The sequence below is a fragment of the Eulemur rufifrons genome, chromosome 19 (genome assembly GCF_041146395.1).
Source record: "Eulemur rufifrons isolate Redbay chromosome 19, OSU_ERuf_1, whole genome shotgun sequence".
Lineage (NCBI taxonomy): Eukaryota > Metazoa > Chordata > Mammalia > Primates > Lemuridae > Eulemur > Eulemur rufifrons.
Genome location: NC_091001.1, coordinates 45,888,877 through 45,956,171, shown reverse-complemented (window position 1 = coordinate 45,956,171; position 67,295 = coordinate 45,888,877). Strand labels below are relative to the sequence as shown.

The following is a 67,295-nucleotide window of genomic DNA, read 5'->3' as shown; positions in this document are numbered from 1 at the left end:
ACATGCTCAGGCAGGGGGATGTGGAGCCTTGGCTGGCTCTGGCTCTGGTCACAGCTCCCGGCTGGGTGCAGGAGTGAGGGAGGTGTGGGACAGGTCAAGGTCACTGCTGGATGAGGAAGCCGGGATGGCAGAGGGGGTGGGAGGACAGCAGGGTGCAGGTCCTGGCCACACTGGGCTAGGACAGGAGAAGCTGGGCAGGTACAGTCCCTGAGGAGTTGGAGAGGGGGTTTCGTTGGGTACTGTTGCTGCCTCACTGCAGAAGCCAGAGGTCAAGTTCAGGTTTGCTGGTTTTTGGCAACATGAACTCACCAGCTCTGACATTACACTCAGCAGGAACTGACTCAACCTTTGTCAGGGTGCCTCTAGAATGAGTCAGCACCTGCCGGGTTTCTCTGGGTCTAGCCTCACTCCGCTCAGCAAACTCCAGGAGAGGGTCTGCTTGGCCCAGATGGGGTCACAAGCCTTTACACCCTGGCTGGTGAGGGAGGCTTCCCCCGAGAAGCCACCTGACCTTGGATAGGTGATTCCCTGGAAGGGAATGGGGCAGCTGCATCCAGAAGAAGAAGTGAGTGTGGGAGGTCAGATGACCAAAAATCTTTATTCTGGTCTCATAATGGAATGACCAATTTCTGAATCCATCCTTAAAAATGAGGATGTGAATTGCTCGGTGGCTTTAAAAATGTTTCTAAAAGATACTGTGTCATATTGCCAAACAGGCCCCAGGCACTTCCTCTAGTTTATCCATTTCTGAGGCTTTCATCAAGTCTGTAGCTCCAGGTAATAACGGCTGCCCATCACAGTGGACCAAGACATGTAAAGCTCTGTGTGTGTAGTTACTGTTTGAGTTGTAGCATTTCTCACCGCAGATCTCCTGCCAAGCCTCACTCTGATTTCTACATCCACCCACAAGGCATATGGAGACTTCACCGGAAGCAGGCCCTGGGAGGCCCACCCACCCCACTATAATGTCACGCCAAGGGCTGGAATTCTTCTCCTGCTGGGCTAAGCAATGTGCCTACGTACTCAGGCAAGTAACATGCACGCCCAAGGATGCAGCATTGTTTCAAGTCCCAAAGACTGACAACAACCTAATGTCCACCAGGAGAAGACGTGTCGAAGAATTCATGGCCCGTTCACTATTCAGCCATGAGAACGAATAAGGCAGCGCCCTGTATGCAGATAGAATGGTCTCCAATCTATGCTGCTCGAAGCAGGTGCCAAACATCGTGCAGAGTATGACACCACTTGTGTAAAACACGTACACATATTTTGCTCCCTTTCACATGTATATGTGGCAGGGACAAAATTATTAAAACGTAAGCATTCAGAGTTCCCCCACCAGCCCCTAAGGAAGAAGGAGGCCCCACAAGGCAGCGGAAAAAGTGCAATAAGCAAGACAGGGAGTCGCACAGACAGGAAACCGAAAAGCAAGAGAGAGAAGGAGACTTGGGGGGTTGGAGGAAAGACAATGTTTCTAAGGACTTTGCAGGGTGGTCTTGTAAAAGGCAATTTTCATTCTTTTGGGCCAGCCAGCATCTGACCCCTTGCCTATGTTAAAGGAACCCTCTCCTTAGAAGGCGGAATCCCCTTTTCAATAGAAGCCGACAATGCCAGAGACTCACATTCTCAGTTTCCCTCATGGGATGTTTTGGGTACATGGCTCCACCAATCAGAGGTACCCACCCAGTGTTTGAATCAGAAATCAGTGGCATGAAGCACCTTGTCAATGAGGTGGCAGTGGCGGCAGTACCTCCAGTCCCCAGGGTGTCGGTTGCAGCAGTTCTCAAAGCTAGAACCAAGGTCCAGAGTGGGCATCATGGTATTGCAAGCTGCAGCCACCAGGCAGGGCCTATGTCAGTGGTCATATTGTAACCAGACCAACTCTGCAACCTGACTTTTGGGGTTGGTCTCGTCTGCAGAGCCTCCCAGCTGTGAGATATCCAGAGATTCTGTGAGAACCACTTTTGTCTAACAGAAAACAGTGATTTTTGTTGCTTGCAGCCACAAATCCTGACTGAGACACATGGACACAGTGCCTCTCTCCTTAGTGCTCTCAGGGGACCTTCAGTAAAGACCTAGAGAAGGCCTAGGCTAGTTCAAAAATGAGGCCATATTTGTGTTTCTTTTGGACATGTCACTGTGCGAAGGCAAGAACATGGACGCCCCATTTTATTTGGGTTACATACAGCGTGCATGTCAGACATTACGAATACGGGAAGGATACTCACCACCTGTTCCCCGTGGCTGTCCCTGAAGAAGAAAATGACATGGGGAGAAAGACTTTTTCTTCTCATTTTACATTCTCTGTACTAACAAATCTTTTTTTTTTTTTTTTACCATATTCATGTGCTATCTTTAAATGTTTTTAGAGTTTAAAATAATTATTTTTAAAAACAAATATAATACATCTGCAAATATATCAGAATGTCTACATAAGAGAAAAGATAAGTAAAAATACGCATTCTGGAGAAAGGCAGAGTCTTTCGAAGAAGCAGGTGGTGGGGGATTGGTAGTCTGCTGACGTCAGCTGAGAATCTTAACTTGGTAGGTCGTCAGGACTGCACACACTTTCTTCTTAGTTTTTTATCTGGCATGTCTTGATGTTGCTTTGTATTACTTGTGCAACAAATGATTATTTTTTTTAAATATCTTGAATGACCAGCAGAAGGGTAGCTCTGCTCTGCAGCAGACCTAAGCCAAGGCAAGGGACAGGATGGGGACAGAAGGAGCCCAGATAAAAATCCAGGGTGTACTTAGAAAACCTCCAACAGCCCTAAGTGTCACTGCTATCAAGGGCAACTGGAAAGACCATCTGTCACAAGGTCAAAAACAAGAGCCATTAAAAAATTGTTGTCTGCCCATATAATGGAATATTACTCAGCAATAAAAAGCCAACTCCCACTGATACCCACAGCAAATAGAAGAATCTCACAGACATTACGGTGAGTGAAGGGGCCAGACACAAAGAATACATAGTGTTTGATTAAATTCATACAAAACTCTAGCAAGAGCAAAACTATACCAACAGAAAGCAGGGGTGATCGACTGCAGAGTGGCAAGAGGGAATTTTGGGGGGTGATGGGAACTTTCTCTAACTTGATTATGCTGGTGTTTATACCAGTGTATACATTTGTCAAAACTCATCTTACTCTAAACTTAAAATGAGTGCATTTTATTGTATGCAAAGTGTACCCCAATAGAGGAGGTGGTTTTGAGTGAGAACTTGTACCTACGTAACTTTTTTTTTTTTAGAGAGAGACAGGATCTCACTATGCTGCCCAGGTTGGCCTCAAACTCCTGGGCTCAAGCAATTCTCACTCCTCAGCCTCTGGAGTAGCTGGGACTACAGGTGTGCACCACCACGCCCAGCTATATTTACTCTGTATTTATGCTTGGTGGTATTTATGAATGAATGATGGAAGAGTATGACCACTATGTTGTTCATTTGTACTCAGGGCATGACTAGAGTGAGGCCAAGTTTTTATGTGTCTTAGAGAAGAGGAAACAAGATTATCCATCTCCTCATGTCCAGTGTGGGCACCAAAGAAGACTGGGCCACGGTGAGCAGGTGAGGTGGATCTCCTCTCCCTGCCCTCCCTGCAGGTCCCAGCAGGCTCAGGAAAGGAAGGTGATGATGAGCTCACCTGATCACTCTGAGGAGGGCCAGCTGCCCAGCCCAGGGGCATCTTCACCAGGAGCGAGGGCTAGCCAAAGACTCTGTTTTCAGAATTTGATGGTCATCCCTACAGGGAACCAGATGAATAACATCATGAAAAGCAGACCCAAGGAAGCAACATCTATGATGGCTGTCGACAGACCCATGTTTCCGCCTCCCAGCTGACCCTCCCAGCCAGGGCTCCACCCTGTGCAGTCAGAGGCTTTGAGCTTCAGGGCCCTGGGGCACCGGCCCAACCAACCCCCTGGCTCTGGCAGTGGGGAGAGAGGCCAGCAGAGACCCTGGCCTTTGCCCTCAATTTGGTGGCCAAGTTGTGCACCCAGTCCCTACCCATCATTGATCACCGGGTCTTGGAGCGAAAGGCAAGGAGGCCCCACAGTAACTGCCATCCACACCTGACTTCAAAAGGCAGGAGAGGCCAAGGAGCCAGTGGGTGAGAAGGCATGTCGGGAACACCTAACCCTGATTGTAAAAAGAGGAGTGGCCAAGAGGGAAAGGTTACAGTGAGGTCCAACCCCAGCCAGCTCCCAGCAGCTAAAGATGGACTCATATATGCAGAATGAGAAGGTGGGTTCTGGGCTAAGGCAAAATAATATTTTTATCTAGGGAATTTAAGACTGCAAAGGCTGTTTTTGGTGTTTTTTGTTCGTTTGTTTTTGTAGAGCTGGGGTATTGCTATGTTGCCCAGTTGCCCAGGCTGGTCTTGAACTCCCGGGCTCAAGCAATCCTCCCCACTTGGCCTCCCAAAGTGCTGAGATTATAGTGCCTGGCCTTGCAAAGGCTTTTTGATGACAAGATCCTTAGACGTTCCAAAGACTAATACCAGTTGCAGCTGGGTTAAAAGCAAATGAATGATGATTAATTATAAGGAATCTGTAGCCTCCTGGTTTACAGAACGCTTTCGTTTAAACTAATACTCTTGATCTACACAGCAATGTTAAAGACAGGGAACATATTAATACCCAGGCTCAATCAAGGTCATGCTGTAAAATTGTATATCAACTCTGAAAAGCACCTTGAAGATCTAATTCATTGACTAATACTGTTTGACATTGTTAGATAGAATGGGCTATGCTATTGACATTACCTAAAACACATTTAGATCTTGATGCTATTCACAGTCTTTGAAGAGCATCTGTTGAGTGGACGGCCAAGCTCAGACGCCGTCTTCTCACTCTCGGCCCTCCCCGGTTCACTCTGCAGCACAGCCTCTTCACGTGTAACCCAAGCCCACGCTGTCCCTTGGCTTCCATTTTTGTCTATAGAGCTAAGAGTTAACAATTGGCTGGTATTTGCTTTTATTGTAATAAAATTTTCACTAGAAAAAGCACCTAAATTCATGGATCACATCAAACAATCTCTCAGTTGGCCATGTCCAAGGAAAACCTGCCTGCAGACCTCAACTGGACAGTAAGACCCAGAGGGAAGTCCCCCCAAGGGCCAGCGCAGGGCTTGGGTGCACAGGAGAAAGGCCCCAATCTGGGAAACGACGTGTCTCCAACTCAGCTCCCAGGGATGCTGAGAATACTGCACTGCCAGTGGCAGAACCACTTTGCCCCGGGCAGATATACACTGCTGTCATGTTAGTAGGAACATTATCATTGCTATTTTTACGAATGCCTTCTCTTCTTTCTGCTGGGCACTAAACTCGAAATGCTGTGTGCAAATGACCACCACAGGTCAAAGGTATGGAAAGTTGGCAGGGAGGTCTTAGCAAAGGTCTCAGGGAGTGTGTTGCCTGGGTGCTTGTTGGGGAGGGGAGACCGGCCCATAGCCGAAGCCATTCTGTCGCTGAGAGATAACTTGGCCTTGCCTCCTCCCTCGTGGCCCCCTCCCTGCTCTGAACCCCCACCACACTGCAGTCATTGTGGTCACCGCACTGGAGCTGAACTTGATTCTGTCTTCCCAGTTTGTCTGTGAGCTCCAAGGAGGCCAGGACTGTGCCTTAGGCTGTTGCAAGAAGTTGGGGAATGGGGGGAACAACCAAGGCGGAGAGGGAGGCTGGGGCCCCATCCCTGCCCTGCCAGGGAACACCTGTACGCCTCGGAGCCTTTTTCCATCTTTGAAAGGGATGAGCTAAGCCCTGCCTACCACGCAGGGTTTAGAGCTGAGCTGTCCAGTGTGGCAGGCATCAGCCACTGTGGCTAATGAGCACAGAAGTGTGGCCAGTCTAAATTCAGATATGCTCTAGAAGTAAAATGCACACCAGATTTCAAAGACTGGTGCCAGAAAAATTGAATGGAAGATCCCTCAATAATTTTTATGTTGATTATGTGTTGAAATAATATTTTTTTCCTCTTTTTTTTTTTTTTTTTTGGCCTCCAGCTTTGCATAGATGAAATAATATTTCTGATATATTGGATTAAATCATATATTATTAAAATTAATTTCAACTGTTTCTTTTTACTCTTTTAAATGTGGCCACTAGAAAAATTCCAGTTACGTATGGGCTGACATTATATTTCTATTGGATAGCGCTGGCTTAGAAAACAGAGTAGGCACAGCAAAGAGCTACTCGGATGGATGGAGTTATCAGAACCCTATTTCTTCTGTTCCCTTGTCCTTGAATCTTGCAGAATGTGGCCACGGCCAGGAGGAGGGCTTGGCAAATCCCTGTCAAACATAAAAGCCATTGTAATTTCTCAGCAAAAGGGTCAGCTAGCCCAATTAGCTTTTACTGTGATAAAACTGCTTTTGTTTCTGTCACTCACAGACTTTCTCCCTTCGGACTCTGCCCAGTTTTCTTCAGTGACCTACTAATAAAGCAACCCTGGGATCCCTGTCCCTACGAAGGCCCTGAGGTTGGCAAATCCAGTTAAAGTGGCCCCGGACGGGAATGCACCGAACCCGAGTGATGTCTCTTTCCCAGGCTTCAGCTTGCTCAGCTCTAAGATGGGCCCATTCACCTGCTGACCTTGTGTTTACCTTGGGGCAAAGGCCCAATGAAGGAACAGACATGTATGTAAGCTTTTTGTCGGTAAATCATCTGTCAGAAATGTATGAGGCCCACACTGCTATTAATGGATAAGAAAAACGAGCAAATTTTTTTTTTTTTTTTTTTTGAGGCGGAGTCCTGCTCTGTCACCCTGGCTAAGTGCCTGAACAAAAAATCCTCACAGGGATCATCAGCCTTCAAGAGCAGGAGCCATGAACTACAGGCACCTGAGAGTCTAAGATCATCCAAACCCCATTTTACAGGAGAGAAAACTGAGGCAGCAGAAGAGGAGGAGAAGGGGCTTGCTTCAAAGGCCAGAAACCAAGATTGCAGCTGCCCAGGGAGAGCAGTTTGCATCGGTTAGTACTCTATAACCTCTTTTAAATTTTAAAATAACATGGTTTTCATATCACAAAGCAGTTATCTTTTAGAAATTTTTGAAAATACAGAAACGGACAAAGAAAAAATAGTCCATGATCCCCCCAACCAGAGGTAATCCTATCAATTGTTCAGCATCTTTACTAAATCACCCTTTTTCTTCTCATGTGAACATACCTGTATTTTTTTCTTTTACAAAAATGTGATACTACTACAATATTTTATAATTTGTTTCCCCCCCAATAAATAGCAAACATTTGTCCAAAGCAAATATCCTTTTACACTATTATTACCTTGTCACTCATGACCACACGGTATTGCACTGAATGGATGTGTAACTGGCCCCTGCCTGATTACTGAGCATTTAGGTTTTCTCCAGTTTTTCTCTATTACAACGATGCTACAATGAGCATCCTTAGAGGAGATGTTTTTGGTACACTTTCATAATTATTTCCTTTCTAAAGTGATTCATGATATTGACAACTGCTCTGCAAATTGTTGTAACTTCACACTCCCCCAGCCATGCATGGGAGTACCCATTTCTTCAACCCTCCCTGACACAGATGGGGTTCTATGGTTTTTTTATCTTTTCCAGTTTAATAGGTAAAATTTCCATTTCTCTGCTTACTGCAGACAATTGAACATTGTTCATGGGTTATTGGCTGTATGTATTTCTTTTTTTAATAATCTTCTTAGTCACACATTTCCTTTGCCCATTTTTCTAGTGTAGTCTATTGTCTTTTTCTTAATTATTTCTAAGAGCTCTTTGTATATTAAGAGTATCAATCCATTGTGTCACCTGTTACAGCTCCTGTTGGTTTTTATATTGTCTATTTGGTGTTTTTTCATGAGTATGGACTTAAGTCTATGAGTATTTCCTTTGTCATTTCTGCTTTGTGTGGTCAGAAAAAAGTCTTTACACCAGAAGGATAAAAATTATCTGTGTTTTCTTCTAAATCTTATTAAAGATCATATTAAATATCCCACTTATTAAAACTTTTTGTCTGACTTGAAATTATTTTGGTTGTGCTATGATTCAGAACTTTGTTCTTCTTTTCTCAAATGGTTAGTCAATTGTTCCAATTATCCCATTTATCCCCAGTTTTCACAACACTGGCACTGTTGACATTTTGGACCGGATAATTCTTTGTTGTGGAAAGCTATTCGGTGGTGCCTTGTAGGATGTTTAGCAGCATCTCTGGGCTTTATCAGATTCCAGTTGCATCCCCCCGATTGTGACAATCAAAAATGTCTCCTGACATTGCAAAGTGCTTCCTGGGAAACAAAGTCACACTCAAATGGGAACCACTGATGTGTCCTTCCCCCCGGTGATCTGAAATACCACTTTTACCATTCAGTAAATTATTTATGCATCATATACACTTGGATCTATTTCAGGCCTTTCCATTCAGTTCCAAGTAGTTAATGTGTATTCTTGGACTAGAAGTACCAAACTACTTTCATTATTGTGGTTTTGTATTAACTTTTAAATCAGTTTATGTCCTTGCTCTCCAAGCCTCTCTCTTTTTTAATCCTCCACAGAGGACACTTAATCTTACCGAGCTATCAGGTGAGAATGAAACGAGAGAGACCCAGGCAGAATCTGGGGCACAGAGGGCCCCATCTCCGTGTCAAGGAGCTGTGTGCTGGGTGGGGCCTGCAGGCACGGGGGTGCCGAGGCTGATAGGGGAAAAGGCGCCCACAGGCCCTGGATGCCCTATCCTCGGGGCCATCTGGTGAAAGTGGCGGGAAGGAGCTGCAGCAAACAAACAGGAGGATGGGGCATTACTAAGTAGGGCTGGGGGATGGACAGGGAAGGGGCTGGACATCTGTGATTCTTTGCAGGGCATCTAGACTTCTGTGCTCCCATGAGGAGTGGAACATAGTCCTGTAGAGAATTAGCCCTTTAAGCCTATTTAGTGGAGGAGTCATATATTCTCGTGGGCATGACTGATGGTCCACTCTCCCAGGACAGAGAACTTAGGGCCCCCTCACCTCTGGGAAGGGGGCTCCCACCTCTGTCGGGGACTGTTGGGATGAACAGGTCAGGGCTGCCTGCCCCAGCAGCCCACAGCCTAGAGGTTCTAGCACTTTCAGTTCAGTCTTCTCAGAAGGGCCCAGCCCTGATTACCAAGTCTTCTCCCCCCATGTCAGGGGCTTGGGCTCTGTCCCTGATTGTCCCACAGCTCAGATCAAAGAAGTGACTGGCATCCCAAAGGCACCAGTTAGGATGGTTTCAGTTGCAAAGACACAGAAAACACAACTCAAACTGGCTTAAACAATAACAAGAAATTTATAGACCACATCACAGAAAGGTCTGTAGGGAGGCAACGATGTTACCAGGACCTGTTCTTTCCCTGGCCCTGTGCCATCTTCCCCACGGTCTCCTTGGTAAAGGCTTGGACTCTGCTGCTCCCAGATGGACACCCTGGGCTGCATAGTTCCTTTTCACAAGTAGCAGAAAATTCTTTGCTCCAAAATCTCAGCAAAAGTTCTGAGATTCACTCTGAATAGACCAGAGTAGTTCGTATGTCCGTCCTGCAGGAGGGTAGAATTGGCTTGTCTTGATTGGCTTAGAGCTAGAATCACTGAAGTCCCCCACCAGAAATGGAAGCTGCTGGAAGGGGGAAGGGAGGAGGGAATGGAAGCTGGGACACTCACAAGTCCTCTGTGCGAAGCTTCCTGAAGGAGCACCAAGGGAAGCAGGCTCGGAACACTGGTTACATTGGAGAAACTTGGTCTGCTACATCTTCAATGGACTCATAACATCTTTGTCTTTATTACATCTTTATAATTTCTTCCTAGATTCAGGACTCAAAAACCCTACCAACCTCAGGTCAAAGCTAAAAAATGTAAGCATAGCACAAGCATGTGACCTATGTCAGAAACTAGAGCCCCAGTGCCAGACAAAGCAGGTTCTTACTGCATGTTCTGGCCAGTCCCTCAATAAAGGGCACACACAAAGCTCTAAGGGACAGTGGTCATGTTACAAGTGTTTTGTCTGAGAAATAATTTGTAGCTATTACAGCAAAAAGTGCCCTGATGAAGCAAGCTGGCCTGCCATAGCCACTGCCCATCCTGAGATGGTTGGCTGTTCCAGAGTGCCAGGAGGGCTTCCCAGGACGAACCGAGCAAGGAAGCAAGAGCCCTAGCCTGGTGTCAGCCCAGCAGCTTTGCAAAGGCAATTCCTGGAACGGCCTCCCTATCTCTCCAAAACTTGTTTCTCATCACATGTTCCAGGAGTTTTGCGTCAGCCTTCTCCATCATGCAGGTCAGTAGCTCCTACCCATGAACTCTGCTGTTTTGCAAAAAGATCCACAAGGTGGGGGCAGGGGGTGTAAGTGTAGGAGATGAGCCACCTCTTTCCCATAGGCTGGGAGCAAACCCGGGCTTCACCTGTCACGTACCATCATGCCTCAAGCTTGCTCCTGCAATCAGGGTAGACCCAGCTGCCACAGGCCATGGGGTTGCACTGGAAAAGCCATCGTTGCACACCAGGCATTCAGAAAATGGCAGCAATGTCATTGTAATTACGTAAATCAGGCTATTTTTAGTCCAGCACTTCACCTTGGTTCATTTATATGGGAGATCTTACCAAGAGTACAAGATCCCAGCCACAAAACCCCAGAAATGGGTGACACAGGCATCTCTATCATCTACAAAGTCAAAAATAACTTCCCTGTGCTTTCTTTTCCTTCTCCTTCAATCATCCACTTATTTTTATTGGCTCTGAAGACCCCAGAAGCACAGGCCACAGGTTTCATGGTAGGGACTGCCTTCCCTGAGCACATGTAGGAGTCTCAGTGGTGTTCTGTGTTTCTATGGTATCCAGTTCTCTGCTGGCTGAAAGCTTTACTAAGGGAGTGATCGCCAAAACACACACCAAAAGTTGTTTCAATGGCCCTTACATAATTTCCAGTGCACTCTTGCACCTTAGGAGGGGCAATCCAACTGGCATCTAGCCCTCTCACTTATCTCAGATTTGGAAATGCTCCTGCCTTACTGGCCAGATGTTTTCTCTGTGTGGGACTCCAGATAAACTGTCTCTGCTTTGCTTTCACTCTCTCCACACTGTAATGGCACATTCCCTACTGTGTGGCCTGTGTAACCTTGGATTGCTTTCCTAATCTCTACGACGACGCCTTAAGTCTTCTCATCCATAACATAACTCCCTGATTGAGTTATCGTGAGGAGTAAATGAGTTAAAGCAAGTGAATGTTAAATTAAGGCAAGTTATAATCAATTTTGCCCCACCCTGATTATTGTCTGATTCCCATTGGCCAAACCCATCTAAAAATTATATGACACAGGAAATCTAAATTATATCTATCCCATAATTATATATGTATTAATAATTACAAATTATAGATGCACTTAAAGCAAAGACTGGTACAGAACATAGAAAATGAAAACAGTAGATTGGGAATCATGAATAGGTGATTTATAATGTACTGTTTATATAATATGGGAAAAGTAAACTCAAAAGAGTTGTATTAGGTGGACTTAAATTTTTGAAATGCAATAAATATACATATTTTGTGAAATCCATGAAAGATTAAAAAATCTTCCCTTCAGCTTCTTGCCTTAGCTATAGCTCTATCTATTGTTACATAACAAACTATCCCAGAATATAGTGGCTTAAAATAAGCAATTTATTTTGCCTACACTTGGAGGATTTGGGATGTGAGAAGGGCTCTGCTTGGCTGCTCTTCTCTGTTCACATGGCGTCAGCTGGGGTGTCTCAACTGGGACTGGAGCTCACCCTCCGGACGGCTTGCTCACACAGCTGGCAGGCTGGGGCTGGCGGGTGGCTGTGAGCTCCGCCAAAGCTATTGTGGCGGGGGCGGAACTTGCTTCCACTCCATGAATCTGCTCAGGCTACCTCACAGCATACCAGCCACAGGGTAATCAGACTTCTTTTATGGCAACTACCTTTCCATAGAGGAATGTTCCAAGAGACAGTGGAAGCTGCCAGCCTCTTAAAGCTTGGACCTGGAAACTGGCAGTCACTTCTGCCAAATTCTATGGATCAAAGCAGTTGGAACCCACCTAACTGTAAGGAGAGGGGACACAGGCCCCACTTCTGTGGGAAGAGGGTCAAAGAATCTGTGGCCATTCTCAAACTGTCACAGTTATCTTTTTCTTATGCCAGACTTGCATGCTAGTGCCACAGATAAGTCATTACCAACATTCCTTGTCTTACATACTTCCTTATATTCTTTTTCCCCTGCGCCTGTTACTCCTTCCCACCTCCTGGTCTTTTGTCCTCCTCTCATACCTGCCGATACTCATTTCCAGTGACAGGTGCCGAAGCTGCCCTACATTCCGGGAACTTCATATGAATCAAGAACTTTGGAATCTGGCAGACTTGGGTTAGAACCAACTCTATCAATTATTTGCTATGTCCCTGGACAAGATGCTTAATATCTGACACTCAATTTCTTTGCCTGAAATAAGAAGGCTACCTACCTCATAGGATTGTTGGGAGAATTAAGAAATAATGTATTTGGCAAAAATTTTAACATCTGACAATACTAAATGGTGACAAAGGCATAGAATGGAAATTCTTATACACTGCTGATGAGAGTTTAAACTGGTTTAATTTGGCAATCAATTTGGCAATATCTGATAAGATTAAAAATGAACATATACTACATAGCAATTCTACTCCTAGATTTAGACTCTGGAGAAACTCTTACACAGGTATCCAAGGAAACTCATATGAGAATGCTAATGCGAGCACTCTTTTTAATTGGCAAAAATTGAAATTCACCTAAATGTTGACCAGGAGATAACAAATTGTGGTGTGGTCATGTATGAGCCCGAGCTATATATAATAACTTGGAGGAATCTCACAACTATAATGCTAAGCGGAAAAAAAAGGTAATTTGTATGAGAAGGCATATAGTGGAAGATCATTTACATATGGCTTCAAACATGCAAACAATGTTACATATTATTTAGGGAGATACATAGTATAGTATATATAGTAAAAATACAAAGAAACATCAAATTCAGTAAAAAGCAATCCAGGCCCTGTAATCTGAAACTGTATGGTGGGTACAAGAGTGTCCATTATTTTATTCTTTATACCTTTTCTATGTCTGAAATATTGCATAATAAATTTTCAAAGCTATCAAGACTGACTTTAAGTAAGTAGCACAATGCCGGGAACGTGGCAAAGGCTCAATGTATAGCAGCCATTGCTGTCGTTTTTACTCAGAAGTCCACCCCTTGTCATTTCCTTAACTTCAGGATTCTCTCCTTCATTCCAGCCTTAAGACAGAAAAAGGTGTTTTCGTTTTTACAAAGTTCAAATGAGCTCGTGAATAAAGTAGTGGAAAGCACTCTAAATCTGGTTACCCAGATCTAGACCAGCTGATTAAATTGGCTTTTGAGAACAGTCACCTTCCTTTTTGAAGGCAAGAAATCAAATCTATAAATATACCATGTGGTCAAACACTAACAGTGGACAGATTTTGAAAATACTGATTTGCAAGCAAGACATGCCAATAGCACTAGTTCAATTCCTTCATTCCTATCCAGTAGATTGAAACAGGGAGCACTAATTCACCCCACGTGACCAATTTAGGTTGCGCGTTTCAGGGTTCTCAACCCTGGAAGTATATTGGAAACCCAAGAGAGTTTTAAAAATCTTGAGGACACAACTAAACCACTGAATCACAATGTCCTTGGATGGATCCAGTCCATCCAATGTCCTTTATTCACAGGCCTAAGCTCTCCAGGTAAGTCCAACCTGTGAATTTATTGGTTGTCTTTCCCCATACTTCCATATATAAAACTAATTCCTTCCTTTTGCTGTAAGTTTTTAACATTCAAGTCAACCAGGGATTCAACCGCAGTAGTAAGACTGCTTAGGCTTACACCTGTGACAGAATGCTAGCTGTCTACACCAGTATCTGTTCTTCCCCAAGTCCTCAGTAACAGGACTCCAACTTTTAGATAGATATGTGGCCACCCAATTAAAAACCACAGGACAGGGATGAAGGAGAAGGGAAAGCTCTTCTTTACCAAAGAATGACAACTAATACATTTATGAGGAAAGAGAAGAATAGAAAATCATTTTACAACCACCTTAGTGGTTAGCTGATACAGGCAAGATTCATCAATGGATATTAAGGGGTGAAAGTTGGCCAGGGCACAGGACATTCACAGGATCTCAAGTAGCACCGCCAAAGAGAATGCACTAATTCCAAGGGGAAAGATACTTTTGCAATGGAGAAAGCTGGCCGACGCCACCTGTGTCGGTTGTGACCCTGTTATGTCTTGGCTTCAAACCCAGCCCTCTGTACTGTGGGATGCTGGGGCTGGGACTCTTCCAGGAAGATTTGCTCGCCAGGGGCTCCTGTTTGACTCTGCCAATAGGGGGAGCTCTGAGGAGACCGTGGGGCCGAAGGAAGGAAAAGGAACTTCCTCCGGTTTGCTTCTTGTTCCCACTAGGGTGATCGCACGTTTCTTCACTCTGACAGCAGCAGTTCCTTCTCATGCAGCAGGTGAACCCTGCGTGCAGTTCTTCAGCGCTCACAGAACCAGCCCCTTCACGTACCTCTGAAAGTCACCAGCTGCCGGCATGCCCTCCTGGGCGGTCTGGGGCCCAGGCCTCTGGGACCCTCCTCCAAGCTGACATACCAGCACAAGCCAGGCAGGGACTCTTCCTCAGAGGTCTGAGTTTTAGCTTCACAAGGGCTCTTTCTCAAGGATTCTGAAGTTTTAATCATTCCAACCTCTTCTCTGAACTCTTCCAGCCTCTACAATTGCTACCTCTATGATTCCTGAGTGTTCGTGTCCTGCCATTTCAGTTACCAATTTACGCTTAGTTAACAACTCTTTTGTTAAATTCTGTTAAAAATAACCATGATTTCTGGCTCCTGACTGGATCCTGATGCAGAAATTGGTACGAGGAGTGGAGTTTATATCCCACCCTGTGGCATGTGCATATATCCTACTAAGACATCTGAACTACTTGCTAGCCCGGCACAGTGGTACATGCTTATAATCCCAGCTACTTGGGAGGCTGGGGCAGCAGGATCACTTGAGCCCAGGAGTTTTAGAGCAGCCTGGGCAACACAGCAAGACCTCATCTCATAAAAAATTTAATGAACTACTTGCTATTAGATGCCTTGTAAGTGATGTGAATAAACTTAATATTACCAAAAATGAGACAACGTACATCTTTGGGTCCTTGGGCCTTCAGGTGACAACCACATGTTGAAGATGGGACAAGAGAGAAGGAGCCTGTCTTTCTTCCCTTATGTCCACAGACCCACCATTACAGGCCAGAGCTGCTTTTACTTGAGAGAGAAATAGGCTTTCTTCTTTGTTCTTGAGGTGTCCTGTCACTCACAGCTTAACATAATGCTAATTAATACAGGGTCAAATACTCTTGTCTTCAAAGGCAATCCACCAAAATTAAATCCTTCAATTCAGACATAAGAAATGAAGCTACAGTTAAGGACATCACACCAGTCATGGAAAGGTGCCTAGGGAATCAATGCCAAATGGAATATTATCATGTCAAGAAAAGCTACATATACTTATTTGGAGAATGAGATCAATTAATAAACACTATAAAGTACTTAAGAAGTCAGGCACTGCACACATTACATGCATTATTTTACTTAATAATCCTCATGAAAATTCTGTGACATCACCAATTTTTAGACAAGAGGACTGAAGCTTAGAAAAATCAAATAACCTCCCAGGTCATATAACTCACCAGTAGTAGCTGGAATCAGAACTCAGGTAGGTCTGGCTCCAAAGCTTATACTTCTAACCACTATGCTATATTGCACACAGGAGGTAATCAACCGACTTTAAGATCTCTGCTTCCAAGGGAAACTTAGAATTTAAAGCCTTTCTCTATGCAGGACAGTAATTCTATGTGAAACACAACAGGACCACTCTAAGAAAAAACAAAGATTCTAAACAGAAGTGTCACTCTTACCAACTCAGTAAGGTATACACGAGGTCCATCATAGGACTGTTCAACTAATGGGCAATATTGACTATCATTCCCAGAACCTGGCTCCCCCAAATTTTTAAATTTTTAATTTAAAGGCTCCTAGAAAAAGAAATGAATAAGCACTTGTTCTTATAGGCTGAAGTTAGCTCTCTAATGGTCCTTGTACAGCACAGCTCTCCCTGGGATTTCTGAAGGTCCATTATCCTTAGTGCTAAACTGAACAGTACCAGTTCACTTTAGGAACCAAACTGGCAACTCAGCTGCCAACTATTATTTTGCAAAGCAGGACACAGTTAGTTGAAAATTATACTTTTCCAATTAGCACAGTGGGAACCACTGCTGAGGCTTTCAGCCCAAGCCTGCAATTAGAGAACATTTGCTTGCTTCTAGAAATAGAATGAATAGGAAGTAGAGACCTGCTATCTAGGTCTTTAGCAATGATACCCTGGGAGGGGAGATCTTGCTTCCATTTCAGCAGTTCCCAGAAAATAACCATGCTGCTCCTTTTCGTAAGTGCAGTGGCATTCTGCACTGCATCACTGTGTGTTCAGAAGAGACTGAGAAACCCAGCAACATCTCCGAATATAACAAAAGGGGTTTACACAAAATCTTGATCATTAGAAAGGCAAGTACTACTGCCAATGAGCAGTTCTAATGTTTTTAGTAGTTATTTTTAAAATCTATTAATAAAGTCTCAAAAGTCTCCACTTGTCACAAAAGTAAGTTTGGTATGAACACCTCACAATCCCCAGCCAGCTTGACCCTCCTCCACTTTTCAAATATAGAGCCTCATTGTGTCTCAAGCGAAACAGTGGAAGGTTAAAGAATTTAGATCTCTCTCAAGTAGAGGTGAAGATAAAGGCAGAGAACAGTGTTAAAAAGAGAAACAACTTTCACATCATGGGGTATGAGTTCAGCATTCTCATCAAAATTTGGAGCACTAAACATGACTTTGGTGTGAGCTAAAAGAAAACCACTGGCAAGCAAGATATTTGCCCTATATCTTATACCCTGCAGAAACATTACAGTGGAGAAATGGTTTAATAGACCAGGTATCCCCATACCATTAGATTTTATAGGGAACACCACAACCCAGCTTTAATGAGCAAGTCTTAACTGTGTACCTTTGGTCTTTAAAAGCAGCTTTATATTGCCTGAAGGTGAAAGAGTGAGGTATAGAGTAAGAACAAATCCTTTTATTTCCTGCCAATCAGGAAATGAACTGTTGAAAGCACTAGCTTGGGCCAAAGTTTAGCCCCAGCTTGCAATGCTCATAGCAATTTACAAGTAAACACAGTGCATGACTGTGTAATATGTATCTAGTTCCCAGCTACTAAAGTAGGTTATCCAGATGTCTCAACATTGGTACTTATCCTGTGAATGAAACCCGTTTAATTTCTAGACAGCAAGGGAGCTTTACTCTAAGGAATAAACAGCTTCATCTCTCAGGAAGAAAGATTCTGCAAGCACATGGGTATGCATACGTACACATATGCATATGCAAAATGCCTAGGAAGATATGCAAATTATTGACAGTGGTTTCAAAGGAGAAAGCAAGCAAGGTTCTTTTTTTTTTTTTTTTTTTGAGACAGAGTCTTGCTCTGCTGCCTGTGCTAGAGTGCCGTGGCGTCAGCCTAGCTCACAGCAACCTCAAACTCCTGGGCTCAAGCAATCCTCCTGCCTTAGCCTCCCAAGTAGCTGGGACTACAGGCATGCACCACCATGCCCAGCTAATTTTTCTATATATATTTTTAGTTGTGTGGCTAATTTCTTTCTATTGTTTAGTAGAGACGGGATCTCGCTCTTGCTCAGGCTGGTCTCGAACTCCTGAGCTCAAACGATCCACCCGCCTCGGCCTCCCAGAGTGCTAGGATTACAGGCGTGAGCCACCGTGCCTGGCCAAGCAAGGTTCTTTATTCTCCACTTTCTACATCTAATTGTTCAAAAACACTTTTCAGTGAAAACATTCCAATACACTTTTTGCTTTTTAACAATAATACTAAAATATCAACTAGTCAAAAATTCCTAAGCAAAGACATATTGAAACATTTATGATCACTTCCTCTGAAACACCATCAAGATGGCAGTAAGGGAATATTGTAGAGGCATAGTGAACAGGTGAGGAAACAAAACCTCAAAATTATGGAAGACTTGGCAGACTCAAGAAAGCTGAAGCTAAGCTGGCCCATGCAAGGCTCAGAAATTGGAGCCTCAGGTACCTTGGAAGAGAAATAAAGGAAGGCCTTAAAATCAGAAAGACTGAAAAGTCTAAGAAGCAGTTTGGGAAGATGGGGTATTAGAAAATATTAAACAATTATTATTAATTGTATTGGACCTGGCCAGGCACGGTGGCTCATGTCTGTAATCCTAGCACTTTGGGAGGCCAAGGCGGAACGATCCCTAGAAGTTCGAGACCAGCCTGAGCAACTTAGCAAGACCGAAATTGGAGCCTCAGGTACCTTGGAAGAGAAATAAAGGAAGGCCTTAAAATCAGAAAGACTGAAAAGTCTAAGAAGCAGTTTGGGAAGATGGGGTATTAGAAAATATTAAACAATTATTATTAATTGTATTGGACCTGGCCAGGCACGGTGGCTCATGTCTGTAATCCTAGCACTTTGGGAGGCCAAGGCGGAACGATCCCTAGAAGTTCGAGACCAGCCTGAGCAACTTAGCAAGACCTCAGCTCTATTAAAAAAAATTAATTAATTAATTAATTGTATTATTGGACATGACATTTTTTGTAGTGTGGTAAGATTTTTAAAAACACTGTATCTTTTAGACATATCCTCAAGTATTTTACAAGTGAGATGTCTAGGATTTGCTTCAAAATACTCCAGAGCAAAAAAAAAAAAATTGTAAGTGTGTGAGGAGGAAGAAATAGATGAAACAAGAATAGCAGAAAAGTTGCATGTTCTTAGAGCTGGATGATGGGTACAAAGTATATACAGGGTTTGTGTACTCCTCTACTTTCACAGATATTTTGAACATTTCCATAATGAAATTTTTCTTAAAAGCAACAGCAGTGAAGCCCCAGGATCCTTTTCTCCAGGTTGCAATGTCAGGCATCTGTCTTCCACATGGCATTGGGCTGTTAGTTTACATTAGAAAGGGTACAGGAGAGAGTCCATGGATTGGGAAATAGCAGGCAAGTAATATACTGGCAGTCCTCACTTTGTATGTAGGTGTAGACCCATAAAAATGACTATGCAAGCTGAAGCCATGCAAACGGATTTAATAATCAACAAGAAAAATTATGGTCACCTTGTAGACTTTAAAACTCTTTGTTAAACATTAAAAACTGTTATAAACATATAGGGAAATTAAAAAAATAATAAAACTATTTAGTATACTGTTATTTAAAACATTAGAAATATTGAGACTAAGTGTTTTTGGATCAGCTTTCAATATTTTATCCTTTAGGCTTCCAGTGCCATAAAAAATCTCCAAGAGATCTCTTGGCGCGAAGTTTTGCCAGCATCACTTCCTCTGGGTTATCTGCATTCTCTTCATCAGTCACTTTCCTCATTTTCATTGGCAAGTTTAACTTCACTATGTTCCTCTGGCTGCCTATCCTAGAATCTCTCAAACAGTAGCCTGGTCAATCTTCCCATGGTCAAATATAAGTCAACTGATGTACAATTTGGACTCTGCAAAGTTATTTTCAATGTAGTTTCCATCACATTGAAAATTACCATTAATTTCTTCCATGATGCTTTCAATTTCTTCCAAACCTCAGTTAAAGAAATTGCAAGATCTCTGGAGGTAGCATCAAAAGCCTATCCAAAGTCCGTCTAAGATAATAAGCTTTAAAAATCACATATAACCTCTTTGTCCATTGGCTGGATTAATGAAAGTTGTGTTTGATGATAAAAAGCAAATTTTCATTTTCATTCAAGCCCCCAAGAGAATCTGGAGCATAATGCCACAGTTGTGCTAAAAGTTAGCCTACAGTATCTCTACTGCTGGGAGTTAAGGAGGCAACCCAACCACAGGCTTTCTCATCTATGGGGGAACTGAGTAACAGACGCGTAATAACCAATCACCAACAGACTTTGAAAAAAGTGACGTGATAGAACCCTGATCATGATACACATCTGTTATTTTCTAAATGTGATACGTGGACTAAAGAGCTAGCTCTTTAAAGTTTGTACTTCGTGCAATTATGTAGTTAATATACCATGATAACTGAAATACGAACTGTGTTGTCAGGGAACTGGTATTATTTACTTAAACTGAGGTAACTGAAACCTGTGCCTATTGGAGCCACACAAAGGAAGGATGCCTGCGTTGAAACCAAGGTTAAAATACATGGTGGCCACCTCCCCCACTGAGCCCCAGAACTTTGAGCAGTCAGGCTTTTACCCTTCTAAGCCATCTCTGTGGTTCCCCCAAGGAAAACAGCTCAATCAGATGGCTCTAGAGGAAGGTTTCTCAACCTCGGCACCACTGACATTCTAGCTCAGATAATTCTTTGTTGTGAGGGCTGCCCCATGCACTGTAGGATATTTATAGCAGCATCTCTCAATTGTGACAACCAAAAATGTCTCCAAATACTGCCACATATGAGATGGGGGAGGGACAGGGATGGGGACTAGCAACAGCAAAAGACACCCCTGGTTGAGAACCCTGCCCAAGACAAAGGCCCCACAGTCCAACTGTCACCCACATTCATCCAAACTTGAAAAGAGAACAGTAATACAAGCATATTAGATATACAGAGGCAAAGGCAAATACCAAAAGAACTGAAAATGGTTTCCTCATGAAAGGGAATTGGTGGCAGAACTCAGTGTTTGTTTTGCAAGCCTTGCTGAACCCCCTGACTCTTTTAATATGCACACAACTTTGATTAAAAAAAAAAAAATTTTTTTTTGGTTAAAAAAGGCAACATCAAGTGGGCCTAGTGGCTCATACTTGTAACCCCAGCACTTTGTGAGGCCAAGGAGGGTGGATTGCTTGAGGCTAGGAATTTGAAACCAGGCTGGGCAACATGGTGAGAGCCTGTTTGTACAGAAAATAAAAAAATTAGCCAGGCATGGTGGCATGCACCCACGGCCCCAGCTACTCGGGAGACTGAGATGGAAGGATCGCTTGAGCCTAAGAATTCAAAGTTATAGTGAGCTATGACTGGGCCATGGCACTCTAGCCTGAGCAACAGAGTGAGACTCTTTTTCTAAAAAAAGAAAAAAATTAAAAAAAAAAAAAAAAAAAAAGGCAACATCAGTATACTGTAGCAGTGGCTCAGTAATCTCAGCATTTCGGAAGACCAAGGCAGGAAGATGGCTCGAGGCCAAGAGTTCTAGATCAGCCTGGGCAACATAGCAAGACCCCATTTCTACAAAAAATAAATTAGGAGTATTAGCTTACGCCCATAGTCTTAGCTACTTGAGAAGCTGAAATAGAGGATCACTTGAACCCAGGAGTTCAATGCTGCAGTGAGCTATGATTGTGCCACTGCACTCCAGCCTGGGCAATAGAGCAAGACCCTGTCTAGGAAGGAAGGAAGGAAAGAAGAAAGGGGAGGGGAGGGGAGGGGAGAGGAGGGGAGGGGGAGGGGGAAGGAAAAGGAGGAAAGGAAAAACGGAGAGAAAAGAAAGGAAGAAAAACATCTCTGCCAAAAAAAAAAAAAAGCCAGATTTCTCACCAGCATGGGGCCCCACACCATGGCACACATGACTAGAGGTGGAAATACAAACTCCTCTCTGGTCACTTCCTAGCTCTAGGGGCTCCTCTTCCCAAGGCCTAGCTGATCTTCCTAGAGAAACACTTCCCTGGTCTAAGTATTTTCTTAGCTCTCCTCTTCTGAGCCAAGAGAAAATGTTGGGGAGGATACTATTCTCCACTTAATCACAAGGCTCTAGAAGGGTCTGGGCTTGTATGAGATCATACAGCAAGAGGAAGCCAGTACCAGAACTCTGAGGAGACCACCACCTCCTTCCCTCAAAAAGTCAAAGCTAGTTCCAGCCAGCCCCAAAGGCTACAAACTAATGTCCATCTCTGCTAACTTTTAACACTAGGCAAGAACAGAAGTTATCTAGGCCTGTTTGATCATCTATAAAATCTGAATAAAGTCTACCACAAAAGGTCATGAGGACTAAATGTATATAAAGCTTAGTAGAGGGCCTGACATTAAATGGCAAACATCTATGAACAACTCTTCAATGAGATCATTGACCACAGGCTCCAATGGCATGTACCCAATGGCATCAAACCTCTCAGGTGCAAGCCAGATTAGGCACTGCCTTATCCTGTTAGTCTCAGTGCTGGTTTCTAATAAAAATGCTATCAATAAACTCATCCCACACTCTCAGGATAGGAACCTTCAACCTCGTTTGTCAAGAAATGCTCTTTTCATTAACTGTTCTGATCAAGGGCGAAAGAGATAATGGGTCAGAACCACCCAACACTGAGAATTTTTAAATGAAGCTTAGCTACACACACACCCCACACTCATTTTTGCTTTCCTTGTATACTTGACTCTTGAACACGGATTTGAATTGTGCCAAGTCCATAATGAAGATTTTCTTCCACCTCTGCCACGCCACCCTCAAGACAGCAAGACCAACCCTTCCTCTTCCTCCTTTGCCTACACAATGTGAGACAATGATGGAGACCTTTATGACAATTCATTTCCACTTAATGGATAGTAAATATATTTTCCCTTACGATTTTCTTAATATTTTTTCTCTACCGTAGTTTATTGTAAGAATACATAGGATACATATACAAAATATGTGTTAATCAACGATTTATGTATTGGTAAGGCTTCCGGCCAACCGCAGGCTACTAGTTAAGTTTTGGGGAGTTATACACGGCTTTTCAATCGCATGTTGGGGGTCAGCATGCCTAACGCCTGTGTTCTTCAAGGGTCAACTGTAATATCAAAGCTGGAAACAATGTTCATAAAAGTTATAGTAAAATAGAACAGTTCAAACAGGAAAACTGTGGCTGTTAAAAACCATGAGTAGGTCTATGTATACTAACATGAAAATGTCTAGGCTATGCTATTAAAAAGGATAATGCCAAACTGCTACAATAGTCCCTATGGAGTAAAGTCATGCACATTCTGGGGTCACAGGAAACAGGGAGGGGTGGGGAAATTTAAGTTGGAAAGTAGCTTTTACTTGTTAAGTTATTCATATTCTCCTACTGATCAGGAGCCCAAATGTTATGAATATGAACAAAAACCATGAGAACAAATTTTCTAAAAACTGTAGGCTTTTTTATTCAGTTAAGAGGTAGACAGATGAACATGGAAGGCTGTCCATTTAACTTGCCCAAAGTTCAAATTCCACTTCATTCATCCATCCCACACTGCCAGAAATCTTAAAGAGTGAATCAAGATTGCCAAAAGACCTTTTCTTCTTACTTCTTCTTAGCAGTATCTGTCAATGAATTGCTCGCAAAGAAGTTACTACGAACTTAAATTTTCACTGTGTTCAAAGAACCTCATCCCTCTAAGAAGTTTCCACATATGCCAATAGAACCTGCCACCACAGACAGGAGGACAGAGTACCAATGACTCTATTATATAAGAGACTACAAGGGAAGCTTTAGTTACATTTTTTGTTGTTAAATCCCTGTGCATGTTAGGGCAGAAGCTGGTGAAACCAACAAAGCAAAGCACACTCTGTCAAATGGCTCTGCATGGTTGTTTAAAAAAAAAAAAAAAAAGTCACAGGTTATCTTCAGAGACAACATTAAAACATAATGGAATTGAAGCCTGATACAAAAAGTAGAGAAATATGTACAGGAATTCACAGCCCAGAAGGAAAGGGGACCTCAGCAGGAACCAGTGGAAACGCTGGCTCTTTTACATAGCTAATTTTGAGACAAGTCATATTTAGCACAAAAGCAATTATAGCACAAGTAATACTTCCCTCCCCTAGCTCCCAAACTTTAGACTCTTGTCAGTCTTCGGTAACACTGTAGTCATTCTTCAAGGGAGCAGGAATGTGTAAGGTGGTCCCAAACATTGATGCGAATTTTAATCTCAAACAGCTTCACAGTCAGAGAATGACATATTTGAAGACTGCCATGATGGCAGCACTGATAACGCCAGAAATGGGGACTGTGACAAACCAGGCCATAAAAATGTTGCGGAAGAGTCGCCAGTCAACAGCCTTCTTGGATCGGAGCCAGCCAACAGATACAACAGAGCCCACCTAGGAGAGAAACAGACCAAGGCAACTGGTTACTGAAGTGCCAAAGATATTTTGGCAAATAGACACCAGGGATTGTTTACGCAAGGAACCCCAGACAATTGGATGAGACCAATTCCATGAAAGCTGGTTTATGACAGGCTAAGATTACTCATGGGAAGATGAAGGTAATATAAAAATCCAATCATTAAATCTGTGCTACCTGTGGTAAAATGTGATACCAAAAAACAAACAAACAAAAAAAAAAAAAAAAAAAAAAAAAACCCCACAACAACAACAGTTCCTTCTCCCTTTCTGAGCTATTAGAATTTAATGAACATGTACTGCCTTTAGTAATAAATTAAGCTTTAGGTTTTCCAAAGATCCTTTAAAGGGGGGGCTGATACTAAATTCAGTAAGATGATTGCCAGGAGACATCCTGGTAGAAAAAGGATACCTGGGCAATTTCCATGATGGGCAAGTTTAAATTCTCTTAAGGAAGCCAGTTTCTTCCTTATCCTATAATTATCAAATGGTCATTCAGCACCTTAAGATTCAATAAATTTCTCAGTACTTTAATCCCTAAATTTCTCAGTGCTTTCTATAAATATAGGGCCCTTCCAACAGTCCAACAAGCCTCACAGACTTGTTAATACCAGGCCTTCAGTCACCACAAATGGTAGCAAAAACCCACCTGGCCAGAATTAAACAGCTGGCCAGTTTATTGGCACACACATCCAAACTAAAGAGAACATAACAGTGCTAAATACCTGAGATCAAAAAAATTTATAAAGCTACTGCAATGAGGGAAGATTAAGCAACAAAGGAAGAGGTTCATAGCCAGAAATCGTAGCTAGCTCTATATAAAAGAACTTTCCCATTATTTGGGGAGAACTGCTTAAATAGAAGAAACTGTAAAACATAAGCCTTTATTCTTGTCACTTGTCCTAAACTTGTAAATTCAAGACTCCGACTGCATAAAACTTCTAAGTCAATTTATCAACGTAAAATTAAAAATCCTACATATTATTAGAACCACTTGAAAGACACATGACATTTATATTACACTTACTTTACAGTGTGTTGTACTGATGGGCAGGCCAATATTTGATGCAATTACCACAGTGAGAGCAGATGCCAGTTCAATACTGAAGCCACTACAGATATAAAAAGATTACTGTCAAGAATTTATTTATTTATTTGATAAGCTAACACTACCTCGAGTTAACATAATTCTGCTTTGTTCTACTCAGTGACAAAACCTCCACTGACATCTTTACTTGCTATAACTCCTGAAATCTACTTTCAATCAGGCCATGGGATGCCTTTTCCTTATTCTAAGGTTTAAATTTCTGCATTCTTCTAGAAGTCCATTATTAAATAAAGTCTGCACTTTCATTTTGAAGAATTTCAAAATAGTGAAAAAAACATCCAACTAAAACGTTTAAGGGCCAGACGGTAAGTAAAATCTGAAAAGCTCACACCAACATCATCACGAACTTATACAAATTTGGTTACTTTAACTGGAAAGATTTGTGTGTTAGCATTCTACAGTATTACATCTCTAAAGAAAATGAGCACTCACCTCCCTAAGACCTGCTTTACCTACTTACCTAGAGGGTGTGATTGGTGTCAGATCCTTCCCCATGGTCTGGATAACTCTCCTTCCCCAAACCCACAGGCCCATACAGATACCAACACCACCATACAGTAAAAGCCATATGGGTGTCGCCACTTTTGAAGAAACATCTCCCGTGTAGTAAACCAAGTACAAAGCAACCAGAGGACCGATGGCATTGCTGGAAGAAACAAGAGGGTGAAAGTGATTTTTCTGGCAGAACTAGATCTTGGCAAGATCCAAGTTGCTGAATGACTTACCAAAGCACAGCTTTCAAGCTCTTTTAGCAAACAAACCTTTCTTTCAAAGGAAATAAATGGGACCCCAAATATGTTAACAGAAAAAAATGAATGCAGCTCTGATGGAGGGAGTCCCACACATGTGGTGCCTCTTTCCTCCTGCAGGGAGCTTAAACCAACTCCCAGGTTCCAAAAAACAGTTTACAAACCACTGAACTAAGACTAATCATCTACAGAGTCACTCACTCTAGGGCAGTGACTTTAAGTTTTTCATCTTATATCAAATTTACTATCCAAGAACTGGATCCCACCTTGATAAACAGAAGCCTACTCTGTGACAGACCTATATTTATAATATGCAGAAATAAAGTTAAAAACACTCTGTAATTCCTCTAAAGCTGTGGTCCCCAATCCCCAGGCTGTGGCCAGGTACCAGTCCATGGCCCGTTAGGAAACGGGCCACGCATCACTGCCTGAGCTCCGTGACACCCTCCCCCGACCCATGACACCCACCACCCAGGCCCATGGAAAAACTGTCTTCCATGAAACTGGTCCCTGATGCCAAAAAGGTTGGGGACTGCTGCTCTAAAGAATAAAATTTTACCGTCTCACTAAGTCAATAACTGCTATTACCTCACTCAACCTATCTAGATTATTCAGTGTCCCATGGTGGTATGAATACCAATACAACAAGCACAGGCTTATAGAAAGGGTAAGATGGTTTAAAAATAGAGTCAGCAATGCTAAGATTCAGTTTGACTGACCTGACATCATTGCCACCATGGGCAAATGACCCAAAGCAGGCTGTAAGGATCTGCAGAAACTGGAAGAGGAGAGAGACTTCAGGCTTATCCTGGTCATACCATTCTTCTAGAGAGCCACTACTTCCTTTTCTGTCACCCAGACCCATCTCTGCCTTGACACTCATGTCCATCTCAGACGCCGAGTGAAGGTCAGATACGGCATTGCAGTAACTGGTGTAACTGTCCATTCGAATTCGCTTCTTGGAGTCTGCGTTAGGCCACGTCAGCTTCTCCATTTCTTCACCCTTCTGTTCACCTTCTTTGGCACGGAATGAATCCAGAGGCATGCCACATATTGCCATGGTATAGGAAGTATAGCTATTATTGCGCCTCAAGGGTTTGTCACCAGAGTCTCCCATGCAGTCTCCCACCTTGGCAAGATGTAATTTATGGAGCAGCTCTTTGTACAAGCCAGAATCTTTATGCACAGTGTGATACTGATAGTGGCCACTTGAGTTTATCTGGTTGCTGACAGCTTGATTGAACTGGACAAGGTTCCCATTAGGCAACTCCACTGCACCTAGCCAAGACAAAAAAGGTAACATTCAATACAAAACGCATCAAGTCCAAAACAGTAAGCTTTCTCACCACTACAGATAGCAAAATGAGACTGGAATTCCAGCTCACCATTCATGGTGCTGTCTATGCTGGTTTCTTCTTTCAGGTCCACGCTGGGAAGCCTCTCTCGTTCTGGAGCTTCCTCCAAGTCTCCAAGTTTAAATGAGACTGTTCTCTCCTCCACCACTGCCCGGAGGGGCACAGTGGCTGACCCTACCTCAGAAACAGGATTCCCATTTTCACTATCACCAAGAGACAACTTTGTTTCTTCATGGTCTTCTTTCAAGCTATTCTTTTTTTCCATTAAGGGGCTTTCAGAAGGACTAGACTTTATTTCTCCTAGAAAAAAAGGGTTTTTGGTTTGGTTTTGACCATACTACCTTATTGCACATCATTTTTTCTCCCACCCTAAAAAATCCATTCAAAATAAGAATGTATGTAAACTTAAGTTAAAACTCAGGATAATTTTCCTGCCTGCTTTATTATTTGCCAAGTCATCTTTCACTTGGGAACACAAACCAGCAACGCAGAACAGCCCGTATCAGGGGTCCCAAACTTTCTGTAAAGGGCCAGACAGTAAATATTTTAGGTTTTGCAGGCTTCTGTTGTAGGTTCTTGTTTTTATTTTTACAACCCCTTACAAATGTAAGAACTCGTCTTGGCTCTCTGCTGACCCATTTCTGTAGCAGAAGGTAACTCAAGCATGGGGCTGAAGACTGTAAATCTGGACTGCACCTAATTTATGTTCTTTTTAAAAAAAAGAATCTTCCAAATTTCAGTACTAGAGTTCAAGCAAAGTGACACAGCTCAATGCAAACTAAAGGTGACAACTTTAATTCCCACCTCTATAAAACAGAGATATGCCTAAGGGCTCTAAATCCCACGAACAGACCAGAGTATCTTCTGCCTATCACACCAGTGTTCAGTATACTGACTTACCCATTCAGGCACCTCAGTCCAACTATACACTAGCATGAAAGGAAGACTTACCTCATCTCCCAGACTGAGGGGAAAATGAGGTCAGACAGTACTGAAAACCTTGTTCCCACCGTGCACTCAGCACAGCCAGACTAGCGGAGAGCCTCTAGGAGGCTCCTCAGTTCAGCTGCAGTGACGCAGCATTCTTCCCAATGCCACTGCAGTCTGTGCATCCCTCAGCTTCTAAAGAAACTCTGACTTGCTAATCTAGCATTTGCATAGATAAAAACTGACCAAAATTTACCTGGTATTTAATTATGCTACAACAACGTGCTGTAATGGCCTAAATAATTCCTTCACATGACACTTCAAAATATCTACTTCTAGAATTTGTGCTGTAACTCTAGCACAAATACAATGTGTAATTGTAATACACAATGTGTACACGTATTCTAGCACATACACACATATGCACATTAGACTCTGCTTTCCTTCTCGGAATCTGAAATACAAATAGTTGGGGGCAAAAGTTGGAAAATATTGTGTACCTTTATCTTAGTTTTCATTAAGGTATTCTTATACTTCCCAATTAACGTACACAACAATTCCTCTATCATACCACTGGCAACTGACCAAGATATGTTAAAGAAACAAATTAAATGCCCAGCTTGTTCTACAGCATAGGTCAAATATTATTTATGACTGTGTCTTAGGTCATTTTAAATCCGTTTAGGAACAGTCTGCACAAACTTGTACCCTCACATTTCCATTTAAAATCTCTTACTTTGCCAATCTGTCCAAATAGTGGATTTTTACAGGTGGCCAAACAAAAAACAAATAAGCACATTAGTAAACTTCTGCTACAAGTTATTACTTACGTTCAATTTTTCTCTTCATCCTGGGACATACAAAGAACCAGACGATAAGCGCACAGAAAACTGCACATCCCACCGAGATGAGGATGGTACCCCACAGAGGAAGTTTGTCAAAGCCCAGCACTAGGAGATAAAATGGTGCATCTTGAAAACCCCAGGGCAATAGCCCCCTGCAACACTGTGTAAACCCTCCTTGGGGACTGAAGGGTTCCCCAGGCCAGCCCATCACCCTTGACAGGCACTGCCAACTTTGTTTCCATAGGGTTTACTGTGCTAGTGGCTACACAAATTTGGGAGAAAGATCCAGTGATCATCTTAAACCCACACGAGCCTGGCCCACTTACATACCTGCTAGACTCAAGTGTCGTTAAGTTTTTTCACATACTAGCTTTTTTTACTTTCTTCACTTTAAAGGATAGAAAGAATCACTATACTCTGAGGATCTACGACTATAACTATGAAAAAAACAGAAGCATTTCACTCCCCAGCTCCTAATCGTAACTGTCATATATAATATTGGTACAAATTCTAACATTAAAAAAGCAAAGTGCCTCAGTAGTCACATTTGTCATGTTGATAAAATTCTGTGGAAAAGGGATAACATCCATTGTACCAGCCTTTAGTAAAATCCTTTAACAAGATCATCTCTTTGAAAGCATTATCAAACTAAGATATAGAAAATAGGAATATTAACTATCAAAAGATAACAGTTTAAAAAATTTTGTCTTTCACAAAAGGAGTTTAGTGGTAACTGCATTAACAAGCTGTCTTAAGAGACTTGCTACTAACACTTTTCATATGGCTTAAGGATCAGTAATATCAGTCATTACCTACTTGTCATTTACATACCAATAGGCTCCAAACTATTAGCCTACACTAAGGACAGAAGCAAAGCACTGTACAACCCTATTTAAGTCTAAAACATGTTATAATGATCTGTAATTAATCCAAGAATAGCTTAGTTATTTCTGCTTGCTTTGCTTTATTTGCTTTTATGCATTAAATTATCGATGCTCCTCGACTTACAATGGGGTCACATACCCACAAGCCCATTATAAAGTCAACAGATCCCTAAGTCAGACCATTGTAAGTCAGGGAACCCTCTGTAACTATAAAATGGAAATTCTATTACACTCCAAAATGATGAGTCTTTAAAAATGAGATATAAATTGAGGGCCCTCCAAAACTAAAATCCTATGATGCCTATAAGTCTTTTCATTTTAATTTGTTTTCCATTTTGATCATGTAGTCACACAAAAATATAAATGAAGTTTAATTTATCTCTATCAAAATTTCTCTGGATTGTTAAGTCAAAAGGGGAGATAAGGTTTTTCTTGTAAATGAGCCATAAAGGACAGAACAAAAATATCGAAGTTCCCATTTTCAAAATGATTGAAATTTCTCTAATTTTACCCAACTATGAGTTTTACTGCTCCACATAAACCATGACTGCTTAGAACCTCATGGGAGACATTTTAGTTTAACATTAAGAATTCAATGTACAACAGAATGAAAATTTGACATACAAACTTCTCTTCACCTGCACATGATAAGAGTTCCATATCCCCTAAGTAAGAACAATATTCTCATAAAGCTGTCTGTTTCTTTCCTGATGATGTATGGCCTGTAGTTCTTCCAGTGGGTCAAAAGAATAAAAGCCACTGACTATGTTGTCACAGACCATCAAGCTAAATGAGCCTAGATACCAAAACTATATGTCCTGCCTGACAAGTTACAAGTTATCAATCTTCTATACTTGCTAAATTGAACATGTAGCACCATAATTTAATACATGCCTTGCCTTACTCCCAAACATGAAAGTAATCAACATTTCAACATTTATACTCTCACAAATTATTTTTCCTCTTAGCTGCATGAATTCTTCTTCCAAGTGCACTTACAGCAGGTGTTAAACATCCCAACTCTTCTCATTCAACAGCAGATTTAGGGGAGTAAATTTAGTACTTAGAAATAAAGGAGCTCCATTTGGGAGAGAAAAAGGAGAATATCCAGCAAACCAGTCCTCAATGACTAATTATTGAAGACCAGATGTAACTAATGACTCATTAGTCAAGGTCCGTTATCAATTCCAGCATTTTTGGCATAGATAGGAGAAAGGGAGGGAGAAGATCATATTATCGATGGATCCTGTGAAGACTAAAGAGGAAAGGTCTATAGTGATTTAGAATCTGAGCAGGTCTCTTTGGTTGAAAAACTATCTAGGTTAACTCAGCATACACTAGCCTGCAGCCTTCTGAAATGGGCGCAGGCCAGCCACCTTCTAGGAGATTTCAGCCCTGTAAAGCAAAAAGGGTAAATTGGGCATTTAATGCAAGTCTTGGAAACAACTTTAAATTCACATTTAAATATTTTAGTATATACTTACACGGTGCTCCAGTATACATGATGGAAAAGAGGTTTATTCCAATTGTGCAGGCATAGAAAACTGGCAAAGCTCGCAAACCATTAGGAACTGGATCTGCCTATAAAACATCATTAGAAGAAATATCTTAAAAGCTGTTAACCATTTCCACAGAACCTTGTGACAGGGCCAGTTTGAAAATTACAGTGCCAAAACTGTTACTCCAGGGTAGTTTACAAGTCCAACTGGGTTTTTCCTGCATTTGCTCCTGGAAATGCAGGAAGTCTCCCTATGAAGGCTCATTCCATTTTCTACCTGAAGGTTATTTATTTTTTGCTATTTGTAACAAGGCTACCCACACCAGTGACTGATAACATCCTGAATAATCACCTTCCATGCCCACATTCTAAAGTACCTGAAGCCCACATGTAAACCTGAACACATGCCTGTGCTCTACTACACAATTGTAAGAGACGTCAAAAAACAGGCTGTGAGAGAAATTCCTGTCCCTCTTTCCCTTCCTGGCTAAAAAAAAAAGAAAGAAAAAAGAAAAAGAAACAGGCTGTGAGATGTTAGAACAGTGCTTACCTGACTTCCTACTTTCAAAGATTAAAAATAAAACATGCAGAATATACCTGCAATAACCATCTTATCTAAACATCAGATAAATATGCCATAAATAATGCTTTACCAAAGTGCAAAGATAAAAATCAATCGTGCAAAAGGTCATCCACTCACTCAACAGACTATGCCAAGCACTAATCCCGACGCTGAAATATATGAGGGAATGAGACAAGTTCCTTTTCTCACAGAACTGACACTCAAATTCTAGTATGGAATAATGTAAAGTACTGACAAATGCTGTGAAGAAAAATAGAGAGGTAAGAGGATAATGATGGAAGGAGGGGCACATTTTAACTGGTGGGGGGGGTTTGCCAAGAGTGAGCATGACATGAATATAGTAAGCCAACAAACCATGTGCATTAACTAGGGAAAGACAAGGAGCAAGCCCTCTGGTTATCTGGGGGCTGAATGTTCCAGACACAGGCATCAATACATACAAAGGCCCCGAGGCAAAAATCTGAAATGTTTAAGGAACCTCAAGAAGGCCAGTTGTGGCTGAAAATGCGAAGATGCCACTACAGCAAATGTGTATTAATTCTACAGGAAAACACCCAAGTCAAACACTTAAAGGGTAGCACAGATCTGAATAAATATTTGGGAAGGCCAAACTTTAAAGACCTTGGCCTACAAGTTTAATGCTATCTTGATCACAATTCCAATAGAAAATCTTGTGGAGGGAGAGGGAGGGAAAGACCCAAGTGATTCCAAAGCTTCTGACAAGAACAATCAATATACTGGGGAGAAGGAGGTAGTGGCTTAAGATTATGAAACAAGAGAAAGTTCACAGACTCCTGTGTGGAGGAAAGGTGCCATCCCAAATCAACAGAGATGGGCCCTCATTGAAAACCACTCTATATTTTTATTCTCTCATCCACTGTTTACAAAAACACTTAACAGGAGGTGAAATAACCAAAACAAAAACAACCCCCTACAGAACCTAGGAAGGGTTAAACATCCCTGAATATCTCAACAGTGGTCATACTCAGAGGGCAGTCAACAAGGTTATGAACCTGAAGTATATGTTTTTCTTCTAAGGACTATCCACAGTCTTAAGAAAATTCTCCAGAAAACCCAATACCCTCAAAAATTAAAACCCTTTAGGGTTCTACAGACATTATATGGGGACTTCTCTTAACAGATTTTCAAAGACTATTTGGTAATGTGGTATCTATTTAATACAAATCAAACTGTACTTGACTGGTCAGAGGTAAGAAGTAGCAGCCTAAGTATTTATGCTCCAGTACAGCCCAATTAAGTATTCCCTGAGGGAAACGTGAGTATTCTCTGCATAAAGTAGTTCAGATGGGGTAGTAAACGAACGACACTACTACTAATAGTTTATTATGAACTACAGGCTCATAGTTTTTCTTTTTTAAAAAGTCAAAGTTCCTAAGAGTCTAGGAAAAAGGTAAAACAAGAAAGGTTTCTCCCTTTTACTCCCTCTCCAGCCTCCTTGCCTGTCCCTCCCAGGAGGGAACCAGCACTAACGATTTTCATGAAATAGTTTTTATCACTGTTTGATCCACCTCACACGCTTAAAACTTTACCTGGAAATAATGTGAATACCTCATCATCTAGTTATGTGGGATGGGAAGGGGGTCTTCAGATCCTCCTTATCTTCACCAGAATAGTTTATATGTACATTTGGATGTTCCTGTAAGTTTTTGTCTAAAGAAAAGGAAGATATCCTAGATATATTCAATGTGATTCCTAACAAATGGGAGAATAGAGAAACCCCCATTTTTTTTTTTACTAGAATTTAAAGATACTCAACAACAGTAGGAGGAGTAGACCACTCCTTCTGTGTAAGGACAGCACCCTTAACAGAAGCATCGCACCTCCATTCTGTCTTTTCCTACTGTATTATACACATAGTTGGGACAAACATTCAAAAAATTGAAAAATTTTAAAAATCAATTTTGTTGAAATTTTAAAAATGCTACTTTAATCTTAATTTTCAAGATTGAATTTTAGGAGTCGGAATGCTGAAATATTCATACTTTAGCAGGCAGGATTCTCAAAATTTACCAATGTAAGGATGTTTTCTTGAAATTTAAAACCTAATAGTAACCAGAAATATTCAAACTCATCAACTAAAAACACCCCATCTATTACTGAAAGACTGGCATGCAAGAGTGAATGTGTGAATGTGTGAGTGTGTGTGTGTGTGGGTGTGCACACCCACATGACATAGAGTGAAGAAGGTCCTCAGTCAATATTGTTTTAAACACTTCTACTCATTCTCAATCATTTGATTATGCCCATCCCTACACTCATGTAAGAAAGACATGGTTCAGTGCCAAGTGCAGGGGCATATGCCTGTAATCCTAGCACTCTGGGAGGCTAAGGCAGGAAGATAACCTGAGCTCAGGAGTTTGAGGCCAGCATGAACAAAAGCAAGACCTCGTCTCTACAAGAAACAGAAAAAATTAGCCAGGCATGGTGGCACACGCCTGTAGTCCTGGGTACTTGGGAGGCTGAGGCAGGAGGACTGCTTAGCCCAGAAGTTTGAGGTTGCAGTGAGCTATGATGACACCATGGCACTCTAGCCCAGAGACAGAGTGAGACCTTGTCTCAAAAAAAAACAAACAAACAACCAAAAAAAACGAAGCACATACTTCAGAAATAAGTTAATGTATCTAACTGAAGCTCTCAATAACAGGGTGGAGGTACAAATACCTGGCATGCATTCCTTAAATGAGAGGTTGAGGGCACCTGAAAATCCCTCTACACCTCAGAGCACCACCATTCCTTCTGCAGGAAAAAAGACAAGTTTGTTTTGAGGTGAGACACACAAAGCCTCTCCAGAATCGGAATGATCTGCTTCCCAATAATCGACAAACGGTCAGTGTAAACCTTTATAAAACAGGAATTCTTAATAGGGATATTATTAATGCTTCTGATTCTCTGGTATGTAGCAGGATACAGGGCTCTAACAAGAACACTAAAAAAACCTGATCCATGACTACCAGTGAGCCTCAAATTAAAGCATCCTATTATACACTACACCTGTGGGGAGTGGGTAGGTAGGTGCTCATCATACCTGCTTGCTGAATCAAACAGTACCAAACTTAGAGTCTGTTAAGTATCAATGAACTGTTTGCTCTCAGTCGAATAATACCAAGCTATAGATGTCTCAAGTTTTGAAAGTGTTAAACTGCTATCTTCTGCCAGACACAGGCTACAGTCAATAGTGATTAGCGAATTGCTTTACCAGTCATAGAATTTCTGTAGAGAAGAGACAAATCCCTCCCTAGAGAAGCCTAAAACTAGACCAAAGAAGCGAGTCTGAATACATTCTTACCCCTTGGGATTAAGCTACCTATCCCCCTTCACTCAGATTTCTACAGTTTAAGGGCATTTTTAAGAACAATGGACAGTTAAGAGCCATTCACTTTAGAAAAACCGACAACTTTGTTCCTGAGAAAAATACATTTATTCTTGCTGTAACCCAGTCCAATGCCAACATAATCCCTTGCTGTCTACATTTATTTTGGAGCCGGCATGACTTCTTTAGAAAAAGAAATGCTATCTGGTCCCTCAAAAGAGATTTTCCAATGGACAGGAAATGGCCTCCTGAAATTTTTTTCCGGGGAGCGGGGGCCAAAAACTACCTTTACTGGTTCTTTTACTTATTCTGAGAAACTGAAGAAGAGTCACTATGAGAGGAATCGTCCTCATCTAGCAGCTTATAAACTGGTTATGATTATCAGCACTGCAAAACACCCATTTCACTGGCAGCTTAGTAAAAGCCACAGGAAACACCGTGATTTGCTGAACCCCAAGCATACACTCCAAATTGGCCTGAATATAATGGCAGTTTAGAGAAAGTAATAATCTGCATACACCTACACAAAGACAACCTAAATAAATTTCCTTATTTTTTCACTTCCAGTCTCTCCTGTTTCTTGACACACAGCAGTATCCAATTTTTTAATGCCTCTTGGGTATTAAAAACTTATGTCTTTAGGAGAACTCCATAACATACGAGAGGTGTACAGAACTAAGAACGTTCCAAGGCCATGTACCACAAACTAATCATATTTGCAAGAATGCCATCGGGTTTGAGTGTGACCAAGGAAAGGTCATAATGGGGAGAGAAGGGTTACCTTACGGAGGATGAATGCACGAACAAGGAAGAATAATATTCCAGACATAATTCCAGAAAGCAGTGGAGACACGAACCAAGACATCACTGGAATAAAACACATTGAGGAAAAAACGTTAAATAAGGAAAATCAGAAACCAAAAAACACTTTAAATGTTGATGTTCTATTTTCAAAACTCTCAAGTCCGTCCCTCCACCTTATACCATAAACTCCCATACACAATGCCATGGTAACATATGACAAAAATAAAAATGAATAAGCCATTCAGAATCAAACATACCAATTTTTATCAGTTCAGACCACTTGACACCCTCCTGTCCCTTCGCCACGAGAGAGAAACCAATGGTTGCACCAACAATACAATGGGTCCCAGAAATGGGGAGCTTCAAAAACGAAGCCACTAGTTGCCACACAGCAGAACCTGAAACGACCAAGTTTTACTAAGTAATTGAAAAAAATTCCATTATGTAAGCAATGCATTCTGAAGGCAATAATCTGAAAGGTTCAGCACAAAAATGGAACCACCCATGATACGAATTTGCTCACCCACCGCTAAGGGGACAATACATAAAAAGAACTCACCAAACATAGCGCTGACTGAGCCAGCCACCAGCTGTCTCGACCCGTCGGTCGAGTTGTACATCTCCACGTCAATCAAGCCCTTCCGGATGGTTTCGCTCACTTTGGCCCCCAGTAAGACTGAGCCCACGGTTTCAAAGACGCTAGCTAGGATACACGCTTGCTTCAGGGTCACTACACCTGAGCCTACAGCTGTACCAAAAGAATTTGCTACATCATTGGCTCCCACGGAGAATGCCAAGACAAACGCAATAATAAAGCCTACGATGACCATCCAGAGGTCCACCGACTGACCAGAAGCAGCAGTAGCAGCTATAGTACTGGCGATCAGCGTTGCCACGGTAGATGCCATTCTCTATAGTGGTTTTTTTTAATTAAGAAGAGAATTAACGAGCGGTTTTCAAGATGTGTAAACAGAATATGAGGTATCAAAAATGCTATAATAAATAATATATATTATATAAAATTAAATACTGTAAACTACGGCACAGAAACTGAGCAGGGGAGTTACTGCTATACGCTGTGTTTGGGCGTCTGTTGTCTGGGGGTTCTTTGGCTCTGGAGGGCTAAACGCACGGAGCGGAATTCCATGGCGGAGAAGAGAAAGGACGAGAGTTCATCCTGGGGGAGGGGGAGAAATGACAATAGCGGCGGCACTCCGCTCTGCCCTCCGCTCGCCGCCTCAGCCCCTGGCCCCGCGGGACGCGCGACGCGGCGAGGCACGTGGCGCCGGGGCCCCCGCCGCCCGCGGAGCTCCCAGTCGGACCCCGAGCCGTCAGCCCGCGCGCGCTGTCCGCGCGCAAACCGGAAAAGGGCCGTTCCCGCGCGCGCCGCCCGGGGACCGCCAAAAAGGGCCCGCGGGCGGGGTGGGGGAAGGAAGCGGACGGAAGCAAAGCCAGAAGCCCGCCGCGCCGCCCGCACCCGCCCAGCCGGCCGCCTCCCGCACCGCGGCGTCCGCGCCCGGAACCGGGGAGAAGAGCGAGCCTCTTCAGGGCGGCGTCGCCACTCACCAGAGGAAAGGGCGGAGAGGGAGACCAGGAGACCGAGGCGGCGGAGGCGGGCTGGAGCTGCGGACACACGCTCCTACGGATGGCGAGCAGACGGCCCGGAGAAGCGGAACAGGCGACGACTCTGGGGTGCTCTCGATCCACCCGAGAAAGCAGCCGCAGGTGCCTCAGCAACCGAGGAGAGAAAACACGCAGCGCGCACCGGCAGCCATCACTCTGGCGGAACACGCCGCCGGCCCCTACTTATAGGCGGCGCCACGACCCGCGTGACCCGCCGCGCCTCTCGCCGGCCCTGGAGCCCCGCCCCCGGGATGACGCAGCCCGTCGGTCCTGCGTGCCCAGCCGGGTGAGCCCAACGAAGGCTCTCATTGGCCTGGTCCACACCGCCTGCCACGCCCCCAGGCAGGAGCCGGTCCACGTGGGGTGAGACAGCCCCTTCCCTTCGGCCTCTCGCGGGCCTGCCTGCACCGTCCTGCCACGCCGGCTGGTGACCGCGGAGACCGCGGGGTACCCTCGCCTTGTCCCGGAGGTCGTCATGCGGGGTTACAGAGGCTGCGACCAAGGTCATTCCTGGTTCCTCCCTCGCAAGCCCTGTTTTGCAGCGCTGGCCGCTCCTCAAGCCGCACTTTCGGCGCACTCGGAACCTGCTGCACCCAGTGGCCACACCCTTCCCGTCTTCCGGGTGACGCTGCGGGAGAGCCTGTGGCCTGAGGCTCCGGATCCAGTTCTGGCACGTTATCTCATCCGTAACTTGCCCTTGGCCAGGCACTGTCCCTCGCCTGGGGTGGGAGGAGGAGGCTCACGTGGTGGCTTTGCACCCTTAGTCATGCACTGGGTGAAAACAGGACTTAAAAGTCACAAGAACCAGCCGTCTTTCCAATTATAGCACAGAGCTACAGGATGGCTGTGGGTCATTAATTTCCCTGTGGCACACCTGTGTGTGCCGTGGTGCGGCAGTGGGTGAGGGAAGGACACTGCTTCAGATTCAAATTCTGACTCCTTGCTGCAGTGTGTCACCTTGAGCAAGTTCCACATCTCTCAGACTGCGTTCTCAGGGACGTAAAATGTTAGCGGTCGGTACCTGCCTTGTGGTGGGAATTGCATAAGTTAACGCCTGTGCACGTGACTAGAACTCAGTAGATATTCAGGAAATGCTGATTTCCGTTTTGCTCTTACCGTGAATATGCGTGTTTGAGGATGTAGAAAAGGGTGTAAGGGGATGTTCTCTTCGCATCCTGGAAGGTTTCTTATCCTTTTGAGATGCAGATTGATTTCTGGTCCCCTATGTTGTGTATAGTATAGTTTGACGTTAAGATTCATTCTGCATGTTTGGAGGCATTTCATTATAGGACTTAAGATTGATAAGGGAAACCCCCATCTATTACTTGGCGCATCAGCCCGCTGAGACCCCCACCCTTCATGGAAGACCCGCATCAGCATAATACCTATTACCTGGCCCATCAACTAATCTATTACTTGGCGCATCAGCATAACACTAAACCTATTACCTTAGCCACCTGAGACCCCCCACCCCTGGGACCACCCCAACTTAATAAAAGTGGGAAAAATCAGGTAGATGGGGCTCAGAATTTGGTGGGGAGACCCCTTTGAGCCCTCCGGCAAATAAACCTTGATTTTCCGACTCTGTGTGTGCCGCTCGGTTTGTCCTCGGGACCACCCACCAGCCTCAGTAACACTTGCTGTAACAAGATCAACACTAACCAGTCACTCCGTGGGAGATTAAGGTCTTGGTCTCTTGTCAGGGTTGTAATGAGATTAAAAAATTCCAGCCAGAAATCCCCATGAGGCTTAGAATGATCTGAAGCCCTCCCCACACTTGCCATCTCTAACTGGGCACTGAATAGCAGAAACAAAGACATTGTAAATTGTTGCTGTCTGAGTCATCTATAGAGGCTTAAACTCTCAACCTGAGTGTCCTCTGACCTACCTAAAACATCTGCTGGAGTTGTATGAGTAACTAAGAAAGTTATAGGTCCCAAGGTCAGTCTGAAAAAGAAAGCTCATGCCCAGGAGTACTAACCCTGGAATCTAATCCTGGCACCTTAGAATGAACTGCTCCTTCCACCTCCCTTCCCCTCAAGGTTATGAAAACGTTGAGTAAAAAGACTGATCTGTTAAAAGCCCTTCATGTTCTGCCATTTAAAGGAGTAATTTTCAAAGAAGGTTTTTGTAAGGAAATTGCCTAGAACTTTGCCGTGTGTGTGTGTGTGTGTGTGTGTGTGTGTGTGTGTCTTTCTTTCAGTCCATACAGGGGCATGCTTTTGATGGTCTGTGGTAGTAGCTCTTAAAGTTAGCAAACACTTGCTGGACCACCACTGTGAGGTTGCCATGGTGACTCTCCTTCTAGGTGAGAAAATACCCTCCAGGACCTTGGGGAGAGTTTACCCTGTGAGTGCTAGCGTGGAGATTCAGAGGAAATTCCCTTGTGTTGCAAATGAATCCTGTCACCATCTGCAGGCTCTGGAATGGTCTTATCATTCCTCTTTGGGAAGGAATCCTTATCATTCCAGCACACTGAGTGCCTCTGCCTGAGGGTGGGAGAGGCCCTCACTGGCTTACCTCCAGAGAAGAGATCTTTGGGGAATGGCCCTTAGAGACCTGGAGCAGCCTGGGTTGGAATAGTTTCATCCTCCCATAGGAAAGAAGAGGTAGGGCTCTATCTACCTGTTGAGAGCTTTGAAAACACAAAGAGGATATATAAGGTCCACCAGTTAAGGAACAAATGTCATTGGTTCTGGCCTTCTCTGTGGACACACTGGGGAAAAAGTCCTGAAGATAATCTAATCTCTGTTAGAATCCAGGCGTTGGTACAAATACTGTCTGGGATCTTAGGGAGGCCTTTGGTCTAGTGGTTAAACATGCAGATTATAAGACTACCAGCTCTGCTACTCACTAGTCATGTGACGGTGAGCAAATAAGTTCTCTGCCTCGGTTTCCTCATCTGTAAAGGGGAGAGATTGCTGGGTGCAGTGGCTCACGCCTGTAATCCTTGCACTCTGAGAGGCCAAGGCAGCAGGATTGCTTGAGCTCAGGAGTTCGAAACCAGCTTGACCAAGGGTGAGACCCTGTCTCCACTAAAAATAGAACAATCAGCGGGGTATCATGGCACCTATAGTGCCAGCTACTTCAGAGGCTGAGGCAGGAGGATCACTTGAGCCCAGGAGTTTGAGGTTGCTGTAAGCTACGATGATGCCACTGCACTCTATCCCAGGGTGACTGAGTGAGACTCTGTCTCAAAAATAAATAAATAAAATAAAAATTAAAAAAAGAAATAAAGGGGAGAGAGATTGAAAGTTCCTACTTCACAGGGCTGTTGTGAGAACTAAATGAATCAATGTACGTAAAATTCTTCCAAAGGGCTCTTACTGTCCTTATTCAGCAACTAGCTGAAGGCCTACTGTGCATAGCCCATGTTTAAAATGAAGTGTGTGTCAGGTGATAAGACCCCACCCCTGTCCCCCTGCCATCTGGGCCAAACTCTTTCACACTTTTCCACTGCTGATAAAATGAGAAACCAGGAAGAACAGGCTGCTGCCAGAGGCAGAGGGGCAGGGTTGCAATGCATGGCACGTGAATGGGCTCACTGGCCTGGCCCAGACCTTGACCGCCTACAGGATCTTTGGTGAATCCTGCCACTGAGCCTGTGAGCCTGAAGGTCCCTCCCCACCCTCACCTTTAGGACAGAACAAGACAACTTGCCGCATGCCACACAACACCAAGCTGAGCACTGTGGGTTTGAAGTTTCCTTGGGGATATTTCCACTTCTGACTAACTCAGCGGGTGGACTTTAGCTACTGAGAGGTAGGAAGGCTGACCCCATGCCCAGCCCCTCCAGCCCTGAGGAAGTCCAGACAAAAGGAGGAGACAATACCACTTTTGCAGTTTCTGACCTCAGAGACACAGTCAAGGAAATGCATCTGAGGTCACTGTTCACTGTGCATGAAGTCAGCATCCTGGAAATAGTCTGCTTGGAGGAGGGGGACTCAGTGGGCTTGGACACATTGTGGAGCCAGATCAGGAACAAAGGCAGCTTCAGAGGCCACCCATGAGGACTTAAATGGGAGCAGGGAAGAGAACATCCAGGGAAGAGAACATCCAGGGAAGAGAAGGTAGGTGCCCTCCAATGAAGAAGAACCACCTCTCTGCACACCAGTCCCCACCCCATCTCCAGATGCACGAGGTGGTAGTAATAATATCTGGGTTGAATGCTTACTCTGTGCCAGGCACTTTCAGGTGCTCTGCATGTGTGATCTCATGTGACACTCTTCCTAAAGCTCTGATGAGGCACTTTCACCTTATTTTACAGATGAAGAAAGGGAGGCACAGAGAAGGAAGCAAGAGGTAAAGCAGTGAAGAACCTAACAAATTTAAAAATTGTGAGTGCTTTTTCTCAGGATGCCAGTAAGTGCAGAGCCAAGTATGAGATAGCCCTAGGTGTTAACATTTATTTGCACTTAACACATTTACAACCTCCTCCTTTCCTCATTTTGATTAACTCTGTTGCTTTTACAGCCTGTGTTTTAAGTCTCTCCAAACCCTGTTGCAACAGAAAAGGGCATTTCTAGGAGACCAGTCTCCAAGATTGGCCCCACTTTCCCCAGAATAGGAAGAGGCAGGAAGCCAGAGCACATGTTCTCTCCAGAAATAAAGTTGTTGCAGTGGCCTGATCATGTCTTAGAGTTCCTGAAAGCTCTGTTCTCTTGAGACTTCTCAAAAAAGGAAACCTATCTTGCAAGACAAAACCCACCTGTAGTCAATTCCTATAAGAAATAGGTTCAAAATAATGTTTTCAACAAGGACCAGACATCACCACCACTTTCCCACCCGCTTTGGATGTGGCTGGCCTCTCTGTCTCCAGACATTTCCCATTTCCTCACCCCTCACCATACAGGACTGGGCACCCAGCCTGCGTGGCTGTGCCCCCACAAGGTCCTCTGGAAGCTGGGGACCTGGGCTGGGGGTAGGGGTGGGGTTCTGTCAAGCACCCAGACAGCCAGGCTCTGATGTGGAGACACTCGTTGAGGCTGGTCTCAGGCCAGCACCCCACAGCAAGCAAGAGCTGTGGGAGGCGGTGCCAGGCACACGGGTGGGTCATGTCTCTGCGATGCAGGCGTGTAGGAGTGGCCACCCACTCTGACTGTATGTGCCTCCTCCCTGGCCGCTCATTGCCTGGTCTCTTTGCTTTGGTTTTGAGTTCACACATGTGGGTGTGATGTGGCCTGAAAGCCAGGCAGAGGGAGCAGAAGCACAGGCCTTAGAGCTGCAATGGTCCAGATATTTCTGGTCCTCCTTTGAGCCGGCTTCCAGACAGCACAGCATCCTGAGTACTTCTTCAGTAAGACCTCTCTGGAGACGTAAACTAGGACTCCTCATTTTCTCCAAGCTTTCTCAGCTCTTAATTGGGGAAGAAAGGCAACTCTTTGGAAACTCAAGTTGCTGGCACTGTGTGTGATGAAGATCCTGTGGCAGGAGAAAAAGGGGTCAGCTCGCTGCCCCCACACCCAGGACTGTGGTTAGGCTGAGAAAGTGGTAGGGGGTAGGGGTGCAGCAGGACGTGACTCATCCACACAGTCATCCCAGGAGGAGGTAGAGGGCAACAGCATCAGGCTCTGTGTGGCTTCCCTAGCCCTCCATCCATTCATTCGTTCATTCCACAAATAGCCTGCTGTGGATCTAGCAGATCAACAGGATGGACCAGCCCACGCCCTCACAAGGCACAAACTTCTCCTTTACTTTAGTTTCACACCGAGGACTGGCCGTGCATACAACGGCCAAGGAGGTAAAATCAACCTCTCCTATCGACCCCACCAGACCTGCCATTTCTGCACATGACCCCCACACCCATCTTCCAGGACACCCTATTTATCATTCAGTCTCTCAGCAGACACTTCCAGAGCACAGGAGACTGTGACAGGCCTCTGGTCCCACAGCCCAGCCTAGCTCACAGAGCTTCCTGCTCCCCAGCATCCCTCCCTACAGGCTCAGGCCCGCTCAGGCCCCCTCCCGCATCTGATCCTCTCAGTATGAGGAAGCTGTCCCAGAAGAGCCCCACAGGGCTGATGGGGGACAGAAGGTTGTTTGTCCTTGGGGAGTGACTAGGGCCTGGGGCTGCACCTTGGCCTTGCTGGTCCAGAATTCAGGTGTTCTGGGAGCTCAAAGGAGGGCTTCAGCTGTTGGGAACTGCCTCATGGGAGACTGAGGTTCAGAGCAGAACTCCGTTTCTTAATTTTCAGTGGGGAAGTTCATTTCCAATGATGGAGACTGTCTTGCCCTCTGCCTAGAGCCTTACTCCTCAAAGTGTGGTCTGAGGACTAACAGCAAGGGAGCTTGCAGAATCTCTGCCTGCACCCCAGACTTCCTGAATCAGAATCCGCTTGCTTGCTTTCTTTCTTTCTTTCTTTCTTTCTTTCTTTTTTTTTTTTTTTGAGACAGATCTTGCTCCATCACCCAGGCTAAAGTGCAATGGTGTCACCGTAGTTCACGGCAACCTCAAACTCCTGAGCTCAAGTGATCCTCCTGCCTCAGCTTTCAGAATAGCTGGGACTAAAGGGTTGTGCCAACACACCCAGCTAATTTTTCAATTTTTTGTACAGATGGGGTTTTGCTCTTGCTCAGGCTGGTCTTGAACTCTTGGCCTCAAGTGATCTTATGGCCTCAGCTTCCCAAAGTGCTGGGATTAAAGGCATGAGCCACTGTGCCTGGCTGTAATCTCCTTTTAACAAGCTCCTCGTGATTTTTGTGCACACTGCAGTTTGGGAAGCAATCACCAGGAGAGTAATGATTCTTGTTACCTGGTAAGTTTAGAAACAATATGTTAACACATTCTTTTTCAGTCAGATATTTAAAAACCACCATTTTTTAAATTATTTTAAGTCATATTTTTCTGAGCAAGCACTCCTACCATTTTAAGTAAGGGGTAGTTCGCACATGGGCCCTGGGGCCAGACTATCTGAAATTAGAATCTTATCTCTACCGTTTACCTGCTATGAAGTTGGGCCAGTTGCTTAACTTCTCTGTAAAGTGGAGCTAATAGGGTTGTTATATGAGACTTAACTAAGGAAAGGGCTTAGCACTATCCCTGGCATTTAGCAGGCGCTGATTTAGATATTACTTGGATTTCGGTGTCCCTAAATTTTGTATGCACTACATTTACCATCTTTTAGGATGAAATGCTTCTGTGGTTGGTGGTCTCATCTGTTAGGCACAAATTCTTCCCAGCTTTATTTTCCAAAAGCAACTTTATTCCTGGGGGCAACTTACAGCAGTATACCCCAAAATATCTCCATTTCAGGAATGTTCATTGCTTCACCCATTCAACACCCACCATCTGCAGGGATTTGAACTTTTTAACCGTAACCTTGGATAATGCCTCTACTTTTTAAATGATGATTATAAAATCCAATTTTGATGATGATTTATAAAAACGTTAAATATATATAGGACTCACCCTTCTGGTTCTAGGTACCTTCAAAAGCATTGTTTCATTTTATCTTCACATCTGTGTGATGTAGACAGAGCAAGTATTAATATTATTACCCTGTCTTACAAAAACATGAGAGTCAGAGCCCACAGCTACATAACTAGTAAGTGGGTGTAGGGCCCGGAATCCTGGCACAGCGGGCCCTGGTAGGCTTTTGATGAATAAATGACTCCAAGTCCAGTCTTCTCACTGTCCTGTGTTGCCTCCAGATTTAAACCAGAGGAAAACTTATCCTGATGGGGATGCAACCTTCAGGCCAGGTATGGGAGAGAAGGGAAGAGAGTACTTCATGGAGTGACCTCTGTTGCAAATTCTCTTTTCCATTGTCCCCATAAGAATTCATATTTATCAGACTTGTGTTCCGACTATTTAGTTCATAAAATATGGTTGCTGAAACTACTAGACTAATAGGGGAAATCGTTTAGGGCAAGATTTTTAAAAATTATTATAAAAATAATACATGTTCATGTCTGTAAAAACTGTACCATAGAAAAGGGTATCAAGTTAAAAGCACACCTCCTGGTAAATTCATACCTAATGGGTACAATGCACAGTATCTGGGGGATGGGCACACTTATAACTTTGACTCAAATGGTACAAAAGCAATTTATGTGACCAAAACTTTTGTAGCCCTGTAATATTCTGAAATTTTAAAAAAGTATACTTCCTTAGAATCCCAACTTTCTAATCTAACCCCCAAAGTGACCACTATTAACAGTTCCTTGTGATATGCACACATATAAGGTATTTATATTTTTCTCTAATATGTAATATATATCATTTTTATTTTTTTAGTCAAAATCATACTGTGGAGTTTTACAACTTCTCCTTTGTCTTTGATATCTTTGCATGTCTCTGCATATAGATCTTTCTGATTTTTTTCTTTTATTTGCATGATAGTCCATTATAAAGCATGTGTGTGTTTGTGTGTGTGTGTCCTTGTGCAAGTGGGTTCTCTGGATCATGGGCTGTGTGAATCTTTTCATGTGAAATGATACTGCCAAACTGTACCGGTTTGGATGCCCACTCAGCACGTAAGAGAAAATGCCAGGTTCAAGGCTGGGGGATATTTGTTGGTCTCCCTCAGATTACACAGGTGGCAGGTAGCCTAATAACCCATCTATATCTCCTTTGCCAACATCAGCCTTCCCCTTTAGCATCTCTTTAACGCTCAGTTAAACGAAACTGAGAATGAAACCTTTGGACTCTTAACCTCAGCAGGGTGGCTTTCTCTTTGCCTCCCTTTCCAGCCTATACTTCCCTTCCTGAGCAAGCTTGTCTCTTCCTTCACACTGGTCCTCTCCTCCATCCACCGCCTCCCGGCCTGCCCCCACAGCCAGCCCAGTCGATGAGGCCTCCTTCCCTCAGGGTTTGAGGGGTACGTTTGCTTTTCCAGTGAGGTCATCCTCACCGTCACCTCCTTGTTTGTTGATGTTCCCTGCAGTTGGCAGGGTGGTTGTTATGGGGTCAGCATGGATAACCAAACCCTGAGAGACACAGCTTTGCTGCTAGGAACTCTAAATCTGTAGTTACTCACCATCTCAGCGAAGGCCGGCTCATAGGGCTTGCTGCCAAGGGCGCTGATGAAACAGACCAGCCCTTGCCCTCACCTCCCAGTGGTTACCCACTTTCACTTCCTGTCCGTCTGCTTATGCCTGGGTGCCCAAAACAGGGGCAACTCCTCGGAGTACTCACTGATGTTTACAGCCCTCGGGGTGACTTCCAGCCACCAGTTCTGATGGGGCCCTATATGGAGAAAGGAGGAAGAAGAGGTAGCAAAAGGAAAAGAGAAAATTGCTGGTGCTCAGGGCTCAGCCCTGAGCTGAGAACCCCTGGCCATTCCCTGAGAGTGCCTGGTCCGTCCAGCTGCCTGGCTTCCCTCTGCCATCAAACCACAAGAATGCAGACCAGGGCCTGTGGGGGGGCTGAGCAGGCACAGGCTGGAGACCCGGCACACGATGGAGGGATACGGGGATGCAGCCTGTCATGAAATGCAAGATTAGCATCTCCATCTACCCCTCCGCCTCACCTGGCTCTTTCTCCTCAACAGGTTCAGTGCTTCTCTCTCTGTCACCTTCCTTTTTTGCCTCTGAACATCACTTTTATCTGCTACATGCTCCCTGAGATGGCGGTCTATACCCATTACTATCCTTCCCCTCCACCTGCTCTCCTGGACTCTAGAATTGGTTGCCCCCTTCCCCAGCCCTGCTGAAATTCCTCTCACCCTGCTAGCTCCAGACTCCTCAGTACCTTCTCAGCGCTCATTCTCTCTGAAACCACTACGATTAATGATACTGATGGAGCACTTTCTTCAGGCTGTCTTTGCTGACACCTGTGTACACTCCACCTCTCCAATTCTATGGCAGTATCCTTCCCCATCCCCAATCTCTCTCTCTCCATGTGTCTTTTGGGGTCTTGCCTAATCCATCCCCAACCTAAATTACCACCTCCATGCACATTTCCACCAAACCTCCATCTCCTGGTCCACAGTCCTAAATGGAAGCTGCATATCTCTTGTGTCATAGGTAATACATTTAAACCAAAATTTCTCAGCTTCTCATCTCCCACCCCGAGCAGCTGCCCTCCCATGACTCCTCTGCTTCCATACCAAGAGCCGCGTCTCTCTTAGATACACTGAAACCTCAAGCTTCGTGTCCTTTGAATTGTTCAACTCTCACACTGTGTCAGTCTTTACATCCTCTGAGATTTCCCCCAAATCAAAGCCTCTTTCAGCTCCCACCACTGCTACCTTTCCTGGTTGTCGAGTGCTGGGTGGGCTAGCCCTCTACGCACTGTGCCCATCTGCCTTCCTCCTCACTTCCTCGTGCAGACACCTCGAAGGTCCCTGCGATGCAGACTTTCTCCAGTCCACTCCCTTATGTCCTTCCCCGCTGTGGAACTTCCCTCTTCCCTCCAGGTTCAGTTTGCACCTTACCTCCATGAGTCCCTTTGTCCCTCAGGGATGGAAAGAGATCTCACACCTAAATTCATCTCCAAAATGCAGATGTCTACCCCCTGCATTGGGTCTGGCACGATCAGCCCTCTTTGCCTGTGTGCTTGCTTTGTCTTCCCAGCAATGTTAGAAGCTCCTGGAGCATGGCTGCATTTCCTCTTGCCCTGCTAGGAGGGGGTTGGTAAATTTATAAGCCCAGGGGCAAGACTTGGAAGGCAAATACATGAAGTAGACAGGGAGGAAAGTGTACGATATCGTAGAGAGTGGAAAGGCCTGTGTTGGCCAACAAAACCCATCTGTAGGTTGAATGGACCCATGAGCCACACCAGTTTGAGGGCCTCGGCCAGGTGTCTGGCCCTGGCAGGGCTTCCATGGATCTTTCTTTACGGCTGATCCCCAGGGGCAGTATTCAGGCCTCAGCGTCTGGAGGAGTGTATGGGGCAGGGTGACCTGATTTCCTTGGCCTGGAGGTGTCAGCTCCTCTTCTCACCCAGCCGGCTGTGCTGCACCTGACGTCAGATGCTGCCCCGGGAGGTCTAACCAGCAGCAGATTTTCTCACTCATTTACTAAAGAAAGAGTAGGCCTGCCCCTCCTCTGCTCATGACCCGCTCAAGGCCAGCCAGACCGCATTTGTCCAGCGAGGGCGGCTGGGCAGCATCTTTATCATCTGAAGCATTTGTGAAGCCCCATTTGCACACTGACTTCGGTGGTTGAGGGACTCAGGGCTGATATGGGGGGTGGCAGGTGGGGGTGGGGTGGAGACAGAAGGACAGGAGGAAAAAGATGGCAGGGGGAGAGAAAGAGAGAGAGAGAGAGAGAGATGCAAGGGGAAAACAGAGCATGTAGAAACCCGGCCCCCAGTTTTGACTCCTCCCGTGGCGTGTCTCCCACCCCTGCCTCCCCAGCTGCCCCAGCCCTCACCCTTGGCACCTCCCAGGTGTTTCCCAGCCACCAACCTCAGCCTGCTGCAGCCTCCACAGCTGGCCAGACACAGCTGCTGAGCCATTGCTTCCTAAAAGTCTTTCCCCACCGCCACTGCCTACAGGACAAACTCCAGACAGTTCTGTCTGGCTGGAGCTTTCCACGCCAGGCCTCCGCCGTCCATCCAGCTTTATTTTCCACTGCTCCACAACGGGGAGGATCTCTCTGCCCAGTCCAGCTTGTCACCACCACCTCCCTTCGGTGCACTGAAGCAAGGGGCCTCACATGGTTGCCTTAGAAAGTGAACTTCCCCATGAGTGACAGCTGCTCCCAAGTGTACCACTCACTTCCCTCCTTGCAGCAAGCCTGGGAGCAGTATAGTTCCCCAAATTCTACAGATGAGGAGAAAGTGGGGCTCAGAAGAGGTCAGTTACTTCTCGAGACCACAGGGCTATGAATGGAGAGCTACAGTCTCAGCTTAGGCCCGTTTTACTCCGAAGCTGAAGGTCTTCTCATGTTACCCTACTTAAAGGAAAGCTGGAAGCTCCTGAGAATGTGGACTAGGTTATACTTTTTTTCTTTGACAACAAGTACAGTGGTGCCTTAGTTCATTCAGGCTGCTATAACAGAGCACCACCGACCAGGTGGCCTCTAAGCAACAAAAGTGCTTTCCTCACTGTTCTGGAGGCTGGGAAGTCCAAGATGGAGGCGCTGGCAGATTCGACATGTGGAGAGAGCCTGCTTCCTGGTTCACAGACAGCTGACTTCTCACTGTGTCCTCACATGGAGAAGGGGTGAGGGGACTCTCTGGGGTCTGTTTTATAAGGGCACTGATCCATCCATCATCCATGGAGGCTGCCCCCCTCGTGATCTAATCACCTCCCAAAGGCTCCACCTCCAAACACCATCACATTGGCAGTTAAGTATTAACATATGAATTTGGGGGAGATACAAACATTCCACCTGTTGCACACAGGTTACAACTATAGTATGTAACAAAGCAGGGCTCAGGGAATATGAACAATCATTCTTTTTTTTTTTTTTTACTGTTTTTTTAATCTATAAAATTGCTCCAGTTCATTTTAAAAATTAAATGTCCTGCCTTCCAGCACAACACTGTCCTCCTAGAAGGCATTCGATAAGGTTGGAAGAACAAAGACACGATGCGAGTGAGGCCCAGACACAGGCAGAACCTGGCTGGAATGTTCCCATCAGGGCTTCTTTCTGGGGTGGCAGACCTGCTACAGAATGCAGCTCAGGTGCGTGTTGTCGCTTTCTTTGTGAAAGATGTGCAGTTAGCACTATCAGAGAATAAACAGGACCCATGTAATGTCGTGATTTATGTACAATGTTTTACATTCTGTGTCATTTCTGACTGTGACAAAAAACGGTTTTACCCCTGCAATGTTGCTAGATTGGGATGAGATGGGGGCACAGCCTTGTCTTCGGTCCCCCACCCCTGTACCCACTTACCCTATGCTCAGGGGGAGGCACAGCCAGAGAGACAGGGACGCTCCAGAAGGCTCTGGAGTTGCGTTAACTGTCACACTTGAGTGGCTATCACCTGCCATTGCTCCCTTTGAATGGCTAATCAGTTGTCCTTCAATCCCTGCTTTAAGAAACTGCTTTTGAGTGCCAGAGGTCACCTCTGAAGCCCAGGTTTATTTTCTTCATTTCTCAAATTGTGCAATTTCTGTACAAAGTGACAGGACAGCTGAGTTTTGTAAGTTGAATCCCAGTCACTGCTCCCTGGCCCTGCACTGCTCCTGCCATCCTGCTCCCAAGTGAAGCTCCTGAGCTGGCAGTGACCCCCTGCCCAGGCAAGCACAGGGAAGAGAGGGGCACCTGTAGACCCCAAGATGCAGAAATTCATCTCCTCTCATTCACTCACAAACTCTTTTGGGCCAGAGCTTTCCCAGGCCAGGCTCCCTCCAGAAGCTCAGCTGAGCAACCGGCCACCTAGGTGGAATTGCCTTATAGCACAGCGTGAGAAAGCCCCCACAGAGATGCCAACACAATAGGCTGGGCAGCAGGCAGAGTGTGAGAGTTCTTCCTGGGATGGGGATGGGTGTGTTAAAAGAGTGAAGGGAAGATATGAGGCCCTGAGCAGGGAAGCTGCAAAGAGCAGGCCCAGGGCTCAGTCCTTGCCCAGAGCGTGACATCCATCAGCATCGTCACCTACCTCTCCTTAATGAGGCCAGACTCTCTTGGTCTGCAGATCAGAGCAGGCTGAAGCCCTCATTTGTTTACAGCTTAATCCTGATCTGAATCTGCCTTGGAAGCAAAGCTCTTCTCCCTTCAGCAATGACAGCTTCTCCCCACACTTAGGACTGTGGCTTTCCACCAACAAGCACTTTATAAAACAATGAAATAAAAGAAAATTTCTCAGTGGATTCAACATGGTATTATTTCAAAACTTTTGTTACAGCTCTGTGTGTGTGTGTGTGTGTGTGTGAGTGTGTGTGTGTGTGTGTGTGTGTGAGAGAGAGAGAGTGGAGGTAAACTGGGTGGGAAGGTAAAATGTTACTGTGGGCTGAGGTTTAAAAGTTTAAGAAACATTGCTTTAAGGGAAAACATTCATGCGTCAAATATTAAACAAATGCGATCAGAAACTGTACCTTATTTGAAGATAAAGAAAAGAGCAAGTCTTGCTCCTGCACTTTGGAAGCTGTGAATCTGGGGGAGAAGACAAACATACCACTAAGACAGGATGTGAAAACCACACTGACAGAGGGCTTCAAAGTGCCTGCCCTTGGGAGGAGGAGCCACCACCTTCAGGGACCCCAGTGCTCCTAGAGGAGGCGGTGTATGGGCTGGGCCTGAAGCCAGGTGCAGGAGGGAGGGGAAGCCGTGTTCCTGGTGGGCACAGAGCTGCAGTGGCCTGGTGTGGGGGCCCAGGGCAAGGGACTTGCTCGACAAGGCTTGGGCAGGGACGGACACAGGGCCAATGGTGACAGACAGACAAGAAGGAAAAAGATCAAAAGGGGCCAGACATTGACTTTATCCGGTGGGATAAAGTGAGATTATTTTTGTTTTTGTTTCCCAAGGGGATGACGATGGAGGGCAGCGACTTGCGAGCCAGATGTTGTTGTGTTTGTCCCTGTTTCGGGAATTTTTCAGGTTTATCTGAACATTGGCCTTGATTAAAATGTAGGATGCAGTGAACCAGTGGTCTGATAGGAACTACTCATATTTTGATTTTCTTCCTGTTTCCTCCTTGCCGTCCAGCTAGACCCAGCGTAGGTGTCTGGCAGCCTTCCTTGCCCACAAAGCCTCCTTGCTTCCCCCTCTCATTTCCTCTCATTATCCCTGCTGAGCACCAACCCTCCAGCTGGGTAAGGGACACAGAGGGGGAGAAGCGTTTTCCTCTAGCACCTCTCCTTACTCTTGGGGGCTGCAGGCAAGCTGGCTTTAGGAAGATACAGCAGGGCGGGGAGCTTGCTTTTCAGCTCAGCAAACGGAGTGGCTTAGGAAGCAGAAATAAAAGAGAAAAACAAAAACAACCAAACCAAAGATGCCAGCTTTTTATTTCCCTTTTATGCAAAAACATTTTTTAGTTGTAGATCCAGAATATAGGATCTCCCTTTTCCTAGGTAAACTCTTGGAGCCTAGTAATTAGAAAGGGACTTGGTAAATATCCAATATCCATACGTATCTATCAGAGGGCTAAAGTTTAGGGACTGGGATTCACCGACCTCACCCCAGCTTCCTTGTGGCCATCTCCCTCCCAGGGTGTTTGCGTTGTCGTGGAGCTCTAAGAGGTCCTGGGAGAGTGATGCACGTGCGCTTCTGTGTTGTCCCGTCCTACACAGAAGCTGGTCTTCTCTGCTCCGTGTACACCAAGCCCCTTTCTGTCCCCTGGCTCCTGGTGGGTTCTGCTGTCTGGAATTCCCTCGCTCCTTTTCTACACCTACCTGCATCCTACCTACAAGGTTTAGCTCAAATCCCATATCCTCCAGAAAGCCAGCCCACACTGAGTTCTCAGAATTCCTAAAGTCTTTATGGTCTTTAAATCTTTACGAATGATACAGGAACCATTCATTCCCTTACGTAAAGCCTCATGAGGTTAAATATTTATTATCACTGAGATCGTAGATTTCTGGAACCCAGGAACACTAACTCATCCTTCTGTGTCTGTCCCAGAGCTAGGTATATAATGGAATTTCAGAACTGAGATCTAATACAAACCTGACACAAAACCTGAGTTCAAGACCTGGGACCTTAGGGGGGGGCTTCCTTTACCTAAGGTGCAACTTCCTGTCTTGTAAAACTTGGGAGAGTCATAGTACCTACCCTGTAGGGATGTCGCAAATGCTAACTCAAACGATAGGGAAATGTTTAACGCGTAGTAAGGGATTGAATATTTTTACTATAAAGTGGGAAGATGGAAGTCAAAGGGCATTCTTTTCTAGTTGCTTATTTCTGTTTATATTCAACTTTAAGGTTTTCCCCCTCCTTGTGAGTTTTATTTTATTACTATTTATTTTTGAGATGTGAAACATTAAAATGGTTCCAAAAATTGAGTCAGAACAAAAAGAGATATTCAGAGAAGTCTCATTCCCTTTATTCTTTCCATCCTGTTCTTACCATGCCCCGCAGGTAACCAAGCTCATTAGTCTCTGCTTCATTTTCCTTGAGCAAACAGGTACATGTTCTTGTTTCTCCCTCTCAAAGGTATTCTTGAGACAGTTTTCCTCGGAAACAAGTTGTTAGGACCCCGGTCATCTTTTGCGCATGCTGGTTGGGAGGTATTGGGCAGGCAGGAGCTGTGACAACGGTGTTAGTTTTGTGCAAGTCCTCACACGGGTTAGACATGGTGAGGATGAGCTGACATTCTTCCCGTGACTAGGTCTATCATAAGTACTTACCCCAGGTCCCAAAGGTGTCCCTATGATTGGTAATGGGACCACAATCCAGTTCCTGCTACTCAGGAGGCTGAGGCCCAAGTTCCCGGCCCAACTGAAGCATCCCACCAAGCACGCCGTGGCCTGTTGCTGCTCCCGGAGATGGACACAACGCCAGTGTAAGATGGGATTTCTGGAAAACCACCGTCAATACTTGCAAAGTCACTACAAGTCCCTGCTGCACTCCTGTGACCTTCACCGATATGGGAAAACAGTGCTTTATGCTTCTAATCTGTATTTCTTAATGAGATCTGAAGAATCAAGGTCAAAAGGCCCCTGGGTACTTCTCGGTAGGATCTCATTTTAAGGAGGGAAAAACCTGAGTAAATAAAGATGCCCAGCCATAGGGAGGTGGCCAGAGGAAGTGGAGCGCCACCGCTGGAGGACTTCATTGGAAAAAGCAGTGGGAGGGGAGGACTCTGTCCTGGAGTCAAGCTGTCCACAAGTCGGCTCAGAGGCTGTGACTCACTGGGAGGAAAAGGAGTGCCCTGTATTCTGGGGAAGGCTGCTTTCTCCAAACGGGCCCTGCGGCCAAGAGAGGAAATGAAGCAATCCAAGCCTGCTCAGTAGCCATGCGGCGGGCAGGCCTGGAAGTCTAAGCCACCCCCACTGTGCTGCTTAATATTTGCCCGGTGCCTCCAAGTACAGGCAATACTGAAGACACTGGGTCCTAGGGAGGAAGGGAATTGGGCTCTATTTCGGGCACGTTGCTTTCCCTCTCTGGAACTTCGTTTTTTAGATGAAGGAGTGGACTGGGCAGGGATTGGGCCAACTCAGCCCATGGCCACATTTTATTTTACTCACAGTTAGAAAAACTGCCATTCCTACTGTCTTACCCTAAGCCGGCTTCACAAATTTAGGCTCCCTGCCTGCCCTTTGAAGTTATTTGAAACAGCAACTCCTGGACTAGGGGCGACCCAGTCCTTTCCAGCTCTGGAAAAACAGTGAGTGGGAACAGGGTGAGCAGGCTGCACCGGGATGAGACAGAGATGGTCCTTCGTCCCAGGATCCTAGAGAGGGGGGCATGGCGGGGTGCCAGGGCCAGGCATCTGCCAGGCAGAACCGACACAGCTTAAGGAGAACTCAAAACAGCCTTTTTTACAGCCTCCCGGTGCTGCTGCGCCAGCAAGTGGGCACCGTGCCCACCCTTTAGTGGGCAGTGAGGGGGCTCGGCACCCATCTGCCCTGTTTCCTAAGCAGGTGGCTGGGAAGATGGTGCCTGGGCGCAGGCTGCCCTCTGCTGGGCAAGCACAGAAGCTTGTCGTCGAGACCACGGACAAATCCAAGGGAAGCAGCGCCGTAGCCGCTTCTTGGGAATGGAGGCTGTGCGGGCTTCTGCCTTCCTGCCACCTTCTGGGGAAGACCTGGGGCCCTCCTAGTGGTGTCAGTGCCTCCAAAAGGGTCTCTAGGAAGATAATCTCAGGTCTCGCAAGTCTGCATTAAATCAAAATGCTCTTTTGGGCCAGGTGTGGTGGCTCATGCCCGTAATCCTAGCATTCTGGGAGGCCGAGGCAGGAGGATCGCCTGAGCTCAGCAGTTCGAGACCAGCGTGAACAAGAGCAAGACCCTGTCTCTACTAAAAATAGAAGAGAATTAGCCTTTAAAATTAATTTTTAATATTATATAATTTAAATTTGAAAAAAAAAATAAAAACGAAAACAAAATGCTCTTTATAGACCAGTGGTGGTGGCTCATGCCTGTAATGTCAGCACTTTGAGAAGTTGAGGCTGGAGGATCCCTTTAGGCCAGGAGTTCAAGACCAGCCTGGGCAACATACTGAGGCCCTGTCTCTACTAAAAAGAAAATGAAAATGCATTTTCTGACCTAGGGCCTGACACAGTGGTGTGCTTGATAAATATTTATTGAATAAATAAGTAGGCCAGCAGTTTCCTATGGTAGAAGCTACTCCTGTTTTTATTTGGGAGAGCAATTTTACAGTTTATTGTCCTTCTTTCTCAACTTTCTCTAACAGTCGCTAACCCCTGATAGCTACTCATTTCCACGCCCAGGCCCCTCTGCCTGGCTCTCCCCATTCCAAGTTCATCCAACCTTGGGCTGTCCAAGGCATCTGTCTTCCAGTTCCTCAGCCCTGCCCCAGGTTCCCTCTGAGATGCCCACAGGCCACGTCAGATCTAGTTCACAGCCTCTCTCTCCCTCTTCTCTCTCTTCACATATTTCCTGTGTCTCCCTCTCGAACACCTGGATTCTCATTTGACCTTGCATGCACTGGACTTAGAGATATTCTCTCCTTCCTGAAGCAGCCACGCAGGTGTCTCCCCACCCCTACCCCACTTCACTACTAGCTGTTGTTACTTGACACGTGTACACGTAACCAAGGTGGGGCAGCAGGAAGGGCTGGAAACTTCTGGTGTCATGAGGAGATCTGGGGCCCCCTGAGGTTAGCCTGGGATGGACCCAGGCCCAGAGTGGGGCTGGGGAGGGCCACGTGGCAGGATGCTCAGTCGGCACCGAGCTGTTCTTCAGGCCTATTTCAGGTATTCTCACACAGCCCTGCACAATGATCTAACCATACTTGGGGCGGGGTGGGGGTCCTTATATTTTTTCCTATTATGTTTATTTCTCTTCCCACTTGTATTTCTTTCTTTTCTTTTCTTTTCTTTCTTTCTTTTTTTTTTTTTTTGAGACAGAGTCTTGCTCTATTGCCCAGGCTGCAGCTCAGTGGCTATTCACAGGCGTGATCATAGCTCACTGCAGCCTCAAGCTCCTGGCCTCAAGTGATCCTCCTGCCTCAGCCTCCCAAGTAGCTGGGACTACAGGCTAGTGCCACCATGTTTAGCTGAGCAATTTATGTTTTAAAAAGCTTCCAGGTGGTTCTGATGCATGATAAAGTTTGAGAACCTCTGCTGTGCAGAAATGCTTTACCAGTTCACACGGCTCCCAACTATGGTCATAAGCACATACTTTATATGATCTTACCAATTTTTATAAATCTTTTCCCAGTTAAATCCTAGACAATGATACACATTACACATTAAGAAGTAAGCGATAAATCTTATAGCTCAATTATTTGAAAATAAAAATCAAATCATTTGAGTCCCTGGGCTTTACCATCTAATCTCATAGAAGAATATTTATATCACATTGACCTAGTCCTGAATTCCTATCCCTAAATTCTGTGTTATTAGAAAATGATAACATTTGTAAATAAATGAGAATAATTAAAAGTGCATCAAATATGAGTTATTAAAATATTGATAAGCAGTACTAGATAATTTCTGCTCCTCTTTGCACTTTGCAGAATGGAACTTACAATCGTTAGTCAATGTGTAAAGCACTGATCCTGTGTAATCTTATCACATCAGCACAAACAACAAAAGATGAGAAAAATTTTTCTGGCTCTGACTTATGGATGAGTAAGCAGGCAGGCTGGGAAGCTTAAGGGTCTTGCCTGATATACACGTAGCAATACAGAGGGGCAGGAACTGGGTTCTGTAATCTCATTCTGTGCTCATTTTACTGGAAGCCACATTTGTAGATACTGGTGCTTATCTGAGCCTAATCCCTGGAGTCTCTGCAATTCACGGTGGAGAGAGAGGCTTAGGGAGGCCAGGGGGTGAATAGGCCAGAGTTTATCTCACAATGGGCCAAGTGAGATCTCAGACATTCTGTTTGGCTATTTTGCTAGCCGTGCTTCCCTTACTAGAGGAATGTGGCCTGTTATGGCAGGAATGGCCAATTAGAGTCCTTGCATGAGTCGCCTACAGCCAAGGTAATAGCCTAAAAACAATCCTGTGCCCCTGGGGACACTGCAGAAATTAGTTCCATAAAGATTTGAAAGCTACAGGGCTAGTAATTTTCATAACATCCGGAGTTACTTCACCTATTTCGTCAGTGCAAAAGGCAAGTGGTGGCGAGGGGTGAAAAAGTAGGTCAACACAAATGGATTCTGGGGTGGATTTGCTTACCCTGCCCACAGCACTTCTGCCAGGACCACTATTTGTAGATTTACAAACGCTTATTCAATTGCAGTGGTGTCCTACAAATTATTTGACCATGGGACATATTTTCCTGACAAAAGATGTTGGGCAAGAGTCACGGCCACGGAATTCCCTGGCCTTACTACACGTCACAATATCCAGTGGCAGAGAGCTTCACAGAATAGTGGAATGACCTGCTGCAGCCTCAATTATGGTGGCGGTATGGACTCAATACCTATAAATTAAGGGCATAGTGGACCTGTGGATACTTCCAGAATCCCCCCATCAGGACCAAGGCAGTCATTCCGTGAGCTGCTGGGGTGTAGACTGCCAATGACTCACAGTTGAACCCCCTTCCAGGAATTACCTTGTCCCACAGAACAGTCTTCCCCAAAGTCACTCACCCTCCCCAATGTGGGGACACACAGACTGTTCTAAGTATGTGTAGTACTTCTGTCCATCATGCTAAAGGGTGTTGCCATTGGGGGTATGCTACAAGGAGAGCAGCAGCAGTAGGATGAGAGCACATCTAGGACCCACCCAGCATCCCTAGTCCAGCCGTGTGGTATGGGTGAAATTGTACAGGAAGGGTGGGGGGCAGAGACCACTGCACTGATGAGAGAACTGGCAGAGGCAGGCAAGCTTAAGGACACCACCCAGCAGGCTGCATAGACCGCCCTCCTGCTCAGACCAGTCAGCTCTAATGAGCCTTTTAAGCTACAAATGCCAGCGACTGGCTACTATGCAGAACGGAGCCACCAGGCATCAAAGGAGTCATGTTGCTGCATGAAAAGTTGGCCAGATATCCCTGGATCCCAGAGGAAAATTTCGTGCCAGCACCTCCAGCTTCATGGGGACATTGCTACACAAAGGTCCCTGAGGATGCCTGGGCCTGGTTCACAGATGGATCCAGCTAAGTTAAAGGCTGGTGGCATGTATTTGGCCCCTGCAGCTGTGCAGCCACAGGACAAAAAATTGTTTGAAACTTTGCACACAGAAAAGGAAACTGCCTGCTGTTTTATGATAGTCCTAGGGGGAAAATGAAAAAAGGCAACAGCCCAGTGGACGGAATTAAGGACAGCAGCGCTTCCCCTGAAAAACCCCTGCAAAATATGCCCTGCTACATTTTCACTGATTCATGGACAGTAGCCAGTGGGCTAACAGTGTAGCTCCAACCCCTATGGCAGCAAACATGATATCAGATTTTATAAAACCCGTACCCTCTGTTTGCAACTGATGTGGACATCCATAAAAATAAGCATGAATGCAACTAATTACCTGATCAGACCTGTGCCCTCCAGGTAAGGACATCTGAATACACCATCAACAGCACCTAGGCCATGGCATTCTGTCTACAATCCAGGTATAGAACTCAAAACAAGGCCAGCGATTCCAACACAGGAAGCCACGAGAGTCTGCTAAATGTGCCTATAAATTGAGTGGCAAAGAAAACTCCAGGGCACATAGACCCAGGACCCCAGATTCTGGCCAGTCCTGGAAAATAGACTACATACCTTCCTACGTGCTCTCCTCCTTGAAGTACAAGCAGGCATTGCCTACAGTAGGCATCTTTCCAGGTATGGCACAGCAATTTATGTCCTCATAGCATATACAAGCCATACTATTTAAGGACTCTTGGATAAACTAGGTCACATATTTGGATTCTCTGAATACATCTAATCTAACAACAACAAGGCTGTATTTACAGTCAGGGGTACCCAGCAGTGGGCAACCACCTTGGACATTCACAGATTATCTCTGGCCCCTCATCACCCACAGGCACTAGATGCCATTGAAAGATGGAAGGAGGCCGGGTGCAGCGGCTCACACCTGTAATCCTAGTGTTTTAGGAGGCTGAGACAGGAGGATCACTTGAGGATGGAAGTTTGAGAACCAGCCTGGGCAAACATAGCAAGATTCTGTCTCAACAAAACCCAGAAAGATGGAATGGATGCTTAAAGGAGAAACTAAAAAAGGTACCTGGACAACCAAAGCTCAACTCCCAGTACAGTACACACCTAAGACAGCAATACAGGTTCTAAACGTGCCAATTCCCCAAAAGGGAACTTCCTTTTTAAATAGAATGTTTAACTGCGAGTTTAAGGAGGAGGACCAGACTGGCTGTTAGAGACCCGAACCACACGATGTGTTCTTTTTACTACTGTTTTTCCTCCCATGCTTACCTCTGGGCAAACCAAGCTACTGAAATTCACAAGGGGTCAAGCAGAGACGGGGGATGGAAAACTCTAACCTGATGCTTCTTTTACTTCCTGGATCTCAGCAGTTATGGATATTGATGATAACAATTATAAGTATGACTGATGACACTGATTACAGGTACAAAATAACAACTCTCAAAGTGGTCCTGGCATGGCCCAGTATGTCAAGATGTGGGAGATGTTCTAAGATGGCACAAGGTGTGCAAAGAAAAAAAAAAAAGCTGAGTTATTTAAGAATGAGTTCAGACATACGGTGTGTACTAGACCTGGTGAGGGTCCAGTTATTCCAATCACATGGCCGTGAAAAGAGAGCAAGAGCCCAGGCTGCGGGTGAAGGGACACCTTAGACCTCTTTTGGCTCTTGCCTGCAGGACATCTGGCTTGGCTAGTCATCTTGCAATCCTTTGGTCACCTTGTCCTAGACTATCACCACTGCCCTCAGTCTAACTCCTGGACACCCATTCTATCAAGAGACCTTAATTTGAGGACCAATGACTTTAGAAGTGGAGGACTTCTGCCCAAGACATCAGAAATAAATTAATTTTCTAGACATGTATGTTTCCACTTAGTCTTACCCTATTATTGATGATATTCTTTGGTTTTCTCCCACCACCTTAAAAAAAAAAAAAATTCCCTCACATTGCTCAAGCTGTCTTACTCCTCCTGACTCTGCTCACAGACCCTTAACAGCTCCTCCTTCGAACACTTTGGAAGTAGTCTTCCAGGAAGTGTTCCTTCTTACAGGTTCTTTCTGATACTTATATTTTCTTTATATTGTTAATCCCATCCTCCAGTCTTGTAAAAACTGGACTTTGACCCTACATCAGCATTGTGCTGCTGCAGAGGTCCCCAAACCTATTAGGAGCATCTAATTCACCCTGAGCGGGACATAATATTGAGACTAGGCTGGGCTATAATAGCCAGATAGTTACACTTCCAACATAGTTTTGCCCCAAATGAATAGTACTTCTTGTGGTGCCTATCAGGTGTGTAACAGCCTACCACACATAAACCAGTCTGACTGTCTAGTGTGATGGACAAGCACATTGCTCTGGATTTTCTGCCAGCCACTCAAGTAGGGCACCTGAACTACTGACGTATCTAACTGGCCTTGCTCTGGATGGAAGTCCAGGCCTATCTTCTTCCAAGTGGGCCTAGTCATTCTCCTGGGAGTCATAGTCATGGTTACTCTCATTTAATATTGCCTAAGAAAAAGAAAAAGGATTTGGTCCAAGCGCCTATCCGTACAACTACCTAAAGTATTTGATGGCATGGCCCACATTTCCAAGAAGAATTCTCAGCAGGATGTGTGGAAGGTCCAGGGTGCAGAACATAGGCCATGTAGACGAGGCTCAACCACAGTCTGACTCCCATCTTGGAGGAACACCTGCTAGCCTCCCTGAAACATGGCAAGATGGTCTTCTGAGGAACTGTCATGAGCCAGTTTGTCATCTGCCTCCTCGGTTCCCATGAGGCATTGGGACGCTAAGCCTCGCCCTCCTTTGAGTGCAGCTGCAGACTGTAACATGTTTGCCTATGTTTAGACTTAGCACCCACACTCCAAGGGAGATGGTTATAAAAGGCATGTACACCAGGGAGTGGGGATTTGGGGCCATCTTAGAATTCTGCATACCTCCCCTTTGAGCAGACACATGGCTTTATAAAGCTGCCTGGTTGCAGCAGGGTGTGGGCTCCACCTGTCACCCACGTTGCTGTCACGTGGCTCCTTTTGTTTTGGTCTTGCCCTGTGCAAGGGCCACAGGGATCTCACACCTCTGACTACTCAAACATTCATTGTCTATGTAAGTAATAAACTGCCTAAGCTACAAAATAGCTCCCATTTCATTACTGGCCAAATACATCTGCCAGCCTTACCTTGTGCCTGATACTTAGCAGCTGAAGCTACCATGCTGCTGCTTGGGGCCACTGTTGGGCCACCTGACAGGAAAATACTGGTCTGCTAGGGGAGTAAAGGAACTGTAGGACATGCCCAGCATGTCCAGCCAGCACTGGGGAGATACACAGGGGACTGGTTCGCCTTATGCTGCATCAAGTGAGATGAAATATAAAGTTGGATAAAGGAGAGTTTATTGATACAGGAGTGCTGTCATGTAGTGTAGGGTTAACACCGTGGTAAGGACCTACAGATGGTACTGATGCTCTACTCAGCTGACTCATTGGAAAAATCAATAGCCCACACTACATGATGTAGAACTGCTAGAACTGCTATGCAAACTATGAATAAAAGGATCAAACAGCTCAGAGAAGTCACATGCTAGAGTGGATGTACTTCTGAGGACAGAAAACCCACCAGGCAACTGTGGTCCACAGGAGGGCATGGGAAACCTTCTGTATCCCTGTATCACCCAAGCGATAAAGAATGTGCTAATGAAGGAACTATCAGCATCAGCAGGAAGCTCAGTGTGGCTGTCCACTGATGGCCAGGGATGATAGTGGGAGAGGCTGTTACAGAACTGTGCTTCTGATACTAACAGGGATGATAGAATCCTGAAATAATAGAAGCCAGGTGACAACACTCCACTGCCAGAAGAAAGGTGGGTGAGATTACTATAGTTCATGGCAAGAACAGATGTACTATACTGCAGGCATGGGAGTCTGTTCTCATAGAGAATTATAGAGGTGATAATAGAACATAGTATTCTTACAAGCAAGATATAGCTTAATTTATGCAGTCAAAGAAAATCAGGAAAGATCACAAAGGCTCAAGACATCTCAATGAAAATTATGATCCCTTGCCCAATTTCTAGACCTGAGTGAGTACTCCATGACTGACGGGGAGGCCAAGCCACAGAAGGAAGGATCCTACAACATTATGGCAAATGTATGTGGTAATGATTCCCTCCAATCCCTCTCCAAAACCACCTGGGGTCAGGTACTCAGGTAACAACTATACATTGAGGAATAACCACACATTTCAAGACGATCAGACACAGGATCTAAGTTAACACTGAAAACCAGAGACCCAAAACATCATCATTAAATGGACCAGGTAATATATGGGCTACCGGGCTAGGCCATGCTCATAGTGGGTCCAGTGCAAGCTTCGAAGAGTCCTTTCCCAATAGACTCACACAGGACACACTTAATTCCTCCAGCAACAGGCTATGACAACACACGTGAAATGTTGTCTACCAGGGAAGCTCGTCAGAGACTCAGTGTGTCAGGTTTTTATGGGGGGCTGGTCATGTGGGCATCCACTGTCTGGCATGCACCAAAATTCCGGCCTCCCAGAAGGAGTTCAGCATAAACCACATTGTACACACAGTGTAGATACAGTGAGCCACTCTGATCAGGGAATGACGGAAACCCTCCCAAAATGCAAGTGCCTAGATGCCAGCCCAGGGCCAACCTTGCAAACAGGCTTTTCCAAGGATAGTAGGCTCTGGCCTGCTATTTCAACTCTTTTCTACACAGATTGTCAACCTAGAATTATATATTCAACACAAATATATTTTAAGAATGAGGACAAAATAAAGACATTTTCAGGCCAACAGAATAGAAAGTTTACTCCCCAAAAGAGCTTCAGTAAATTCTAAGGGATGTAGTTTAGGCAGAAGAAGAGCAATCTCATAAGAAGATGAGAGATGCAGAAAAGAATGAAGACCGTGGATGGTGTGAAACACGGTATGAGTGTCTTCCGGGCTTAAAAGAACCAGATGAGCAACAATGTGGAAGGGGGAGACGATGTGAGGTTAACGTATTCAAACATCTTTGTATGGTTGGAAGGACAGTAAAGCTATTAATTAATTTTAAATTTAAATAAGTTCATTATAAATGTCAAAATATCTAGAATAAAAATTATTAGGCTGGAAATATAAATCCCATGTTTCTATAAAAAAATTAGAAAAAAAGATTTAATCAATCAACAACAACAACAAAAAAATAGCCAGAAGAAAAGGCAACGATAAAGCATGAAATAAGATGGTCAAAATAACCCAAACTGATTATCATATAAATTATCATAAAATATATAATACAAGTAACTGAATATTTTCACTGAAAAGACAAAGATTGTCAGAATGGAATATAGAAAATGTGGCTTTATATTGTTGACAAGGAACATCTAATTATTTAATTTCCAGAAAGATCTAAAGTAAAGAAATGCAAGTAGACAAACCAAGGAAAAGAAAACAGATGTGACCATGTTAGTACCAGCTAAAATAGAATTTAAAGCAAAAAGCATTACTGGAGATAAAGAGGATCATTCCTTTATGATAAAAGGTTTAATTCACCAGGAATATAAAACAGGTACAAATGTGTGTAAACCTAACTAAATGGCATTAAATTACAGTATATAAACAAAAAATGGACACAACTACAAGAAGAAATTCATAATACTACCATCCATGGGATATTTTGAGCATCACTTTCTGTAATATTCTGATCAAGATGTTACTATATTGATTAAATTCTTGCTGTCAACAAGCTTAACTTATGGGCAGACATAGAACAACTGTGCAGTACACATTGTTTTGAATCTTGCAAATAGCATATATGAAGAAGGGTCTCACACTGGGCCATAGAGAATATTCACCAAATCTCAAAAGATTGATGTCATTCTCTGACCACAATTCAATTAAATTAGAAAATATTAATCAAAAGAAAATTAGAACACCACATTTGGAAATGCATGAGCTCATGTCTAAATAACTCAAGTGTCAAAGAAGAAACCATAGTAGAAATCACTTTATATGCAGAAATGAAAGACAATGACAATGCTACCATATCACAAGTGCTCTCTAGATATTTATAGCCTTAAAATCTCATGTTAGAGAAGAGTAAAGGCTATGAATTAAAAATCCATGTAAGTACGCACTTAGGAAGTTGCAAAAAGGACAAAATAAATCCAAAGAAAAGATTGATCTCATGGTGTGAGCATTCATTCTCTGTGAACCAGGACCTCAGATCCAGCAGAACCTTGAGGTGTAAGGATGTGAAGCCCACAGCTGGCAACCAGTTCATTGTGAGTGACATCCAGAAAGGCCACTCTTGCTTACTGTTACCACTTGAGCCCAAGACTTGCACATTCTGGCTATTGGTGCAAGGTATAGACCTCAACCCTGCAGGAAGGAGAATGTCCTAACCTTAAATGTTTTTTCTAAGAGGGCACCATGTCTTAGGATTATATTATGGGACATTCCAAGGTTTTATCTGGATGGCTGCTTTTGGGTGGTATGGTATATGATAGAACTAGTGGATCCATTATTAGGTACCTATTGTTATATCTCCTTCACACTCATATGTCCTCCTGTTCCAAGGTAATACTATATGGGAACCCATGTTGGACAATAAGACATTCAGTAAGTCTTCACACTGTGAAGAGTGGCACTGGAAGACATTGGCAGTGAAGTACACCATGTATGGAGGAGGTATCAATTTTAGTAAGGATGAATCACTGTCCCCTCCAGGATAGAAGAGGTCTGATGTAATCAATTTGCCACCAGAAGCCTGGCTGATATACTCAAGGGATGGTATCGCATCATACAACACTCATCCCACAGATTGGATGTTGAGCTAGATCAGCCTTGGAGAGATGGAGCCCATGCTGTTGGGCCCATACACGAACTACACCACCACCACCATGGCCACTCTTCATGTGTCAATCAAACTCTGTAGTTATAAAAGACAAGAGCTAGCTAATATTCACCAGATAAGTCATCCTGTCCACATGGCTGTCAAGTTCATTGTCAGAGGTAGATGCCCTCTGGTGGGCACTGACTTGAAACACAAAGATACATACATCTCGTGCCCATGCACACAGGCTCATCCAAAGGTCTTCCTCACACCTCTTTGTCTCCAATCTTCCTATCTTGATCCTTCCAAGTCTCTGACCAACTAGCCAAGCCATTCACCACATCTCAGGAGTCCATATACATACCTACTTCAGGCCTCTTCTCCCTCCATACAAAGCGGACAGCTAAATAGGATACTCATAGCTCTCATCACTGGGAAGATGTCCCCCTCATTGGTATTTTTAGGGCAACCTTGAGTAGGGCTGTAATATGATAGCAGTCTATTTCAGCTCATATCACAAGGCCCAATATTTTTCTCCCATCAGTTGATCAAACAGCCCACCCAAGGCTATAGGCATGAGCTGAGAGAATGACTTCAATGCAACAAAGGTGGATGACACAGAGATCTAGGCCATGTATCCATTTAACTTACTTGTGTTCTCTGGACCTGCTTCTGAAATGCCATTTCCATAATAATTGAAAGGCAGCTCCAGGTGCGAAGTCATTCGATGTCCCACCATCAATTTCAAAGTCTCTTTTAGGGCCCAATGGCATGGCAAGAGCTGCTTTTTCAAATGAATGGTCAATAGTTATCTGTTACAGGAGGCATGCCCTTGCTCCAGATGTCTTGCTGCAACTCTCCTACTGGACCGTCCAGAGACTGCACATGGCATCTTGATCTACCACGGATACACTGGCACCACTGGACTTGGTGGCATAGAGGCCTAGGAGCAGGGCAGTTTGTCCTACACCCCAGATCTGCTGCAGAGTCTCCCATTGCTCTGGGTGTTATTTGAACTAGGAAATAAATGAGTAAATGTTGTATTGACCATGTGGTATATAATACCTCAAAATCCAGAGGGTTCCAACAAATACCATCCCTCTTTCTTAGCAGTAGGGGGTACTTGACGTGCAGTGACATGTCCCCAACCAGTGGACTCCTAAAAATTTCACCAATATGACAAAGCCTCTGAATTTTAGGGGCGGGGAATCTTATCTCCCACAGCTGATATCTGGGCATTTGGAGTACTTGCCATATTTTCTTCAAACAAGTCCAGTTAGCATTACGTTCTGTAGAACATCAAGATGATCAGGTCTCTGTGGATTATATTGTGACAGGGAAGAAAAGAGTTAACCTAGCACTGGGCCAAGATGGTAAATCTATTCTGCTGCCTTTCCCTCATACAAAGAAACTAACTTTGAGTTTCTTTATTGATGAAGATTGAAAAGAATGCATTTATCAGATCAATAGCTGCATACCAAATGCCAAAGGCTGTATTGATCTGTTCGGGTAAAGATCTAG

At 44.5% G+C, this 67,295-nt stretch overlaps 1 protein-coding gene across 1 annotated transcript; it reads right to left on the bottom strand.

Moving 5' to 3' along the window:
• Positions 1-23,186: 23,186 nt before the first annotated feature.
• On the bottom strand, positions 23,187-37,987 carry SLC20A1 (solute carrier family 20 member 1). The gene is made up of 11 exons (XM_069494442.1): positions 37,806-37,987; positions 36,799-37,416; positions 36,497-36,637; positions 36,217-36,302; positions 31,508-31,604; positions 29,125-29,244; positions 27,398-27,667; positions 26,732-27,290; positions 25,724-25,909; positions 25,183-25,267; positions 23,187-24,134 (listed from the first exon to the last, which is right to left on the bottom strand). Exons 2-11 carry the CDS (start codon positions 37,145-37,147, stop codon positions 23,979-23,981), a joined length of 2,049 nt encoding a protein of 682 aa, XP_069350543.1. The 5' UTR covers positions 37,148-37,416; positions 37,806-37,987; the 3' UTR covers positions 23,187-23,978.
• Between the last annotated feature and the right edge of the window lie 29,308 nt (positions 37,988-67,295).

Excerpts from the sequence above, each read along its gene's own strand:
- SLC20A1 (XM_069494442.1), bottom strand. The coding sequence starts at position 37,147 with ATGGCATCTACCGTGGCAACGCTGATCGCCAGTACTATAGCTGCTACT. Across the intron at positions 31,605-36,216 it reads GTGCATTCATCCTCCGTAAG|GCAGATCCAGTTCCTAATGG; the intron begins GTAACCCTTCTC and ends GATGTTTTATAG. Across the intron at positions 27,291-27,397 it reads CATAGACAGCACCATGAATG|GTGCAGTGGAGTTGCCTAAT; the intron begins GTGAGCTGGAAT and ends TGTCTTGGCTAG.